Source organism: Anomaloglossus baeobatrachus, chromosome 1, assembly GCF_048569485.1.
Source record: "Anomaloglossus baeobatrachus isolate aAnoBae1 chromosome 1, aAnoBae1.hap1, whole genome shotgun sequence".
NCBI classification, from domain to species: domain Eukaryota; kingdom Metazoa; phylum Chordata; class Amphibia; order Anura; family Aromobatidae; genus Anomaloglossus; species Anomaloglossus baeobatrachus.
Window position 1 is genome coordinate 526,161,055 of NC_134353.1, and position 72,089 is coordinate 526,233,143.

The 72,089-nt window shown below is 46.7% G+C and overlaps 2 protein-coding genes across 2 annotated transcripts in view; both read left to right on the forward strand.

Annotated features, from left to right (window-relative positions):
- Positions 1 to 10,558: 10,558 nt before the first annotated feature.
- On the forward strand, positions 10,559 to 36,906 carry NDUFB6 (NADH:ubiquinone oxidoreductase subunit B6). Its single transcript, XM_075339008.1, has 4 exons — positions 10,559 to 10,850; positions 24,024 to 24,116; positions 35,965 to 36,009; positions 36,737 to 36,906. Exons 1-4 carry the CDS (start codon positions 10,671 to 10,673, stop codon positions 36,806 to 36,808), a joined length of 390 nt encoding a protein of 129 aa, XP_075195123.1. The 5' UTR covers positions 10,559 to 10,670; the 3' UTR covers positions 36,809 to 36,906.
- A 22,520-nt stretch (positions 36,907 to 59,426) lies between these two features.
- TOPORS (TOP1 binding arginine/serine rich protein, E3 ubiquitin ligase) overlaps positions 59,427 to 72,089 on the forward strand; it is a 20,400-nt gene continuing 7,737 nt past the window's right edge. Inside the window, exons 1-2 of the mRNA XM_075316220.1 lie at positions 59,427 to 59,590; positions 71,522 to 72,089. The exon at positions 71,522 to 72,089 is cut by the window's right edge and continues 2,340 nt beyond it. Of these exons, the coding sequence (XP_075172335.1) occupies positions 59,510 to 59,590; positions 71,522 to 72,089 (649 nt within the window). The 5' untranslated portion in view covers positions 59,427 to 59,509. The remainder of the gene's footprint in view (positions 59,591 to 71,521) is intronic.

A 72,089-nucleotide genomic window follows, 5' to 3' on the forward strand; every position in this document is an offset into this window, starting at 1 on the left:
ATGGAATACATCCCAAATTGGGGTGCATAGCAAGGTGGAGGTCAACCACCGACCAATTCAATGAAGAAAAAACAAAAAGCCAGCACCAAATGTGCACTATAGCACTAAACATTCCAAACTGTACTTATTATAAAAAAAATTTTGAGATTTTTGGCAAAAAATTGCAATTTCTTGAGCTGCTTCGCCACGTCACGGCAAATCTCATTTGAAGCAGTCCTACACTAAAATATTTTTATAAAATGTGCCATACGGCCTCACATATGAATAGTAGAACTGCTCTTAGCAGCACTCACCTGGTCTATTTCAATCCCGTACCCATGACTGAGTCATGGCTGTGGGCGGGACAGGTCCAAGCAAATGCTGCATGAAGTAAATAGCCTGTGGACAAAGCCTGATGACTTAATGTGAACAGCCACCAACCGCCAAAATCCAGACAGATGGAATACATCCCAAATTGGGGTGCATAGCAAGGTGGAGGTCAACCACCGACCAATTCAATGAAGAAAAAACAAAAAGCCAGCACCAAATGTGCACTATAGCACTAAACATTCCAAACTGTACTTATTATAAAAAAAATTTTGAGATTTTTGGCAAAAAATTGCAATTTCTTGAGCTGCTTCGCCACGTCACGGCAAATCTCATTTGAAGCAGTCCTACACTAAAATATTTTTATAAAATGTGCCATACGGCCTCACATATGGTGCTGGCTCTTTGTTGTTTCTTTGTTGAATTGGTCGGTGGTTGACCTCCACCTTGCTACGCACCCCAATTTGGGATGTATTCCATCTGTATAGATTTTGGCGTTTGGTGACTGTTCACATTGGGTCATCAGGCTTCGTCCACAGGCTATATATATACTTCATGCAGCATTTGCTTGGACCTGTCCCGCCCACAACCGTGACTCAGTCATGGGTACGGGACTGCAATAGACCAGGTGAGTGCTGCTGAGAGCAGTTCTGTTATTCATGTGTGAGGCCGCATGGCACATTTTATAAAAATATTTTAGTGTAGGACTGCTTCAAATGAGATTTGCCGTGACGTGGCGAAGCAGCTCAAGAAATTGCAATTTTTTGCCAAAAATCTCAAAAAAATTTTTTTATAATGCAGTTTGGAATATTTGATGCCTTAGTGCACATTGGTGCTGGCTCTTTGTTGTTTCTTTGTTGAATTGGTCGGTGGTTGACCTCCACCTTGCTACGCACCCCAATTTGGGATGTATTCCATCTGTATAGATTTTGGCGTTTGGTGACTGTTCACATTGGGTCATCAGGCTTTGTCCACAGGCTATATATATACTTCATGCAGCATTTGCTTGGACCTGTCCCGCCCACAACCGTGACTCAGTCATGGGTACGGGACTGCAATAGACCAGGTGAGTGCTGCTGAGAGCAGTTCTGTTATTCATGTGTGAGGCCGCATGGCACATTTTATAAAAATATTTTAGTGTAGGACTGCTTCAAATGAGATTTGCCGTGACGTGGCGAAGCAGCTCAAGAAATTGCAATTTTTTGCCAAAAATCTCAAAAAAAAATTTTTATAATGCAGTTTGGAATATTTGATGCCTTAGTGCACATTGGTGCTGGCTCTTTGTTGTTTCTTTGTTGAATTGGTCGGTGGTTGACCTCCACCTTGCTACGCACCCCAATTTGGGATGTATTCCATCTGTATAGATTTTGGCGTTTGGTGACTGTTCACATTGGGTCATCAGGCTTTGTCCACAGGCTATATATATACTTCATGCAGCATTTGCTTGGACCTGTCCCGCCCACAACCGTGACTCAGTCATGGGTACGGGACTGCAATAGACCAGGTGAGTGCTGCTGAGAGCAGTTCTGTTATTCATGTGTGAGGCCGCATGGCACATTTTATAAAAATATTTTAGTGTAGGACTGCTTCAAATGAGATTTGCCGTGACGTGGCGAAGCAGCTCAAGAAATTGCAATTTTTTGCCAAAAATCTCAAAAAAAATTTTTTATAATGCAGTTTGGAATATTTGATGCCTTAGTGCACATTGGTGCTGGCTCTTTGTTGTTTCTTTGTTGAATTGGTCGGTGGTTGACCTCCACCTTGCTACGCACCCCAATTTGGGATGTATTCCATCTGTATAGATTTTGGCGTTTGGTGACTGTTCACATTGGGTCATCAGGCTTTGTCCACAGGCTATATATATACTTCATGCAGCATTTGCTTGGACCTGTCCCGCCCACAACCGTGACTCAGTCATGGGTACGGGACTGCAATAGACCAGGTGAGTGCTGCTGAGAGCAGTTCTGTTATTCATGTGTGAGGCCGCATGGCACATTTTATAAAAATATTTTAGTGTAGGACTGCTTCAAATGAGATTTGCCGTGACGTGGCGAAGCAGCTCAAGAAATTGCAATTTTTTGCCAAAAATCTCAAAAAAAATTTTTTATAATGCAGTTTGGAATATTTGATGCCTTAGTGCACATTGGTGCTGGCTCTTTGTTGTTTCTTTGTTGAATTGGTCGGTGGTTGACCTCCACCTTGCTACGCACCGCAATTTGGGATGTATTCCATCTGTATAGATTTTGGCGTTTGGTGACTGTTCACATTGGGTCATCAGGCTTTGTCCACAGGCTATATATATACTTCATGCAGCATTTGCTTGGACCTGTCCCGCCCACAACCGTGACTCAGTCATGGGTACGGGACTGCAATAGACCAGGTGAGTGCTGCTGAGAGCAGTTCTGTTATTCATGTGTGAGGCCGCATGGCACATTTTATAAAAATATTTTAGTGTAGGACTGCTTCAAATGAGATTTGCCGTGACGTGGCGAAGCAGCTCAAGAAATTGCAATTTTTTGCCAAAAATCTCAAAAAAATTTTTTTATAATGCAGTTTGGAATATTTGATGCCTTAGTGCACATTGGTGCTGGCTCTTTGTTGTTTCTTTGTTTAATTTTCAACTTTGACTACTTCCACCATGAAGTGTCACATGGATATGAATTGATAGCGTGAGGATGTATTGCTCAGTTTTAGCCACTGTCAGTGCAACATGCTTAGTTGCCATTGATTGCATGCATTGTTGCAGACAACACACAAGGGGCTGCTGTTTTTGTTTTGTTGGAGCTGCTTTTGTCTGTTTGGTCACTATAGCAATAGCAAAACGATCTTCATGTGTGGACTTGGAGATGCTGTCTATGAACCGAATGAAAAGATAAAGGTGTGTGTTACAGCAAGGAGCAACTGCGGAAACACTTCGTTCAATTGTGAGGGGAGTCATTTTGGAGTTTGGTGCGGAGTACCGTAACGCCAGTGAGCAGCATCCTGTGCCACAGACCAACATTCTTCCGGTGCTGTCTATACTGTTTACCATGATAGGAGCGTAAAGTCTGTATTTATGGCAAATAGACATCACAGTACCCGGATACGGTAGGCTGTGCCCAGACAGTAATGCGTGCACGCAACACTTTGTTTTATTATCAAAACACATATCTGTTCTGGGTAGGACGACTATATAAACAATCAGACTTGCTGCCTCTGCACGGTCAAATTGTCACATACAGTTTAAATCATAGAGGGACAGCGGCACAGGTTTGCATTGACTGTTGCTTTTCAAGATTTCCATGACTGTGTTGCAGAGCTGTGTGGTTTGCATTCACACTGTTGTCATCTGCCTTATCTGTGAGGCTTCAGCTAACAAGAGTATTCAGGGTGGGTGATGTGTTTTGTCTATGTTTAGGTAGATAACTGGGAAGCTCTTGTGATGCACCACTGGTAAGTCGTGTTCGCACACACACACACACAAACACACAATTACTGCTGCTACGCAGAGGGCTTAGTAAGTAGTAGGCAACTGAATAGTTGTTCTATTATTTCAATTTTATGCATGGTTCTTATTGTTTGTTTTGGGAAAGTGAAACAACTATTTATGAACCCAACAGCATACAGTGCTTTTCATGTTGCGTGGTTTTGCTGCATACTGGGGAGCCCACCAAATACAAGACTTAAAATGAAGCATAAGTCGCAATGGGAATTTCACTGTGCTACAATGCGGCCTAGCGGGGCTGTGCAACCAACGCCTGCCGCATCAAGTGCATCTGCGTGCTCTTCATCCTCTGTGACTGTGGGGACAGCAGTCACACATGCTTTTTCACACTGAACTTCCACCCCGTAACCCGTAAGCGGGAGTGTGATTGGCAGGTCGTCACTTGTTTTGTAAGTGCAAACAGATGGTATTATTGAGCTGTCAGACATCGAAAGAACCACCATTGGATGAAGGAAATATTATATCCATGCCTGCACCTTCGTCAAAGATTGTCTGGACTACCTGCAGTTAATAATTGCGTTCCACAAATGGAAAGGAGTGTAGAATGCCCATGTGTTGAACCTTGCTTGGCAGCAAATTAACACTAACTTAGTATTCCAAACAATTTTAGGATGGCAGAAAAAGAGTCAGCTCTTTGGGCAAATTAAATAGCGTGGCAAAAGTGGGCAGGTGGGTACAGTGGCCGTGTTCTGTGGGTACCAGGACAGTAAAGAAAGCCTCACTTTCTATCCCTCCTAATGATGAAATGCAGCAAGGAATTCCATGACTTTGCTATAAAAATAGCGTAGCAAAATGAGCAGGAGGGTGTAATGCAGAGGTGCTGGAAATAGCTTGGCACCAGTGGGGCACAAATGGAGTATACTATAAAAAATGATTTGTAACATATAGATCCAATCATACTTGGTCATAAATATATTTTTTCTTTATTTTTTGTCCAAAATTGTAACATTTAATGTAAATTTGTAACATTATTTTAGATATTTTTTCAAAGTTAAAACTATATTTATTTAATGTTTTTATAAAATTATATTAAAAACATAAATTTAATGTCTCATAAACCATTCAGGTGGAAACTATGCCATGTTTGTGGGACCCAACGTCTCCAGATTACATGCAGAAGTTGAAACGTGCTGACTGTTGGGTAACCATATGCACAGAATTGTTCCCTCAATGGCATGAGGCAGATCAGGCTTTGCAACATAAAACTGGTATTGTTTTTTCCTTTTTTTATTTTTTTTTTTGTAACATTTTTTAGTAAATTTGGTGTCAAATTTTTTTGTCATTTAAAATTTATAGAACAAGATGTACGCAAACTATGGCGTTTGGTGAAAGATCGCTTCAATAAAATAAGATTGGAGGGATCAAAAAGTGGTTCTTCACCTAAGAAACCAAATTTTATCTATTATGAGGATCTCAAGTTTCTTTGTACTAGCCGTGAATTACGTCCGTAAGTTATATATTTTATTGTTATTTTTTTTTTAAATTGTAAATTTGTTAAAATAATTTTTTAAAAAATCATCTTATTTATCATATATTCAAAATTGATTTTTTAACTATTGTTTTATAACCAGTTTAAAGATCCATAACAATTAATATAAAAGTTGAAAAATGAATTTATATAATTATGTGTATTTTTAAAAATATTTTTAAACAAAATATTATTAAAACTTAATCTATTAGAACATCTGGAAATATACCTCCCCAGGATGAAACAACTGTAGAAGGTCAAGAGACAGAAAATCCAAATGCCCAAGAGAATGATGAGGAATGACCGACCAGCCTACAACAATTAATTGAAATTGAGGATTGTGGTGAGGCCACAGTAACTAGTGAAACAAGTGCCTCAACATCAGCTCATTTGTCCACTCTCAGACCTAGCTATACAAAACCCAAAAATAAAAAAAATACAAAGTCAAATAATTTGCAAGATGACACAAACCAAACTTTAGATATCCTAAAAACGGCTACACAGGATGATAAGTTTGACAACTTTGCCATGAGTGTAGCTGTTAGAATCAGGAAAATTCAGAATCTTGAAAAAAAAATACATGTATGACAGCAATATGTGGCTTATTGAGTTGTTATGAGGAGGAGGGTCCATTTCCATCTGGAGGAGAAATCTTACATTTTTTTGAAAAACTTTTTATGGATAAAAAAAACCCAGAACAATAAATACAAGAACAACAAACTAAAACACATATATTTAGACCTACCCAATATACTGATTTTCCAAAACAATTTCTTCCACCTTTTCAGCAAAACTATTACCATAACCAAATGCAACATGAGTATGTCCAACATCCACATTTAAATGTACCAACAAATGAAAATGTTAATATAAGGCAAAAAGACCAAAATCAAGGATATTTTACACAACAACTTTATTCTGACCCTTAATTTTAATTTTAATGTATGTACCGTTTGTTTGAAATTTTTTATGCCTATTATTTTATGTGCATTATTAACATGAAATTTGCCATTGTTTTTTTTTTTTTAAAAAAAAGTAAATTTATTTTTGGAAATGTTATTTTATTCAAATTCAACATGTACTATCATTAAATGATCTATTGACATCAATATGCAACTTGCCATGTCTATAATTTATTATTATTTTTAATTTTTTGGGTTTTGGGTTTATGAATGTGATGTTGTCATTTCAGGAGGAAATGATCTCAGTAGAACTCTACAGGGTTTATTTTTTTAATTTCTGACAACATTGTGTTTGAATGAGAAAACTTTATTTTATTTTGTCAGAAGTTGCTAAACGCATATGGATTCATGCAGCTTAAAACGCTTGTAAAAAGCGCTGAAAACGCATCTAAAACGCGGAAAATACGCATGCGTTTTTAGCGCTAAATTTCTGAAAAGGACAACTTTGGCAAAATCAATTAAAGGAAAAACGTGCGTTCGGAACTGCAAGTAGCACGACGCAAAGTGCGGACATAGCCTAAAACAGTCTGTTACACCACAAGTTCCAGCAGGCATGCAGCAGAACAGCACAGTGACCCCTCTGCACACATATCCAAGCAAGAATGAGGTGGAGTGGAGCAGTCACTGTGAGGTAAGACTGCATCTCTGCTCTCTGATTAGAGGGATCGCACATTAACGTCCAATCACTCCAATCAGTGCTGAGACCTGTGACTCTTCCATTGCTAGATTACTGCATATGATCGGTGCTGGTATTGCACCGATTATAGTTGGACTTCAATGTTTCAGGCAATTACATTTGTCAAAACATTGAAATCGCTGTGATTGGCTGTTCAAAATTGAACAGCCAATCACAGTAACCAAAATCATAGTTGCAGCGGGCGGCAAAATCCCCCGTGGCGACTTTTTCCAGTGTCATGCAATCAGACACATCTGGCACCTTCCTCTGAAGAGGTGACCAAAGGTCCTCTTTGTTGTACATTTACAACAATTTGCTGGAAACCCTTCACAATCGTGACGTTTATGTGGCGCCCCTGAGGGTCCAGTCGCCACAGAGGTACTGCACCTCAGCCAGAGGTGTGGTACCCCATTCCCTGGTAAGGAGGAGGACACAAACCATTGTACACACACACGGCCAAGGTTAGGGCGACATTGCTCCTTAGGGAGAGCACAGTCCCGAAGTCAGTCTAGAGGTGGGGTTAATTATTGGGTGGACATGTTAGAACGGAGTGCAGAACGAAGTAGGACGTGGAGGAGAGAAGTCCTGAGGACTGGAGCCGGAGGAGCTCGTCCTAGGACAAGGAGGGAAAACCAAACAGAAAGGAAGAAGGGTTCCTAGAGTCACGGGCAGTGGGAAACCCACCTGTGGGCTCGTATCTACAGCCAACGCACCGGTGTGGAGGGACTTGGCCGCAAAGGGGAACCGGCCTCTAGACTAGTGGAGAACAATCAGGCTAGCAAACCAGAGGCTGAGGTATCTTCATGTGCCGAAGCCACAACCACATATGAATCCGCTGAAAAGGTGACCACATAGGGCTAGGGTATGAGGCAGAGAAGCCTCCAAGACAAGGTCCACGGACACCGGCTCAGGGCACTGTGTGTGAGACGCAGGGCAGGAGGGTGAAGCCAGCGCAGGAAGATGACCAGGAAAGGGACACTGGTTTTGTGCCTCTGAATTACTTGGGCATCGGCTGGATCTAGTCACCGCAGGACTCAGCACTCTGAGGGCAGCATTAGACCGGCCGTGATAATCTGGAACTGACAACTGTGACTATAGAACTTGTGACTGCATTCCGCTGTGTCCTGGACTCATTGTCTGCACCGCCAGCCCCGCGGTCTTCAAACGCTTCATTGGCTAACAACTGCCTGCGGCTGCCCTGGGGCCTAGCTCCACCTTTGGGGACTATACCATCTTAGCTGCGTCACTATCTGCTCCAGCGGTCCCATCCAGCAGCGTCGGCCGTACCTAGCCGAAGACCACAGGTGGCGTCACGATTCCTTATCCCCTGTAAATATATCCCCTTCGTCATTTAAATCGACACCGCTGGGTCATGGAGTCGGGCCCTGCTGCTGTGACCTCCCCAAAACGGAACCGTGGGCCGGATCCGAGTGCCCCCAAGCCCCGACCCTGGTGGGCATGTCATTTACATATGTCTAATGTTGGGAAGGGGTTAAAATAGCAAAGTCACCTCCCAAATATAAAAAGAGACTGTTGCATACTGGGATTGCTTTCATGTGGACAGTCAATCCATATTAAAAAAGGTAATCTCCACAGCCCTATGGAATAGCATTGGTCCGAATGCTGTCAGTTGTTTTCCCCTAGCTAGCACTTGGACTGAAAATATGGTGTATGAATGTAGTGTGACGCCCTGGACTATTCAGGTCGTCACAGGGTTCTGCACGCTCTTTTTCTTAGTGCAGGATTCAACCCCCCATGGTTCTGGGTCTTCATCCTGCAGTACTGTCTCCATCAGCATTCACAAATCCTAGATAAACTTTACACCACACCCTGTCAGGCACACCAGTGGAAGCAGGAATAGGGCCGCCCACCTAGGGAGTCAGACAGGGAGGTGGGAGGTGTCAAGTGGAGTTCAGTGGTAGCCCTCAAGCTGTGAGGAACTCTGAGGGAGCTGGGAGTTGTAGCTCCCAGGGGAGAAGCAGACTAGGTCGCAGATGGTGGTCTGGACCTAAAGGAGTCGGACCCCTGGTCTCAGGGGATTGTGGCTAGGTGCCTGGAACCCGTCAAGGAGGACGGTCAGCAGCCTGGTCCTTTCACCGGTCCGGGACCGAAGGCACGTCGGGGTACACGGACCCTAAAGGCTACTTTACACGCTGCGATATCAGTCCCGATATCGCTAGCGTGGGTACCCGCCCCCATCTGTTGTGCGACACGGGCAAATCGCTGCCCGTGCCGCACAACATCGCGCAGACCCGTCACACATACTTACCTGCCCGGCGACGTCGCTGTGACCGGCGAACCACCTCCTTTCTAAGGGGGCGGTCCGTGCGGCGTCACAGCGACGTCACTGAGCGGCCGCCCAATAGAAGCGGAGGGGCGGAGATGAGTGGCCGGAACATCCCGCCCACCTCCTTCCTTCCTCATAGCGGCCGGGAGGCAGGTAAGGAGAGGTTCCTTGTTCCTGTGGTGTCACACGGAGCGATGTGTGCTGCCGCAGGAGCGACGAACTACATCGTTACTGCTGCAGTAACGATAATCGAGAATAGACCCCCATGTCACCGATGAGCGATTTTGCAGGTTTTTGCAACGATGCAAAATCGCTCATCGGTGTCACACGCAGCAACATCGCTAATGCGGCCGGATGTGCGTCACCAATTCCGTGACCCCAACGACTCCGCATTAGCGATGTCGCAGCGTGTAAAGCCCCCTTAAGTCGAGGAGAAGCTTCAGGTGACCTGGCAATTAACCTGCAGCGGACAGGGCCTTTATGGACTGTTCCCACCCAGCTCAGAGATCGGGGGGCACTAGCGCATCAAGGGGAATAGGGCTTTCCTAGCAAGCGGCCCACTGAAATCCCAAGCGTTAGCTCCTGAGAGCAGATAATCTAAAACTTTGGTGCCAGGAGGCAGGTTACGGATCACCGGCAGTGCTGCAGGGGACGGGACCCGGACAAGCTCCCCTCGAGAGGCAACGGCATTCAGAGACTTGGTTTACCTTGTTGTCAGCGTCTGCTTCATTGTTGAGTGAGTACCTGATTGGCCCCTGCCCTGTGTCCCCGCATCTCCTCCAGAGTCTCGGGGCCTACCCCTACATGTGGAGGCCAACATCATCTAGCTGCCCCACTCCATCACCTCGGGTACTCCCAGCTGTAGCGGCGGTACTCCCAAGTACCGTACAGCACGGGTGGCGTCACAAACTATACCAAATCCCCTGTAAATACCCCCCTTTTCCATTTGAGTGTGGCCCCTAGCCCCCGGGTCCGGAGACCCTCGAGCCACGAGTAATCACCACCCCTGGATCCGAGCGGTTCGACCGCTGCAGGGGCAGTACAGTAGCGTAAGGGCTCTCCTCACAAGTTACTTAGTTTAAAGCGAATGTCTGTAAAGTGCAGCGGAATTAACAGTTATAAGATTGCAACTTGCATCACCGCCGCCCATTTGGGCATATGTAGTGCACCAGTGAAGGCGGGATGTGCACACCGGGCTCTCAGCACACAGACATTTATGGGGGTTTTTCTGCTCCTCTATATTGCTGCCAGCTCCTTTGCATTGTGAGGTTCTGTCCTATGTCCTCACAGGTACCATACATCATTATTACAGCGCAGCTCATAGCACTGTAGTAATACCCACGAACGAGCACCAGAGGGAGACATCGCACAGCTTGTATGTCCGTGACGTCATTGGGGTGCGCCGAAGCCGCTGCGTGCCCTCTGGAAGACGCCGAAGTGTCACCGCATAAGAGGGCACTAGACTTGGGGTGTCGGGGTCGGTAGAGATGTCCGTCAGTCCGGCAGACTCGCAGCTCCGGCAGCAGCAGCTGAGAGCTCTCCGCAGGAAATGGCTGAAGGATCAGGAGCTCAGCCCTCGGGAGCCCGTCCTGCCGGAGAAGAAGCTGAGCGCGGTGGACAGATTCTGGGCCAACTTCCTGCAGAAGAACTCTCTATGGAGGAATTATGTACGTGAGGGGGGATATGCCCCTCTGCAGCCGAGAGGCAGCCCTCCAAGACATGTATAGAACAGGCAGGGGCAGCTACAATGGGGGATATAATAACGGACACATGTATATAGACAGGCAGGGGCAGCTACAATGGAGGGATATATAATAACTGACACATGTATATAGAACAGGCAGGGGCAGCTACAATGGAGGGATATATAATAACTGACACATGTATATAGACAGGCAGGGGCAGCTACAATGGAGGGATATATAATAACTGACACATGTATATAGATAGGCAGGGGCAGCTACAATGGAGGGATATATAATAACTGACACATGTATATAGAACAGGCAGGGGCAGCTACAATGGAGGGATATATAATAACTGACACATGTATATAGACAGGCAGGGGCAGCTACAATGGAGGGATATATAATAACTGACACATGTATATAGAACAGGCAGGGGCAGCTACAATGGAGGGATATAATAACTGACACATGTATATAGACAGGCAGGGGCAGCTACAATGGGGGGATATATAATAACTGACACATGTATATAGAACAGGCCGGGGCAGCTACAATGGGGGGATATATAATAACTGACACATGTATATAGACAGGCAGGGGCAGCTACAATGGGGGGATATATAATAACTGACACATGTATATAGATAGGCAGGGGCAGCTACAATGGAGGGATATATAATAACTGACACATGTATATAGGACAGGCAGGGGCAGCTACAATGGAGGGATATATAATAACTGACACATGTATATAGACAGGCAGGGGCAGCTACAATGGAGGGATATATAATAACTGACACATGTATATAGAACAGGCAGGGGCAGCTACAATGGAGGGATATAATAACTGACACATGTATATAGACAGGCAGGGGCAGCTACAATGGGGGGATATATAATAACTGACACATGTATATAGAACAGGCCGGGGCAGCTACAATGGGGGGATATATAATAACTGACACATGTATATAGACAGGCAGGGGCAGCTACAATGGGGGGATATATAATAACTGACACATGTATATAGATAGGCAGGGGCAGCTACAATGGAGGGATATATAATAACTGACACATGTATATAGAACAGGCAGGGGCAGCTACAATGGGGGGATATAATAACTGACACATGTATATAGACAGGCAGGGGCAGCTACAATGGAGGGATATAATAACTGACACATGTATATAGACAGGCAGGGGCAGCTACAATGGAGGGATATATAATAACTGACACATGTATATAGACAGGCAGGGGCAGCTACAATGGAGGGATATATAATAACTGACACATGTATATAGACAGGCAGGGGCAGCTACAATGGAGGGATATATAATAACTGACACATGTATATAGATAGGCAGGGGCAGCTACAATGGAGGGATATATAATAACTGACACATGTATATAGACAGGCAGGGGCAGCTACAATGGAGGGATATAATAACTGACACATGTATATAGACAGGCAGGGGCAGCTACAATGGAGGGATATATAATAACTGACTCATGTATATAGAACAGGCCGGGGCAGCTACAATGGAGAGGATATATAATAACTGACACATGTATATAGAACAGGCAGGGGCAGCTACAATGGAGGGATATATAATAACTGACACATGTATATAGAACAGGCAGGGGCAGCTACAATGGAGGGATATATAATAACTGACACATGTATATAGAACAGGCAGGGGCAGCTACAATGGAGGGATATATCATAACTGACACATGTATATAGAACAGGCAGGGGCAGCTACAATGGAGGGATATATAATAACTGACACATGTATATAGACAGGCAGGGGCAGCTACAATGGAGAGGATATATAATAACTGACACATGTATATAGAACAGGCAGGGGCAGCTACAATGGAGGGATATATAATAACTGACACATGTATATAGAACAGGCTGGGGCAGCTACAATGGAGGGATATATAATAACTGACACATGTATATAGAACAGGCAGGGGCAGCTACAATGGAGGGATATATAATAACTGACACATGTATATAGACAGGCAGGGGCAGCTACAATGGAGAGGATATATAATAACTGACACATGTATATAGAACAGGCAGGGGCAGCTACAATGGAGGGATATATAATAACTGACACATGTATATAGAACAGGCTGGGGCAGCTACAATGGAGGGATATATAATAACTGACACATGTATATAGAACAGGCAGGGGCAGCTACAATGGAGGGATATATCATAACTGACACATGTATATAGAACAGGCAGGGGCAGCTACAATGGAGGGATATATCATAACTGACACATGTATATAGACAGGCAGGGGCAGCTACAATGGAGGGGATATATAATAACTGACACATGTATATAGAACAGGCAGGGGCAGCTACAATGGAGGGGATATATAATAACTGACACATGTATATAGAACAGGCAGGGGCAGCTACAATGGAGGGATATATAATAACTGACACATGTATATAGACAGGCAGGGGCAGCTACAATGGAGAGGATATATAATAACTGACACATGTATATAGAACAGGCAGGGGCAGCTACAATGGGGGATATAATAACTGACACATGTATATAGATAGGCAGGGGCAGCTACAATGGAGGGATATATAATAACTGACACATGTATATAGAACAGGCAGGGGCAGCTACAATGGAGGGATATATAATAACTGACACATGTATATAGACAGGCAGGGGCAGCTACAATGGAGGGATATATAATAACTGACACATGTATATAGATAGGCAGGGGCAGCTACAATGGAGGGATATATAATAACTGACACATGTATATAGAACAGGCAGGGGCAGCTACAATGGAGGGATATATAATAACTGACACATGTATATAGACAGGCAGGGGCAGCTACAATGGAGGGATATATAATAACTGACACATGTATATAGAACAGGCAGGGGCAGCTACAATGGAGGGATATAATAACTGACACATGTATATAGACAGGCAGGGGCAGCTACAATGGGGGGATATATAATAACTGACACATGTATATAGAACAGGCCGGGGCAGCTACAATGGGGGGATATATAATAACTGACACATGTATATAGACAGGCAGGGGCAGCTACAATGGGGGGATATATAATAACTGACACATGTATATAGATAGGCAGGGGCAGCTACAATGGAGGGATATATAATAACTGACACATGTATATAGAACAGGCAGGGGCAGCTACAATGGAGGGATATATAATAACTGACACATGTATATAGACAGGCAGGGGCAGCTACAATGGAGGGATATATAATAACTGACACATGTATATAGAACAGGCAGGGGCAGCTACAATGGAGGGATATAATAACTGACACATGTATATAGACAGGCAGGGGCAGCTACAATGGGGGGATATATAATAACTGACACATGTATATAGAACAGGCCGGGGCAGCTACAATGGGGGGATATATAATAACTGACACATGTATATAGACAGGCAGGGGCAGCTACAATGGGGGGATATATAATAACTGACACATGTATATAGATAGGCAGGGGCAGCTACAATGGAGGGATATATAATAACTGACACATGTATATAGAACAGGCAGGGGCAGCTACAATGGGGGGATATAATAACTGACACATGTATATAGACAGGCAGGGGCAGCTACAATGGAGGGATATAATAACTGACACATGTATATAGACAGGCAGGGGCAGCTACAATGGAGGGATATATAATAACTGACACATGTATATAGACAGGCAGGGGCAGCTACAATGGAGGGATATATAATAACTGACACATGTATATAGACAGGCAGGGGCAGCTACAATGGAGGGATATATAATAACTGACACATGTATATAGATAGGCAGGGGCAGCTACAATGGAGGGATATATAATAACTGACACATGTATATAGACAGGCAGGGGCAGCTACAATGGAGGGATATAATAACTGACACATGTATATAGACAGGCAGGGGCAGCTACAATGGAGGGATATATAATAACTGACTCATGTATATAGAACAGGCCGGGGCAGCTACAATGGAGAGGATATATAATAACTGACACATGTATATAGAACAGGCAGGGGCAGCTACAATGGAGGGATATATAATAACTGACACATGTATATAGACAGGCAGGGGCAGCTACAATGGAGGGATATATAATAACTGACACATGTATATAGAACAGGCAGGGGCAGCTACAATGGAGGGATATATAATAACTGACACATGTATATAGACAGGCAGGGGCAGCTACAATGGAGGGATATATAATAACTGACACATGTATATAGAACAGGCAGGGGCAGCTACAATGGAGGGATATATAATAACTGACTCATGTATATAGACAGGCAGGGGCAGCTACAATGGAGGGATATATAATAACTGACTCATGTATATAGACAGGCAGGGGCAGCTACAATGGAGGGATATATAATAACTGACACATGTATATAGAACAGGCAGGGGCAGCTACAATGGAGGGATATATAATAACTGACACATGTATATAGAACAGGCAGGGGCAGCTACAATGGAGGGATATATAATAACTGACACATGTATATAGAACAGGCAGGGGCAGCTACAATGGAGGGATATATCATAACTGACACATGTATATAGAACAGGCAGGGGCAGCTACAATGGAGGGATATATAATAACTGACACATGTATATAGACAGGCAGGGGCAGCTACAATGGAGAGGATATATAATAACTGACACATGTATATAGAACAGGCAGGGGCAGCTACAATGGAGGGATATATAATAACTGACACATGTATATAGAACAGGCAGGGGCAGCTACAATGGAGGGATATATAATAACTGACACATGTATATAGAACAGGCTGGGGCAGCTACAATGGAGGGATATATAATAACTGACACATGTATATAGAACAGGCAGGGGCAGCTACAATGGAGGGATATATCATAACTGACACATGTATATAGAACAGGCAGGGGCAGCTACAATGGAGGGATATATCATAACTGACACATGTATATAGACAGGCAGGGGCAGCTACAATGGAGGGGATATATAATAACTGACACATGTATATAGAACAGGCAGGGGCAGCTACAATGGAGGGATATATAATAACTGACACATGTATATAGACAGGCAGGGGCAGCTACAATGGAGAGGATATATAATAACTGACACATGTATATAGAACAGGCAGGGGCAGCTACAATGGAGGGATATATAATAACTGACACATGTATATAGAACAGGCAGGGGCAGCTACAATGGAGGGATATATAATAACTGACACATGTATATAGAACAGGCTGGGGCAGCTACAATGGAGGAATATATAATAACTGACACATGTATATAGAACAGGCAGGGGCAGCTACAATGGAGGGATATATAATAACTGACACATGTATATAGATAGGCAGGGGCAGCTACAATGGAGGAATATATAATAACTGACACATGTATATAGAACAGGCAGGGGCAGCTACAATGGAGGGATATATAATAACTGACACATGTATATAGAACAGGCAGGGGCAGCTACAATGGAGGGATATATAATAACTGACACATGTATATAGAACAGGCCGGGGCAGCTACAATGGAGGAATATATAATAACTGACACATGTATATAGAACAGGCAGGGGCAGCTACAATGGAGGGATATATAATAACTGACACATGTATATAGAACAGGCAGGGGCAGCTACAATGGAGGGGATATATAATAACTGACACATGTATATAGAACAGGCAGGGGCAGCTACAATGGAGGGATATATAATAACTGACACATGTATATAGACAGGCAGGGGCAGCTACAATGGAGGAATATATAATAACTGACACATGTATATAGAACAGGCAGGGGCAGCTACAATGGAGGGATATATAATAACTGACACATGTATATAGAACAGGCAGGGGCAGCTACAATGGAGGGATATATAATAACTGATACATGTATATAGACAGGCAGGGGCAGCTACAATGGAGGAATATATAATAACTGACACATGTATATAGAACAGGCAGGGGCAGCTACAATGGAGGGATATATAATAACTGACACATGTATATAGATAGGCAGGGGCAGCTACAATGGAGGGATATATAATAACTGACACATGTATATAGAACAGGCAGGGGCAGCTACAATGGAGGGATATATAATAACTGACACATGTATATAGAACAGGCAGGGGCAGCTACAATGGAGGGATATATAATAACTGACACATGTATATAGAACAGGCAGGGGCAGCTACAATGGAGGGATATATAATAACTGACACATGTATATAGAACAGGCAGGGGCAGCTACAATGGAGGGATATATAATAACTGACATGTATATAGAACAGGCCGGGGCAGCTACAATGGAGGGATATATAATAACTGACACATGTATATAGAACAGGCCGGGGCAGCTACAATGGAGGGATATATAATAACTGACACATGTATATAGAACAGGCCGGGGCAGCTACAATGGAGGGATATATAATAACTGACACATGTATATAGAACAGGCCGGGGCAGCTACAATGGAGGGATATATAATAACTGACACATGTATATAGACAGGCAGGGGCAGCTACAATGGGGGGATATATAATAACTGACACATGTATATAGACAGGCAGGGGCAGCTACAATGGGGGGATATATAATAACTGACACATGTATATAGAACAGGCAGGGGCAGCTACAATGGAGAGGATATATAATAACTGACACATGTATATAGAACAGGCAGGGGCAGCTACAATGGAGGGCTATATAATAACTGACACATGTATATAGAACAGGCAGGGGCAGCTACAATGGAGGGGATATATAATAACTGACACATGTATATAGAACAGGCAGGGGCAGCTACAATGGGGGGGATATATAATAACTGACACATGTATATAGACAGGCAGGGGCAGCTACAATGGAGGGGATATATAATAACTGACACATGTATATAGAACAGGCAGGGGCAGCTACAATGGAGAGATATATAATAACTGACACATGTATATAGACAGGCTGGGGCAGCTACCATGGAGGGATATATAATAACTGACTCATGTATATAGAACAGGCAGGGGCAGCTACAATGGAGGGATATATAATAACTGACACATGTATATAGACAGGCAGGGGCAGCTACAATGGAGGAATATATAATAACTGACACATGTATATAGAACAGGCAGGGGCAGCTACAATGGAGGGATATATAATAACTGACACATGTATATAGAACAGGCAGGGGCAGCTACAATGGAGGGATATATAATAACTGACACATGTATATAGAACAGGCAGGGGCAGCTACAATGGAGGGATATATAATAACTGACACATGTATATAGACAGGCAGGGGCAGCTACAATGGAGGGATATATAATAACTGACACATGTATATAGAACAGGCAGGGGCAGCTACAATGGAGGGATATATAATAACTGATACATGTATATAGAACAGGCAGGGGCAGCTACAATGGAGAGATATATAATAACTGACACATGTATATAGACAGGCTGGGGCAGCTACCATGGAGGGATATATAATAACTGACTCATGTATATAGAACAGGCAGGGGCAGCTACAATGGAGGGATATATAATAACTGACACATGTATATAGACAGGCAGGGGCAGCTACAATGGAGGAATATATAATAACTGACACATGTATATAGAACAGGCAGGGGCAGCTACAATGGAGGGGATATATAATAACTGACACATGTATATAGAACAGGCAGGGGCAGCTACAATGGAGAGATATATAATAACTGACACATGTATATAGACAGGCTGGGGCAGCTACCATGGAGGGATATATAATAACTGACTCATGTATATAGAACAGGCAGGGGCAGCTACAATGGAGGGATATATAATAACTGACACATGTATATAGACAGGCAGGGGCAGCTACAATGGAGGAATATATAATAACTGACACATGTATATAGAACAGGCAGGGGCAGCTACAATGGAGGGATATATAATAACTGACACATGTATATAGAACAGGCAGGGGCAGCTACAATGGAGGGATATATAATAACTGACACATGTATATAGAACAGGCAGGGGCAGCTACAATGGAGGGATATATAATAACTGACACATGTATATAGACAGGCAGGGGCAGCTACAATGGAGGGATATATAATAACTGACACATGTATATAGACAGGCAGGGGCAGCTACAATGGAGGGATATATAATAACTGATACATGTATATAGAACAGGCAGGGGCAGCTACAATGGAGGGATATATAATAACTGACACATGTATATAGAACAGGCAGGGGCAGCTACAATGGAGGGATATATAATAACTGACACATGTATATAGATAGGCAGGGGCAGCTACAATGGAGGGATATATAATAACTGACACATGTATATAGATAGGCAGGGGCAGCTACAATGGAGGGATATATAATAACTGACACATGTATATAGAACAGGCAGGGGCAGGGCAGCTACAATGGAGGGATATATAATAACTGACACATGTATATAGAACAGGCCGGGGCAGCTACAATGGAGGGATATATAATAACTGACACATGTATATAGACAGGCAGGGGCAGCTACAATGGGGGGATATATAATAACTGACACATGTATATAGAACAGGCAGGGGCAGCTACAATGGGGGGATATATAATAACTGACACATGTATATAGAACAGGCAGGGGCAGCTACAATGGGGGGATATATAATAACTGACACATGTATATAGACAGGCAGGGGCAGCTACAATGGGGGGATATATAATAACTGACACATGTATATAGAACAGGCAGGGGCAGCTACAATGGAGGGATATATAATAACTGACACATGTATATAGAACAGGCAGGGGCAGCTACAATGGGGGGATATATAATAACTGACACATGTATATAGACAGGCAGGGGCAGCTACAATGGAGGGGATATATAATAACTGACACATGTATATAGAACAGGCAGGGGCAGCTACAATGGAGAGATATATAATAACTGACACATGTATATAGACAGGCTGGGGCAGCTACAATGGAGGGATATATCATAACTGACACATGTATATAGACAGGCAGGGGCAGCTACAATGGAGGGATATATAATAACTGACACATGTATATAGAACAGGCAGGGGCAGCTACAATGGAGGGATATATAATAACTGACTCATGTATAAAGAACAGGCAGGGGCAGCTACAATGGAGGGATATATAATAACTGACACATGTATATAGACAGGCAGGGGCAGCTACAATGGAGGGATATATAATAACTGACACATGTATATAGAACAGGCTGGGGCAGCTACAATGGAGGGATATATCATAACTGACACATGTATATAGACAGGCAGGGGCAGCTACAATGGAGGGATATATAATAACTGACACATGTATATAGAACAGGCAGGGGCAGCTACAATGGGGGGATATATAATAACTGATACATGTATATAGACAGGCAGGGGCAGCTACAATGGAGGGATATATAATAACTGACACATGTATATAGACAGGCAGGGGCAGCTACAATGGAGGGATATATAATAACTGACTCATGTATATAGACAGGCAGGGGCAGCTACAATGGAGGGATATATAATAACTGACACATGTATATAGACAGGCAGGGGCAGCTACAATGGAGGGATATATCATAACTGACACATGTATATAGAACAGGCTGGGGCAGCTACAATGGAGGGATATATAATAACTGACACATGTATATAGAACAGGCAGGGGCAGCTACAATGGAGGGATATATAATAACTGACACATGTATATAGACAGGCAGCGGCAGCTGCAATGGAGGGATATATAATAACTGACTCATGTATATAGACAGGCAGGGGCAGCTACAATGGAGGGATATATAATAACTGACACATGTATATAGAACAGGCAGGGGCAGCTACCATGGAGGGATATATAATAACTGACTCATGTATAAAGAACAGGCAGGGGCAGCTACAATGGGGGGATATATAATAACTGATACATGTATATAGACAGGCAGGGGCAGCTACAATGGAGGGATATATAATAACTGACACATGTATATAGACAGGCAGGGGCAGCTACAATGGAGGGATATATAATAACTGACACATGTATATAGATAGGCAGGGGCAGCTACAATGGAGGGATATATAATAACTGACACATGTATATAGAACAGGCAGGGGCAGCTACAATGGAGAGGATATATAATAACTGACACATGTATATAGAACAGGCAGGGGCAGCTACAATGGAGGGATATATAATAACTGACTCATGTATATAGACAGGCAGGGGCAGCTACAATGGAGGGATATAATAACTGACACATGTATATAGACAGGCAGGGGCAGCTACAATGGAGGGATATATAATAACTGACTCATGTATATAGACAGGCAGGGGCAGCTACAATGGAGGGATATATAATAACTGACTCATGTATATAGACAGGCAGGGGCAGCTACAATGGAGGGATATATAATAACTGACACATGTATATAGAATAGGCAGGGGCAGCTACAATGGAGGGATATATAATAACTGACACATGTATATAGACAGGCAGGGGCAGCTACAATGGAGGGATATATAATAACTGACTCATGTATATAGACAGGCAGGGGCAGCTACAATGGAGGGATATATAATAACTGACACATGTATATAGAACAGGCAGGGGCAGCTACAATGGAGGGGATATATAATAACTGACACATGTATATAGAACAGGCAGGGGCAGCTACAATGGAGGGATATATAATAACTGACACATGTATATAGACAGGCAGGGGCAGCTACAATGGAGGGATATATAATAACTGACACATGTATATAGAACAGGCAGGGGCAGCTACAATGGAGGGGATATATAATAACTGACACATGTATATAGAACAGGCAGGGGCAGCTACAATGGAGGGATATATAATAACTGACACATGTATATAGAACAGGCAGGGGCAGCTACAATGGAGGGGATATATAATAACTGACACATGTATATAGAACAGGCAGGGGCAGCTACAATGGAGGGATATATAATAACTGACACATGTATATAGAACAGGCAGGGGCAGCTACAATGGAGGGGATATATAATAACTGACACATGTACAGTATATAAAACAGACAGCGTGAGGTGTGTGTGGAGCGGGCACGGGGCACACAGCGTGAGGTGTAGGTGGAGCGGGCACAGGGCAGACAGGGTAAGGTGTGTGTGGAGTGGGCATGGGCAGACGGGGGTGAGGTGTGTGTGGAGTGGGCATGGGCAGATTGGGGTGAGGTGTGTGTGGAGTGGGCACGGGGCAGACGGGGTGAGGTGTGTGTGGAGTGGGCACGGGGCAGACGGGGTGAGGTGTGTGTGGAACGGGCACGGGGCAGACGGGGTGAGGTGTGTGTGTGGAACGGGCACGGGGCAGACGGGGTGAGGTGTGTGTGTGGAGCGGGCACGGGGCAAACTGGGTGAGTTGTAGGTGGAGCGGGCACGGGGCAGACAGGGTGAGGTTGTGTGTGTGGAGCGGGCACGGCGCAGACAGGGTGAGGTGTGTGTGGAGCGGAAACGGGGTAAGGTGTGTGTGGAGCGGGCACGGGGCACACAGCGTGAGGTGTAGGTGGAGCGGGCACAGGGCAGACAGGGTGAGGTGTGTGTGGAGCGGAGACGGGGTGAGGTGTGTGTGGAGCGGAGACGGGGTGAGGTGTGTGTGGAGCGGAGACGGGGTGAGGTGTGTGTGGAGCGGAGACGGGGTGAGGTGTGTGTGTGTGGAGCGGGCACGGGGCAGACGGGGTGAGGTGTGTGTGTGTGGAGCGGAGATGGGGTGAGGTGTGTGTGGAGCGGGCACGGGGCAGACTGGGTGAGGTGTGTGTGGAGCGGGCACGGGGCAGACTGGGTGAGGTGTGTGTATGGAGCGGGCACGGGGCAGACTGGGTGAGGTGTGTGTGTGGAGCGGGCACGGGGCAGACTGGGTGAGGTGTGTGTGTGGAGCGGGCACGGGGCAGACGGGATGAGGTGCGTGTGGAGCGGGCACGGGGCAGACGGGGTGAGGTGCGTGTGGAGCGGGCACGGGGCACACAGCGTGAGGTGTAGGTGGAGCGGGCACGGGGCAGACAGGGTGAGGTGTGTGTGGAGCGGGCACGGGGCAGACGGGGTGAGGTGTAGGTGGAGCGGGCATGGGCAGACGGGGGTGAGGTGTGTGTGGAGTGGGCACGGGGCAGACGGGGTGAGGTGTGTGTGGAGTGGGCACGGGGCAGACGGGGTGAGGTGTGTGTGGAACGGGCACGGGGCAGACTGGGTGAGGTGTGTGTGGAACGGGCACGGGGCAGACGGGGTGAGGTGTGTGTGTGTGGAGCGGGCACGGGGCAGACTGGGTGAGTTGTAGGTGGAGCGGGCACGGGGCAGACAGGGTGAGGTGTGTTTGTGTGGGGCGGGCGTGGAGCGGAGACGGGGTAAGGTGTGTGTGGAGCGGGCACGGGGCAGACAGGGTGAGGTTTGTGTGGAGCGGGCACGGGGCACACAGCGTGAGGTGTAGGTGGAGCGGGCACAGGGCAGACAGGGTGAGGTGTGTGTGGAGCGGAGACGGGGTGAGGTGTGTGTGGAGCGGGCACGGGGCAGACGGGGTGAGGTGTGTGTGTGGAGCGGGCACAGGGCAGACTGGGTGAGATGTGTGTGTGGAGCGGGCACGGGGCAGATGGGGTGAGGTGCGTGTGGAGCGGGCACGGGGCAGACGGGGTGAGGTGCGTGTGGAGCGGGCACGGGGCAGACGGGGTGAGGTGCGTGTGGAGCGGGCACGGGGCAGACTGGGTGAGGTGCGTGTGGAGCGGGCACGGGGCAGACTGGGTGAGGTGTGTGTGGAGAGGGCACGGGGCAGACTGGGTGAGGTGTGTGTGGAGCGGGCACGGGGCAGACGGGGTGAGGTGCGTGTGGAGCGGGCACGGGGCAGACGGGTTTAGGTGCGTGTGGAGCGGGCACGGGGCAGACGGGGTGAGGTGCGTGTGGAGCGGGCACGGGGAATATGTGAGTCCTTTGTCACAGTTGTATTAAGCGGCCGTGGTTTGATGGGGTATCAGCCTGGCATGGACACATGGGCGCCCCGTATTCCCCGTATGACAGTGTTGTTCATTCGCAGGCTTTCAGGACCTATAACCTCGGTGTACACGGAGTGACAAAGATTCTGATTCCAGCTTGGATCGTTCATTACTTTGTGAAGTACCACCTGCAGGTAAGCTGCGGTCCGATGCATCTAAGCAGTGTCTAAACATTCACAGGAGCTAAGGCCCTTACAGCACATTATATATAGAAGCGGAAATAATGAGCCACCCATCGCTATGCAGAGAGGTCTGACAGGCTGCAGTGCCAGTGTCATGAGTATGCCACACACTGCAGTCACTGGGTTCATTGGTACTGACACAAGAGCTAGGCCCAGTGATTGGCTGCAGTGCTCACAAAGGTTGTAATCGTGACGTCACCGCTGCAGCCTGTGAAGTTGAGGCTGGCAGCGATGCCTTTTTGGAGGCGGTAGGGAAGAATATAGCTAATTTTATTTAACCTCCCAAAGCCTGCAGAATAACAGACTGTAAGAAATACTGGAGTGGTGCTTTAAGGCATGGATGGTTTTAAAATAACTGACAGCATACTCCCCTTCTAGTGCAGGCCGCTGTGGAGGTCTGCACGGGTCAGGAAATTGTGTATGGTCTGTTCAGAAGCTGCAGGACCGCTGCCGTGTGATTCGAAGAGCGCGTCTTCAGAGACACGAGCTAGTCACCTGATGACAGGCTGCAGCGGTCCTGTGACTTCTGAACGGAGGAGACATGAGAGCTGGCGCATCCTACGCTGGATCCAGGAGGGGGTGGGGGGCGGATAGAAGAGGAGTGTGCCTCTATTATTTTTGAAACCAATAATGGATTAAAAAAATAGCTTTCACTGTCAGACAACCCTATTACATCTAGTGGCAGTGTCTTGATGCTGTTGAACGTTACTGTACAATACTGAATTGTGATCAGGACCACACCACACTGAGGTATTAAAGGGGCTGTTTGGCCTAAATCCTTAAAGGGAACCTGTCACCAGTTTTTTGCCCTATAAGCTGCGGTCAACACCACTGGGCTTTTGTATACAGCATTCTAACATGCTGTATATAACAGCCCAGGTTGCTGGGTATAACATAAAAAACACTTTATAATACTCCCCTAGAAGGTCGCTCCGGTACACAATGGTCGGATGGGTGGCGCCTGTGGAGACACTGGGGTCAGTGGGTGCTCTCGTCCGCTGGCCCGGCTGCCTTTAGAAAGACAGCATGGCCCAGGGCTCATCCCAACTGAACGCCCGACCTCCTTAACCGTGGGTGGAACACTACTCAGACAACACAGGGTGAGGGAATCACAATATTAATTCTTTATTGGATCCCCAAACAATTAACGGCACATAACACATAACCAGCAAAACACACAAATGTGACAGGCAACAGAGTCTCACCCTTCCGCTGGCTCACCAGGGATTAGAATGTCCGTTCCTCAGGGCTCCTTACTCCAATCCAGCAGCACCCCGCTTTCGGCGGGCACCCACTAAGAATGTAATAACGCCAGATTTAGGAAGCTGTGTGAGGACCGCAAAGCCTGTAGTCAGGTGACTGGATTGTCCCAAGCTGATTCCTTCCTTAAGTAGTCCTTGATATCTCAGCCGAATCCTTGCATTCGATGCTGAAGTCCATATAGTGTTATAATCCAGGTTTGGGTATGGCTTGCCAATCGGATCCGCAGACCCTAGATTGGTAGCATGTAGCAAGAGTCTCTCTGGGCAATGGACAGTCCTCCTTCTTATACCCCTGAGCTCCCTATTCAGACCATTGGGGTCTTCACGATTGGTGGATAATACTGGGCTCTAATTGGCTAGATTTCAAGCCGTGTACAAAATATCCAGAGACGAGGGAGAGACAGCTAAGTTACATCACACCTAGCAATTAATTTAGAGGTACTTCACACACAGTGCGATCGCTACTGAGATCGCTGCTGAGTCACGGTTTTTGTGACGCAGCAGTGACCTCATTAGCGATCTCGCTGTGTGTGACACTGAGCAGCAATCTGGCCCCTGCTGTGAGATCGCTGCTCGTTACACACAGCCCTGGTTCGTTTTTTTATTGTTGCTTTCCCTCTGATAAGCACACATCGCGGTGTGCGACAGCGAGAGAGCAACAATCCTGAATGTGCATGGAGCAGGAGCCAGTTTCTGACAGCCTGCGGTAAGCTGTATCCAAGGTAAACATCGGGTAACCAAGGTGGTTACCCGATATTTATCTTCGTTACCAGCCTCCGCAGCTCTCGCGCTGCCAGTGCCGGCTCCTGCTCCCTGCACACGCTAAGCGGTGTGCGCTGGTAACTAAGGTAAACATCGGATAACCATACCCGATGTTTACCTTAGTTACCAGTGTCCGCAGCTTCCAGACGCCGGCTCCGTGCAAGCGCAGCGTCGCTTGCACGTCGCTGGGGGCTGGTCACTGGTCGCTGGTGAGATCTGCCTGTTTGACATCTCACCAGCGACCATGTAGCGACGCAGCAGCGATCCTGACCAGGTCAGATCGCTGGTGGGATCGCTTCTGCGTCGCTGAAGTGTGATGGTACCCTTAGTAAGACAATGGGAGGTTCGCATAATTGATTGGTCTGGGTATCTGATCTTCACTGGCCAAGGCAATTACATGAGTCAACAAGAACTTTAACACTAGACTCCTAAAGGCCCCTTTACACACTGAGACTTTCTAGCGATCCCACCAGTGATCCCAACCTGGCCAGGATCGCTACAAAGTCTCTGGTGAGTCGCTGGTGAGCTGTCAAACAGGCAGACCTGGCCAACGACGCAGCAGCGATACAGACCTGCAGAACGACCTCGCTGGTCATTTGGGACGTGTTAAAGCAGCTATTTATAGCTATATAGAAAGGGAAGTCGCTAATGAAGTCGTTGTAACGGTGTCAAACACACCGATGCATGCTGCACAGCGGGAAACAAAGGACCAAAAAATGGTCCTGAAAGATTTGTAGCGATCAGCGACCTCACAGCAGGGGCCAGGTCGCTGATGTGTTTCACACACTGCAATGTCGCTGGGGAGGTCGCTATTACGTCACAAAACCGGTGACGTTACAGCGATGTCATTAGCGATGTTGCAGTGTGTAAAGGGGCCTTTAGAGTCTTGTAGAAACAATGAGGGGCTTATCCCCCGTTTATAAACAAACTATCTTCATGTCTGGCTAAATTTTAAGAACTTAACCTATGCTAGGCACTGACAGTCCATGTTGTCACAGCGCCGTTCTCTGGGACCGGCCCCTCCCCTTTTCGGCCATCTTGGTCTTCCTTATTCTGAAGTTGCGGTGCATGATGCATCTACATCATCTGCAGTAGCTGACATTAAGGTCCTGCACAGGCGCACTACAATACTTTGATCTGCCCTGAACAGGGCAGATCAAATCAATGTGCGCCTGCGCAGGACCTCAGTGCTGGCGCGCGTGTGTATGACGTAGATGCGTCATGCACTGCGGCTTCAGAATAAGGAAGACCAAGATGGCCGTAATGGGAGGAGCCGGTCCCAGAGAACGGCGCCACCCATCCGACCGTTGTGCATCGCAGCGACCTTCTAGGTGAATATTATCAAGTGTTTTTTATGTTATACCCAGTGGCCTGGGCTCTTATATAAAGCATGTTAGAATCCTGTATATAAGAGCCCACTGGTGGTGGCCGCAGCTTATAGGGCAAAAAGCTGGTGACAGGTTCCCTTTAAGGCTACATGCGCACGCTGCTTTTTTTGCTGCTTTTTTGGCTGCAGTTTTGTCAGCAGAACCTTCTGACATCTGACTTCCCAGCAAAGTCTCTGAGAAGTCAGATTTGTCATGCGCACATTGCAGTTTATTTGTCAGCGTTTTTTTTGTCAAAAGTTTGTGACAAAAAAAATGCAGCATGTTCATTCTTCCTGCGTTTTTGTCAACATTTGTCACCCATTGAAATCAATGAGGGCATCAAAAACGCAGGAAAAATGCATGCTAATCAAAAGTGGTGCATTTTACCTGCCTTTTACCTGCGTTTTTGGTACCAAAAACGCAGGTGATTTGTCAGGAAGTGAGGTCAGGCAAGTGGTCCCGTCCCGTCCCGTCCTCCATGTGTTCCCCGAAGTACCGCTGTCCCCAGGGGAGATGATGTGAAGGACGGGACTATCAGCAGCGGTGGCAGCGAGAGGGAAAAATCAATGTTTTCAGCTGCCAATGTCCATCCCCCTCTCGCTGCCGCCGCTGATAGTCCCGTCCTCCCCGTGTTCCCCGAAGTACCGCTGTCCCCGCACAGGGGAGATGATGGACCCCTCTCACGGCCACCGCTGAAAGTCCCGTCCTCCACGCTCCTGTCAGCTCCACGCAGTAGCGCGATCAGCTGAGCTGTCACTGAGGTTACTCGCGGCCACCGCTGGATCCAGCGGTGGCTGCGGGTAACCTCGGTGACAGCTCAGCTGATCGCGCGGCTGTCTTCATTTGCTGCATGGAGGTGACAGGAGCGGCGGTGTACGCTGGACATGGAGGGCTTTGTCGGGGTTAATAAATTTCTAATGAGGGAATGTGTTTGTGTTTTTTATTTCTAATAAAGGATTTTTCGGGTGTGTGTGTTTATTTACTGTAATTTACAGATTAATCATGGAAGGTATCTTGGGGAGACGCCTGACATGATTAATCTAGGACTTATTGGCAGCTATGGGCTGCCAATAACTCCTTATTACCCCGATTTGCCAACGCACCAGGGTAAATCGGGAAGAGCCGGGTACAGTCCCAGAACTGTCGCATATAATGTATGCGGCAATTCTGGGCGGCTGCTGACTGATATTGTTAGGCTGTGGGGCTCCCCATCCTGAGAATACCAGCCTTCAGCCGTATGGCTTTATCTGGCTGGCATTAAAATTGGGGGGGACCGCACGCCAGTTTTTTTTAATTATTTATTTCTAATTTTTTTTTTTTTCAATTCAACAAGCTTTATGGGCTTGTTTGAACTGAAAAATACATGAAACAATTGTTGACAAAACTGCAGCCAAAAACGCACCAAAAAAGTAGCAAAAACGCACCTACATTTTTTGTGACATTTCCAGGCTCTCTCTGACAAGGTGCAGTTTTGGCTGCAGTTTTGGCTGCAGTTTGTGAACACGAAAAAGAAGCAGCGTGCGCATGTAGCCTAAGTCTGCAGTTACTCTGCGACTACAGACTTATAAATCCTCACATCAATACGCACTGTGCGAAGTAGGGATTCACTGGGGTCTGAGCCAGGAACAAGGATCATGTGGCCACAAGTGTGCGATATGCATAGTCCCGGACAGAATCAAACGAGAGGGGCTCGGCCTAGCTCAGTGCAAGTGTACTGAGTGGCACCCATATAGTCAGATTCTGGACGGAGGTCTGCATATCACACACTCAAGGCCATGTTCCCCCCCCCCCCCGTTCCCGGCTCAGACGCCAGAGAATCCTCACAGAATATGAGGATTTATAAGTGTGCAATCCCGTTAACACAGTAGATGTCAGTCAGTAGCAGTTGTGGCATCTGGGTGCTCAGCCCTTGCAATGTGCCAATAAGGTGGCATGTCAGAGATGTAAAAGTCTCCAGGCCTAGGTGACTGGCTAATTATCCAATAAGGCTATGCTGTTTTACACTGCCAGGCTAGAATACTTCTACTGAACATGCAGCTATTCTGAATCTCACATTGCTTTTTATCTTTATGTGCGCCTCCATTCCTGAGATATGTCTGTCTCTTATGGATAGAATTTCACCATGTGCGGTTTTGTTGTTTTCATTTTTCATCCTCAGTCTTTTTGTCTTGTGGTACTCTTTGCTGTTTTGTTTTGTTACACCTATTTTTTTTTAATGATACAAGTATGGTGTTTATTCTTGTCTTTACCTTTTCTTGCAATGTTTTAGTGCAAAAAGGCTAATGATTTTCAAAAATGCCACAAAATAATACCTAGCATATATAACATCACTCCGGAAAGGGGACTGGAGTACATTTGTGAGCTATTTTCATAAAATCACTCCGGAGGGAGTTCAGTACAAGTGAAGTGAGTGATGCAGCATATGTCTAGGCAGAAAAAGACCGGGAGCATGCATGTGGCATTCTTGCAGTCACGTGAACGCTGGCATCAGAGAACCCTGACAGGGCGCACTGTTAGGATTTACAAGTCTGTAGTGACTGCAGCCTTTCAGGCTAAACTTTGACTACCCTTTTTTAAAGAAAAAAAAAAAAAAGCTGCAATGCATAAACATGGTGCAAACAAAAGTTCAACAACAACAAAAAAAACAGGCACCAATGAAGTAATCCGGACCACAGGGACGTACTAACATGCTAAGCGGTATAAGATCCACAATGAAGAGATGAAAGGTCGCACTCCAAAGGTCGAATAAAATATTTTTCTTTTTATTCCACGATCACATCAGGGGTACAGGTAGTGAGGGAGGATGAGGGTGTGCCACGTCGGACGACGGCAGCCGTTTCGCAAGTGAACTTGCTTCTACGGGTCCAGTGCATGCAAAGGTGCTGCATCCACCCTTAAATAACAGGTGAATTGGGTGCAGCATCCTTGCGTGAGTAAAGTGCAAATTAAAAACATATACCAGCTGTACATATATCAAATTCACATAGAAACTTATTACATATCAATTCCGAAATGGATTATAAATAATCGTAACATACATGGGTATAGTTAGAGAAAAAAATTAAATATAATGTTCATTATAGTCTAACCAAGGACATCTCAGAAAATACTATAAAAAACAGGCTTATAGGAAAAAACCAGCATTATAGGAACACTGACAAGTCATTTTTGTCGTTCAGGCCAAGAGGACCGAGAGCATTTAAGTCTATAATCAATCTCGATTCCTTTCTAAGTAAAGAACGGTGCATATCACCTCCTGTGGGACAGGGATTGATTTTTATTTCGCCTGCAAATTTTAAAAGGCGTGGATTACCACTATGATGTTCCTGCATATGGGCAATTAACCCCTTCACGACCATGGACGGATATATCCGTCATGGATCGTGTCCCGGTAAGCCCCGCCCCCTGCCGCGGGCAGGCGGCGTGGATCGGCACACATATCAGCTGTTTTCAACAGCTGACATGTGTGCCTACATGTTCCGAGTGGAATCGCATTCCACCCGGAACATTAACCCCTTAGATCTCGCTGCCAAAGTCTGGCAGCGAGATCTATATGCGCGCGGCCATCTTTTTTACTTACCGCCGCCCCCTCCGGACGTCACGTGAGTGATCACGTGACGTTCGGTGGTTGCCATCGTAGCACAGGGTCATGTGATGACGCCTGGTGCTACGAAGTTTCACTTTCATTCTTCCTCGGCACGGAGCAGAGGAAGAAAGAAAGTGACTATTTCTGCTGTTTACAGCGGTATAGCTGTAATCAGCAGATAGCGATCAGCAATCGGATTGCTGATCGCTATAGCCCCCTAGGGGGACTAGTAAAATAAAATAAAAAAAGTTAAAAAAAAGTTTTAAAAAATTAAAAAAAAAACAAAAAACCTAAAAGTTCAAATCACCCCCCTTTCCCCCCATTGAAAATTAAAGGGTTAAAAAATAAATAAATATACACATATTTGGTATCGCCGCGTTCAGAAATGCCCGATCTATCAAAATATAAAATCAATTAATCTGATTGGTAAACGGCGTAGTGGCAAAAAAATTCCAAACGCCAAAATTACGTTTTTTGGTCGCCGCAAGTTTTACGCAAAATGTAATAACAGGCGATCAAAACGTAGCATCTGCGCAAAAATGCTACCATTAGAAACATCAGCTCGAGACGCAAAAAATAAGCCGTCACTGAGCCATAGATCCCAAAAAATAAGAACGCTACGTGTTTCGGAAAATGGCGCAAAACATGCGCCACTTTTATTGGACAAACTTGTGAATTTTTTTTAACCCCTTAGATACAAGTGAACCTATACATGTTTGGTGTCTACAAACTCGCACCGACCTCAGGTATCATACCCACACATCAGTTTTACCATATAGTGAACACCGTGAATAAAACATCCCAAAAACTATTGTGCCATCACACTTTTTTTGCAATTTTTCCACACTTGGAATTTTTTTGCTGCTTTCCAGTACACCATATGGTAAAACTTATGGTTTCATTTAAAAGTACAACTTGTCCCGCAAAAAACAAGCCCTCATATGGCAAGATTGACGGAAAAATAAAAAAGTTACGGCTCTCGGAAGAAGGGGAGCAAAAAACAAAAACGCAAAAACGGAAAGTGCCCCGGGGCTGAAGGGGTTAAACGTGGAGAACCTATCCCGGAGGTTATAGACTTAAAATGCTCCCTAAATCTTCTAATACCGTGAGTGCACGCTTCTCCTACTCCCCTTTTGGCTTTTGTTAAATAATGGCAGACACATCTATGGATACAATGGAAAATGGTATACTTGCAGGGAGGGAGGACGCTGCCACGTTTTTTACCAGCTGTAATGATAAAGTGAACATAGAAATCATGGGCACTAAGAGTTTAGAGCTTAAAATCTTTAATTTGGCCGAAAAGGAGACCAGCTTATTTTGGACAGTACAGTCACTTAAATCTTATCAAGATAGTGGACGAGTCCCTAGAGGTCTACGCAGAGGTCTACGCAGAGGTCTCAGCTGCGGGGGGCAGGCCGGCACTAAGGAGGGGCGGGCAGGTGCTGCAGAGGGAGGGGCCGGCACGGAGGAGGGGAGGGAGGGATTTATCTCCCTCTTTCCTCCGTAGCCGGCTATTGCGATTCTCGCTCTGCACGCGTGGTACATCGGTGTACCGCGAGTGCAGTGCGATTTTTCTCTCGACCCATTCACTTGAATGAGTGCGAGAGAAAAGAGTCTCGCATTACAGTTGCAGCATGCTGCGATTTTGTTTTCTCGGTCCGATTAGGGTTCAGAAAATAATCTCTCATGTGCGCGGACACACAGGCTAGAATTGGTCCGAGTGGAATGTGATATTTTATTGCACTCCACTCGAACCAATTTTCTCGCCGTGTGGCTTAGGCCTTAGCATAAGTATTATACGAACAATTCACTTTCTCTGTTGCAGGACCTGTGTAAGGTCATACCCATGTGACCTGGAATCCAGCTTTGTTGGCTGAGGCCAAGCCCCTTCTGGTCACATGGGTATGACCTCACACAGGTCCTGGAACAGACTGTAACTCAACAAGCAGCTAATTTTATAAACTTACTTTTTTGGATTTCAAAACCTAAACATCCGAGCTGATAATTACAAGTATGTATAGAATCAGCCTGATAGCTTATATACGAAAATCCTGGTGATTGGTTCCCTTTAAGGACCATTCTCATTTCCCTAAAACTTACATACGAGGAAGAGGGAGCAATATCTCAGGTAAGGCTGGTTTCACACTACGTTTATTTAACATCCGTCCATAACGTTTTTTTAGCGGACAAGCGGATCCAGTGCAAATGCGTTTTCATTTCAATGCATTTGCAATGGACTCGCGTTAACATCCGTTCACCTGCGTTTGCCTGCGTTATAGTGAGGATCCAGCAATTTGCAGTTTTTTAACATGTTTCAAAAACGCTACTTGTAGCGTTTTTGAGCTCCGTCCAAATACTGCAAATTGCTGGATCCTGACTATAACGCACGCAAACGCAGGTGAACGCTGGCGTGCTGATAGACAGGATCCTGCTTTTGTACTGAGCATGCCCAGAAAGTACTGAGCATGCCCAGAACCAGTCTCGCGTGATCTGTCTCTCCCTCCTCTTCCCTCCCTCACCCTCTCTCTCTCTCTATCTCTGTCTTTCCCCCTTCCTCCCCTTCCTCTCTCTCTCACCTGAGAGCTGCGGACACTCGTAACTAAGGTAAATATCGCGTAACCACTTCTCTTAGTTACCCGATGTTTACGTTGGTTACGCGTGCAGGCAGCCCTGCTCCTAGCAGCTGCAGACACTCGTAACCAAGATAAATATCGGGTATCCAAGGTCGATGTTTACCTTGGTTACCAGCGTCTGCAGCTGTCAGATGCCGGCTCCCAGTCTAGTTCCCCTCACTCCCGATCACATGACTCCAATGCCCGCCCCTAAACATCCAGTGCAGGATCCTGCAAAATAACATATGCGTTTGCATGCGTTATTTGCTGTAAAAGCAGGATCCGTACTTCCGCTAAAAAAACGTTTTCAACGGATGTTAAAAAGACGTAGTGTGAAACTAGCCTAAACCGGGGTCGTGGGAACAGGAAGATGTAAAAAAATGACATATTTATACATGTTTATCACAAATAACAGGTCCTCTTTAACTCATTCAGCAGCCAGCAATAGTGCAATACTAATGTTATTGAAGACACATGGTGCTAAAGTCTTGATAAATCTAAGTTACACACATGCATTTAAGCAATAAAAAATAAGCAATAAAAAATACAGCGATTTTAGTAGAAAAATGAAAAAGGTGTGCTCTTGGAAAGCAGAGCTATAGAAAGTAAAACCTATAGAGATGCTTCATCATTGCCTATGCCCCTATTTGTTGCCCTTTGTTTGCACCCAATTCTTTAATCTATTATGGTCTTTTCATATGTACTTGCCTGTTTGTTGTTTGCTTGCGGCCGGATTTTAGGGATTCCAGACGCTTTGAGCTAATTAACTGAGACTTTTTAAAAGTCGCAAAATTTTGTGCAACCTTACTTTAGGCTAACCCCTGTTGTTCTTTAGTACTATTATATAAGTACTGTATTTTTCGCTTTATAAGATGCACCTGATTATAAGACGCACCCCCAAATTTGGTGAAGGAATAGAGAAGTTTTTAATAAATGGGGTCCGTCTTATAATGCCAGTGTCCTTCTAACAAATCATATAGGGTATATGTCCCTCATAGCCCTCCCCATCCTAAAATTAGCCCCCTTAATCTGAATATGGCCACCTTATATTGAATATAGCCCCCTTGTGCTGGCACACGTCCCCCAGTGATGCCACACGGCCCATTATTGCTGCTAACGGCCTCCTGTGGCTGGCACACGGCCCACTATTGCTGCACATGGCCCCCTGTGGCTGGCACACGGCCCACTATTGCTGCACACGGCCCCCTGTGGTTGGTACACGGCCCACTATTGCTGCACATGGCCCCCTGTGGCTGGCACACATCACCCTGTGTTAGATATCGCCCCCAGACTGCTGCTTTTAGTGAAATAAAACACTTTCCTTATCTTCTCAGCACTGTCCCTCCTCGTGTCTCCCTCCGTGCTTGTGAGCTCCGGCTTTCTCCACTTTCTGGTTCTCGGCCGGTCATGTGATCGGCACAGCAGAGTGATATCATCTCTGCGTGCCTGATCACAGACAGCAGCAGAGACACAGGGAGATCAGCGCTGGAGGAGGTGAGTAAAGAGTGTTTTTTTTATTTTACTATGTGCAGCAGCATGGGGGCAATATCTAACAGGGGGGACATGTGTCATCAAAGGAGGGCGCAGGCAGATATAATATGCGCCGCTCCCCCAGCCCATCTCCGCGGTGCGGTTTCAGCACCACTGTGATGGACAGCGGCTGTGCATATTATATGAGCGGGAGCAGGAGATCAAAGGCTCCCTCCCGCAGCTTCACCAGCCCCCAGAACCGCTCCAGAACGGACCCTGCAGGATTATAAGACGCACCCCCTACTTTCCCCCAAAGTTTGGGGGAACAAAAGTGCGTCTTATAAAGCAAAAAATACGGTAAGTATATAAGTATAGTATAAGTAATATTTTGGCGCAAATTTTGCGAAATGTGTAATTTACGGCACCACAGAGTTGCAAAAAATAGTTCAAGACAGAAGAGAACATTTTTTGACTTTACACCAAATTCATGAATTGCATGTCCCATTTTGAAGAATTTTGTGCCAAAAAAGGCAACTAAAATTACAAGACAAAAATGGAAAGTGACTTAAAAAAAAACACCTATATATGAATCCAACAATCCAGCACCTGACACCTAATTTGAGGGGGGGGTTTCACAGTTTTTGCACAATAAATAGCACTTGAATAGATGCCTTTCTACATAAACAGTATAATTTTTTTTGCCTGATTAATATACTAATTCATAATGTTGATTTCTTTCAGACCACACCATATGCCCTAGTTTATCAAAAACCTCGGCTGTACCCCGTGAGTAATCTGAGCTGTTCATCCACTTATCTGTCCTTAGATTTTTCTATAGGGTTTCTTTATGGTGCATCGCTGTTATGATTGGCTTTTTGATCTATGTATACCCACCACATGTCGGAGCTTACATGACTGTAAGGCCGGGGCCACACGGGGGACTAATGCGATCGTCGCATGATACACAGCTCATGCTGGCAGCACAGCGGGAGCCAAGTGTCATGCGAGTGTCACTGCAACTGAGGTCCGGTCATGCGATCGGCCCGGCGCTGGGGAGGGCAGGGAGGGATTTATCTCCCTCTCTCCTCCGCAGCCGGCTATTGCGATTCTTGCCCTGCACTCACGGTACACCGGCGTACTGCGAGTGCAGTGCAATTTTTCTCTCGCCCCATAGACTTCAATGGGTGCGAGAGAAACCAGGATCGCATTATACTCGCAGCATGCTACGATTGTTTTCTCGGTCTGATTAGGGCTGAGAAAATAATCGCTCATGGGTGCTGTCGGAGTGGAATGCGTTTTTGTTTTGTTTTTTTTGTTTTTTTATCGCATTGCACTCGCTCCGTTTTTCATGCCGTGAGTATTAGGCCTTATGCTAAGTTCATAAGATCATACATTCATATGACGGTAAAAAATTTGTTTTTTTTTTGCTTGGCGAGTTACCTTCACATACTATCAATAATAGTTATGTATGACTTTTAGTTGATCAATGTAACCTCCTGTCTGTATCTTTTAGGGTGACGTTATCCAGGAGACTGGCCAAGTTATCCCACCCTTTGAGGAACAAAGCAATGGTCATCACCACTAAACAGGCTTTAGCACTTGTAATAAGCTTATTTCAGAAAAATGTGTTAACAAAACTTAAATATTATCGTAAAATAAAAGAATCCAGTTGTATTCAGGAAATATGTCTCATTTATTCCGACCTTCATAGAATTGAGGAACTGCCTATAAAAGGAGTAGCCACGATCATTAATTTCTGAAATGTGCCGGACACGGCAGAAGAATGGTGCAAAATCTGTAATATGTTACTGTATATTAGTTTTTACAGGTTCAGCCCAGATGTTCTCTCAGAACAGTCGCCTCATTATTTATTTATATATTTATTTTTTTACCTCTTTCCCAAAGCAATCTTAAGATCAGTGTTTTTACACCAAAAAGAGCTCTGAGTCGAACACAAGGAAGAGTTAAAAATCTTCCTCCTATATAGAAAGAAAAGTAGGTCTCACTCCTAGTTTTGGCTTACAAACACTGATGTAGCATACTGATCAGAATGCTGCCGTGTGAATGTGGCTTCTGTCTGCGCCCCATTCAGGTCTTCAACACAAGCAGTAAACGTGATTGCTAATGATCCAACCTCTAGGACCCACACCAAGTCGCGAAAATTGAGACTCTGTTTCCTGTGTAAACTGACCTATAGTATGTGTATGCATGATCGTTTGATTCACTTTTATGGGACTTACAGTTGAGCCAGCTGTGAATCCCATAGAAGTGAAAGGTGTGTAAGAGTACTCCAGAATGTTTTTGTAGTATGAGCTTGTTACTAATGAATAACGTAAAGGTTCTTGAGCATAACTGCCATGGTTCTTCTTCCCTTCTGAGATGGTTTCCCTAATGCACACTACTTTTTCCATGATACTTCTAGCACTGCAGAGGAAGCAGTCTTATCATAATGCACTTTCTCTGCTTCGAATTCTAACTAATGCCGTCAGTGATAATCGGTGACATAGACCTGTCATCCGCTAACTGCAGAGTCTCTTGATGCAGTTTCAACCTGCCTACTGCTGGTGATAAGTTTCTCTCGGTCAGCACTTAAAAGCAGGAGGTATAGGATACAGGCAAAAACTGTATAATATGGAAAGGCACTGTAGACTCAGACTGTGAGTTATAGAGAATTTATAACTGCATTTAATACTACTACCACATGGCTCATCTATGAGAGAAATAATCTTAAGCAGCATGGTGTCATAAGGAGGAACAAGGAGAGTGGAGTTGGTTGCTAGGAGGGATTTCATAGGTGCACAAATAGAAAATATCCAGCGGATCCAGGCGGTTTTTTTTTCTTCAAATGTTTCCTTTATTTTGTGCATTAAAATTTCTAGAAAATGGCATCCAACAGACAAAGGTATTACATCCATTGGATGTAATCTGATTTACTGCCTTTAGCGGGCTTTACACGCTACAACAAATCTAACGATGTGTCGGCGGGGCACAGTACAGGGCTGTGGAGTCTGAGTCGGTATAAAATGCACTGACTCCTAAAATATATAATAAATTGGGAACAATAGTGCAATGCAGAATGTGCTGAATATTATTTCATAGGAATTTGGAAAAGTTATGAAATGTCCTATAAATGGCTGTTCTATTCCTGATCTAAGGCAATATTCACACACAGCGTTTTTGCTGTGTTTTTTGAGAATACGTTTGTCAGCTGCAAAAGCAGATCAGCTTTTTAAAAAACCGCATCAACTGAAAGGTTTTTGAGCTCATAAATAATGCTTTCAATAGCAAAAGCAGATTAGAAAAAGGCCACACAAACTGACTGCTCATTCTTTGTGAGGATCCTAACAAAAAAGTGTCTGAACGTCCTATCTTGAAACCCATTGCCTTTGCTGGGCTGCCCAGAGTCACTGCATTTCACTGAATTATTTTGACATCAATGTTCGATATGTTTGTAACAAGAAAGAAATTTACTGCCAGTATCTTGCTAACAAAGATATTAAAGGTCATCACGCCGGCCAGTTTCTCCAGGCCTTAGTGGAAAAAGTTCTGCAAGATTACAAACTCAAAAAAGAACAGGTTCTTGCTATTGTAACTAACAATGCTTCACACATAAGTACAATTAAACTGATGAATGAGAGTAATGAACAACAGCTAGAAGAAAATTTAGGATTCAGTATGTTAGAGATGGAGCCACAGTGCTGTTCATGTAACTGAGGGACAAACAGATATTACAACAGAACAGCAAAATGATACTTTAGGATTAGATGATCTTGTTGAAGCTGATTCAAAACACTTTAATATTCATCACATGCGCTGTGTTGTGCACACGCTGCAGCTGGCAATAAGGCCGGCTTCACACTTGCGATTAACTCGTACAAGTTCAATGCGAGAAAATCTCGCATTGCACTCGGACCCATGTTAATCAATGAGGCAGCTCCCATCTGCTATTTTTTTCTCAGTCCAAATCGGACTGAGAAAAAAAATCGCAGCATGCTGCGTTTTGGTGAGTTTCTTGCGTGAGTCTCTTCAATGCAAGTCAATGGGTGCGTGAAAAAAACGGATGTCACACGGACCATCCTAGTGACATGCGTTTTTCTCAATAGATTTCTAGCAAGTAGCAGAGAATAATGTAAATGCTCCTGTACATAACAGTACATGAGTAGCAGGTGCTGAGGGTAAAAACTGATTGCACACTGACAGCATACTGACAGCACACTGATGAAAAGTGAACTAAAATCGTCCGACTTTCCAGCATGAGAATCAGACCGATTTTACACTCGCAAGTGTGATTCCAGCCTAAGAGAGAGTCTGCAAGAGGGACCCCGGTTTCACACATCCGGCTTTTCGCCAGTTTGGAGCACTCCAGTACAGTGTATACAGTACAGTGGCAGCGCGACAAACGCCGGTCACATGCGGTCATGTGACCCGGAGGTTGCGGCGCTGCCACTGTACTGTATCGTACTGTACTGGCGTGCGCTGTATCCGCCAAACCAGCGAAAAGCCGGATGTGTGAAACTGGGCGGACATGCTGGAAATCTAGTTGGAAAAGTGAGGAAGTTGGTTATTCCCGCCAGAACCCCTAAAATTAATTACATCTTGGAGACGTGCTGGGAAAGGGGCAATTGTTGATCAAGCCACTCAGTGAGGCAGCACTTATTTAATAACTGAGCGATTGCTTGAACTAAAAATGTTTCTTATAGATATGGTGAACACTCAAGTAACATTAAATGAAGGTCAATGGACACAGGTGGCTGAATTGATGGAATTGCTTAATCGCCCATTTACAGTGACTAAAAAATTACAAGCTGAGGATTTAACTCCTGGCATTTTCATAAGGGAGTGGAAGAACTTGCTATTTTGCCTGTCCCAAAGAGGAGGTTTAATCCCAGATGGCATTTCTGCTTCAATGAAACAGAGAGACACAGCTATTGGAAAATAAAATTCTTCTGGTGGCTGTTTATGTGGACCCAAGTTATCGTATACTGCATGATGATCAACAGCTTACTAAAGGAAAAGAAGCTTTGAGTGAGGTAGCAGTTAGGATGAGTGGCCTACAGAACTGCCAGGCGCAAGAGGACTTGGGGCCTGACCGTGCTACTGCTGCCATATCTTTATCCTCATCAGATGAGGAATTTAACTTTGACAAGTATTTGGATGACATGGAGCAGGCAAAGCATTGCCGCAAGGAAAAAGATTTCACTCTGTCTCCTATAGCAGCAGATTGACCAGAGTTCAGTCAAATTTTTCACTTGCTCTCAAAGAAATAGAAAAATTCAACCGTTCATCAAAACTGACTGTGCATGAGGCAATTCCTTTATACCCGGAAATTGTTAGAGGTGTTGCCCATGTGGTTACGGCTTTGCCTCCAACCCAAGTTACTGTAGAGAGGTTGTTCTCTAGCCTTAACATTATTAGGTCAGATTTGAGGTCATCTGCAAAGGAGGATCTGATGGAGGCAATTCTATTTCTTACAACAAATTCATAGACTGCACAAAAGTTATTTACTATGTTTTTGTTGAAAACTGTTTTTTGCCACTTGCATAGTGTTATATATAACACTATATAATAAACTAATAAGTGGCAAAAATAATAATAAATAATAAATAATAAAGTGGCAAATAATAAGTGGCAAAAAACAGTTTTTGAACAAAAACATACTAAATAACATTTAGTATATTACTTATATTTAAGTGAAAAATGTATTGTAGTACAATGTGAACATTAGACATTTAATCATTTTTATGATACAATAATCAAGATATTTGGATAGTACATAAAACATTTATTGGAATACAACTTTAGAACACAAAACGAATACATTGTAAATATGTAATACAATATGTAATTATATATATATATATATATATATATATATATATATATATACACACACACAAGATATATATGTAATCACTGTATATTACATATTTACAATTTATTACAGTTTTCTGTGATCTAAAGTTGTATTCCAATAAATATATTTTATGTTCTATCCAAATATCTTGATTATTGTATCATAAAAATGATTAAATGTCTGATGTTCACATACACATGTTCATGTACTACAATAAATGTTTCACTTAACTATAAGCAATATATGTGGGAGTCGGTGCAAGGGAAATTGAGGAGTCTGAGTTGAAGGTTTGGCTTACCGACTCCACAGCCCTGCAGCAGTATCCACAATTTTGGATGAAAAAGTAAAAAAAAAAAAAGTGGCTACTGGGCAGATATGCAAATTGCCATTTTGATATGCATGACATCTCAAATGTTTTATTAGATCTTGTTTTAGTAATTGAAGACTTTGACAATTCAGTGTGCGGCTGTAACTTTTTGCTATTAGATATCATGAACCTGTTCACATGGAGTGCTGTCAATTTTTTTTTTTTTTTTTTGTCTTTCTTGTATTTCACATGGAGTCATGTCCATCTCCCTGACTATACTCCTAACTCCCTCCTCCCCTATTAGTCACAGATGCTCTCATTCTCTAGGAGTGAGTGTAGCTTCGGCCATACATTTAGGCTTTTTTTTTTTTCTTCTTGTTAAACCCATAGAGAGGCAGAGAGTAAGAGTAGGACCCATTATAATGAGATTGCCATGACATGGCTACTGGGCAACTACGAAATATATATTGTCTATATATCTCATGTTTCTACACTGGTAGGAAGGGAGTAAGGTATTTTAATCTCCCTCACAGGGATGTGAATTAATGTCTTGTTCAGGGGTCCGCATATGTAATGGAGGCTCAGGGGCAGAGTTCCCTCCACACATGGCATCTGTGTCTATCAGCAGTAGGTGAATCTGGCTGTAGCAGTTAATCGTTAAAGGCCCCGTCACACATAGAGCTAAATCTTTGGCAGATCTGTGGTTGCAGTGAAATCATGGACATATTGTTCCATTTGTACACAGCCACAAACCTGGCACTGATTGTCCACAATTTCACTGCAACCACAGATCTGCTGCAGATTTATCTGTGTGTGTGACAGGGCCTTTAGATCCTGCTGTCAATCTCTGACAGTAGCATTTAAATGGCGCTTACACACATTGGCCACCCGCTGCCATCTTCATAACCCTGTGAAGCCTACATAGAAGACCATGATTTTCACACTACTGAAATATTTCGGTATATAGTACAATTAAACGATTGCAGGTTTAATTCTTCTAACCTGACTAAAATATAAAAAGTTAAAGAAAAAAATTTCAAATTGCCTTCCCCTCCCTCCCTCCATTAAAATAAAGAAATTTGGCATTGCTGTATCCATAAGTCAGTTCAAAAGACTATATTACGTACCGGTAATGGGATTTTCCTGAGTCCACGACAGCACCCACGAGAGAGGGATCCGCCCCCTTCAGGACAGGAAACCTACAGATAAAAAGGGGCGGTCCCCCTCCCTCATCAGTTGGTTGCAGAGACCGGGAGAGGAACCGCCAAAGAATTAGTAAATAACACAGACCAAGCCCAGGACACCGAAGCGTGAGAAAAAACAAACAAAGAAAGGGCAGGGGTGTAAAGGGTGCTGTCGTGGACTCAGGAAAATCCCATTACCGGTACGTAATATAGTCTTTTCCTTTCGTCACGACAGCACCCACGAGAGACTTAGAGAGAAGACACACTGAGGGCGGGATAACCACGTGAAGAGCCAAGCTGCCAAATGGAAGGTCAGTGGAAGAACCAAAGGCCAGCCGGCAGAGCCCGGAAAAGCGGAAGGAGAAGACCAGGTCACAGCCATACAAAACCGTCGAGGAGACATCCGCCACAGCCACCAAGTAGGAGGCCACCTCCCAGGAGAACGATCCGTCACCGAGGAGGACAGGAGAACAGGCTGCACCACAGACGCGAGGGAAACAGTAGCCGACAGCCATCGGGGCAAGAGACGGCACGACACCAGAGGAGCACAGCCGGAACCCTGAAAGACAAAAAACAAAAGACCCATCCAACCGCCAAGAGGCCGCCGAGCGACCCAGGGGGGGGGACAGCGCCCCCACAATCAAGGACGCGAAAGGAAGGAAGGGAGAAAGAGCACACGACAGAGAGGGGCTCGAAGGGCGCAAAGGGCAGGGCGCCCAACCCTAGAGCAAGACCCCAGGGAGGAGAGCCGGTATACGGACCGGCTGGCAGCGGCCCCCAGCCGGAAGGAAGCGCACAACCCCTCAGAACCCGCAAGACGGGATGTAAACAGGGCGCCCAGGGCAGAAACAGGCACCCGGAGGGGACCGACCGAGAGACCCATAACCCTTCCCGACAGAACGGCAGAACAGAGGACAACAGAATACAGCAGATGAGGAGGTAGGAAGGGAGGGCAGGAAGAGCATCCACAGCCGACCACAAGGTTGGGTGCGGACTGGCGGCCTACAGCGCAGCAAGGACGGGAAGGCAGCAACGCCCCGACAAAAAACACACCGGCAAGGGGAGTTCCGTGACGCTGGGGGAAAGAAGGGACTCCGTGACAGGAGGGCTGGCCGGGACGGAAGAACCTAGGGGCGCTTGAACAAGCACAGCACCCAGGAGAGAGAACCAGGGACGGCAGGGCCAGAAGGGAGCAGCAAGGAACACCAGAAGCGAAGCATGAAGCCCGAGGCGCCAGGCCCGGCGCAAGGCCAGGGAGGCGCAAGGCGGCAGAGGCGGAAGACCAGAACACAGGCCCCCGCGGTCCAAAGGCCAAGAGGCACAGAGGCCAAGAGGCCCCGAGGCCAAGAGGCCCAGGGGCCAAGAGGCACAGAGGCCAAGAGGTACAGAGGCCAAGAGGAACAGACGCACAGAGCGCCAGACGCACAGAGGGCCAGACGCACAGAGGGCCAGACGCACAGAGGGCCAGACGCACAGAGGGCCAGAGGCACAGAAGCCCAGAGGCACAGAAGCCCAGAGGCCCAGAGGCAGGAGACACAGAGGCCCAGAGGCCAAGAGACACAGAGGCCAAGAGGCACAGAGGCCGAGAGGCACAGAGGGCAGAAGGCCAGGAAACACAAAGGGCAGGAGGCACAGAGGCCCGAGGCCAGGAGGTACAGAAGCAGGAGGCACAGAGGCACAGGGCCCGGAGGCCCAAGGCCGGGAGGTCCAGAGGCCAGGAAGCCACAGAGGTCAAGAAGCCACAGAGGCCACAAAGGCCAGGAGGCCCAGAGACCAGGAAGGCCGGAGGTCAGGAGGCAAGGAAGCACAGAGGCCAGGAGGCCCGGAAGCACAGAGGCCAGGAAGCACAAGACCTGGAAGCACAGAGGCCGGAGACACGAGACCAGGAGGCAACAGAGGCACGTGCCCAGGAAGCACAAGGCACAGAGGCCCGAGGCCAGGAGGCACCTAGGCAGGAGGCACCGAGGCCAGGAGGCACCAAGGCCAGGAGGGAGAGAAGCCCGAGGCCAGGAGGCCGAGAGGCCCGAGGCCAGGAGGCACAGAGGCCCGAGGCCAGGAGGCACAGAGGCCCGAGGCCAGGAGGCACAGAGGCCCGAGGCACAGAGGCCCGAGGCCAGGAGGCACAGAGGTCCGAGGCCAGGAGGCACAGAGGTCCGAGGCCAGGAGGCACAGAGGCCCGAGGCCAGGAGGCACAGAGGCCCGAGGCCAGAGGGCACAGAGGCCCGAGGCCAGGAGGAACCGAGGCCCGAGGCCAGGAGGCACAGAGTCCCGAGGCCCGGAGGCACAGAGGCCCGAGGCCAGGAGGCACAGAGGCCCAAGGCCAGGAGGCACAGAGGCCCCAGGCCAGGAGGCACAGAGGGACAGAGGCACGAGGCCAGGAAGTACAAGGCCAGGAATCACGAGGCCAGGAATCACGAGGCCAGGAAGCACGAGGCCAAGAAGCACGAGGCCAAGAAGCACGAGGCCAAGAAGCACGAGGCCAAGAAGCACGAGGCCAGGAGGCACAGAGGACCGGGGCCCCGAAGCACAGAAGCCCGGAGGCACCGAGGCCAAGAGGCACAGAGGCCAAGAGGCACAGAGGCCAAGCGGCACAGAGGCCAAGCGGCACAGAGGCCAACAGGCACAGAGGCCAACAGGCACAGAGACCACAGAAGCCAGGAGGCCCAGAGGCCACAGAAGCCAGGAGGCCCAGAGGCCACAGATGCCAGGAGGCCCAGAGGCCACAGAAGCCAGGAGGCCACAGAAGCCAGGAGGCCAGAGGCCACAGAGGCCCAGAGGCCACAGAAGCCAAGGGGCCCAGAGGCCACAGAAGCCAAGAGACCCAGAAGCCAAAGAAGCCCAGAGGCCACAGAAGCCAAGAGGCCCAGAGGCCACAGAAGCCAAAAAGGCCCAGAGACCACATAAGCCAGGAGGCCACAGAAGCCAGGGGGTCCGGAGGCCACAGAAGCCAGGAGGCCCAGAGGCCACAGAAGCCAGGAGGCCCAGAGGCCACAGAGGCCCGGAGGCCACAGAAGCCAAGAGGCCCGGAGGCCACAGAAGGCAAGAGGCCCGGAGGCCACAGAAGCCAAGAGGCCCGGAGGCCACAGAAGCCAAGAGGCCCGGAGGCCAGGAGGCCACAGAGGCCCGGAGGCCACAGAGGCCCGGAGGCCACAGAGGCCCGGAGGCCAGGAGGACACAGAGGCCAGGAGGACACAGGGGCCAGAAGACCACAGGGGCCAAGAGGCACAGAGCCACAGGGGACAGAAGGACACAGAGGCCAAGAGTCCACAGGGGCCAGGAGTCCACAGGGGCCAGGAGTCCACAGAGGCCACAGGAGGCCACAGAAGGCCACAGGAGGCCACAGAAGGCCACAGAGGTCACAGGAGTCCACAGAGGCCAGGAGGCCACAGGGGCCCAGGAGCTCACAGAGGCCAGGAGGGTACAGAGGCCACCGAGCACAGACCAAGAGGGCACCCCAGCGCATGTGGGACGCTGATGGCAGAGGGACCGTCCCAGAAGGGGACCGACCCCGGACAGAAGGGCAGGGGGAAGGGCTGTCAGAGATCCACAGCCGAGCGCCACCGATCCGCAGAAGCAGGAGCACTGCCGGCCTACCGTCGAGAAGACAGAACGCGGACGCGGCAGGCCCAGGACACCCCCTCCCGCGAGCACACGCCGTGCAGCTGTGAGGACGCAGGCACGCGTCAGGGAGAGGCTCCGGCCCGACCGCCATAGCAACTCACCATCACCGCAGCGTCCGGCCAGGATGGAGGGGTCACGGGCTTCACCAGGAACCTTCCCGGCCGCTCCCCCGGAAGCGCTCCTGTATACTTCCGGGTCACTGCAGCAGGGAGCGTGCGCTGACGCGGCAGGGCCCCCCCCGCCGCGCACACGTTCCGGTAAAAGCACGCTCTGCTGCAGTATGTCATATCCCTGGAGGCGAAGCCGGACCAGGAGAAAGAGGACGAGGTGCACCGGAGGACGGAGTCCACGAGGGGAGCTCCACCGACCGTGCTTCCGGATCCTGAGCTCCGCCGTTCCCTTGGAGACCGCACAGACTCAACTGGACCCAGGTACTGTAGGTTCCGATCCCTGCAGGACAGGAAACCAACTGATGAGGGAGGGGGACCGCCCCTTTTTATCTGTAGGTTTCCTGTCCTGAAGGGGGCGGATCCCTCTCTCGTGGGTGCTGTCGTGACGAAAGGAAAATGTAGAATTGACCATTACAGTAAACACCATAAAGAGGATAAAATCGTCAAAATTGCGGGGGGTTTTTTTTATCACTTTACTTCCCTAAAAAAAAAACGTAATATGTTGGTATCAATAAAAATGTCAGCTCTCCATGCAAAAAACAAGTTGTGGGTTTGGCGAAAAGTTAACACACAAAAAAGGTAGTTTACAGAATTATGATTTTTTTTTTTTCTAAATAAAAAATATTACATCTGTTTGGTATTGCTGTGATCATGCGGTCATAAATGCCCAGAAATGTATTTTTTTCTATAGAGGAAATCTAAATTTAGACCACCTAGATTCTCTAAAATGTAATGCTTTATTATTATTTAGGAGTTCTATTTAAGTCATATATACTTTTATTTTTATATTGCCTCAACAGCAAGTGGAATTAAGATGACTATAAGACTTTGACTATATTTACTATTTCATCTTCATTAACACTTTATGGTTATGGTGGTGGATAACACATTATGGGGTAAGTAGAGGCAGATAAAGGACAGCCGACGAGGAGTAGAGAGACCGCAAAACTAGGGTGAAAATCCTCAGCTGCCAGGGAGGGAAGAGTGTAGGGAGAGCCAGTTTTCCTTGTCTCTCTAGCCTGATCAACAGGCCCTACAATTAGTATCATGGGAAGATATCCTCTTGTGTTCACAGTGCATATACTTTTTTTTTTTTTTCTTCTTCAAACTTTCTTGATTGGGTTCAATTATTACTGAAGTATTCATTTTAGAGGATCTAGATGTCTAAAGCCTGCTTTACACATTACGATTAAGCATACAATATCTTATGCGTTCGTAACCGCCCCCATCGTATGTGCAGCACGTTCAATTTGTTGATCGTGTTGCACAAACGATTATTTGCTGTCACACATACTTACCCTTCCATACGACCTCGATGTAGGCGGCGAACATCCACTTCCTGGAGTGGGAGGGACGTTCGGCGTCACATCGACGTCACACGGCAGCCGGCAAATAGAAGCGGAGGGGCGGAGATGAGGGGGATGTAAACATCCCGCCCACCTACTTCCTTCTGCATTGCTGGCAGGAGCCGCGGGACGCAGGTAAGCTGCTGTTCATCGTTCCCGGGGTGTCTCACTGAGCTATGTGTGCTACCTCGGGAACATTGAACAACCTCACGTTCAATTTTTAGGAATTGAACGACGTGCGTGCGATGAACGTTTTAACATTCAATCGCAATCGCACGTAGCTGTCACATGCTACAATATAACTTACGATGCCGGATGTGCGTCACTTACGACGTGACCCCCGCCGACACATCGTAAGATATATTGTAGCGTGTAAAGCCCGCTTTACTGTAATCACACTGACCTTGACAAATCAGGTGAAATGAAAAATTCCCTGGTTAATTAACAAGAAGTTATGATGCAAGGTATTAATTGGGAAGTTACAGACAGATCAACACAACCCAATCAAGAGGACAATACAGAACCTCAGTGGCTCACATTGATATTCAGATGGATTTGACTTCACTTACTAAACAGCCCTGGTCTTGGATGTAGAAAATATCAAGTAAGATACTAGCAAGATGTAGTAAGTTGTGATATAATAATGTTCACATGTTTAGGAAGGGTTCCAGCTCAAAGTCATTCCTCCAAATAAAAGGTATATCAATGCGGGCTAAAATGCTTAGACGATCACAGCATGCCTTAAAGGGAACATGTCACGTTTTTCACGCAGTCCGATCTGTGGATGGCATAGTATGGAGAAGGAGAATCTGAGTATGATGGTATATAGGATTGTCGGTAAAGCTTCAGTATAACTTGTAATTTATCCATTTCAATCCTTAGTGTCTGTATGCATGAGTCCAGTGGGCCGTCCTACTAATGATTGATAAATATCGCTGCATATACTAATAATGTGTGCTGCATAATGCTACATCAGCCATGATGATTGTAAAAAAAAAACACAAATCAGTAGTGTGCTTAAATAATTTGTACACTATTCGACTACCTGCCTATATGCCATATTATGACATACAGTGTCTAAAGAGGATGAATGGAGAGAGACTCTGTAACAGCACCCCCACTATAGCAGATCTACCATTTCCATTCATTATATGGGCGTCATTAATTAAAGGGGTTGTCCGGTCTAAAACCATTAGTCTGCGTTGGAGTCAAAGCCAGAAATAGTGGTTATGTGACCGCAATTATGCAATATGCTTGTTTCCGGCCAACATTCAACTAGACTGTTTCCAGCGCGGTCAATGCAGGTGTATTGTACAAGACTGGAAACAGTCTAGTCAGATGCTGGCCTGGAATAAGCATGTCACACACTTGCTGTCACTTGACCACCGTTACCGGCTCTGACACCAGAGAATCCTTGCGTGTGATAAGAGGATTCACAAGTCTGCAGTCTTGTAGAGTGACTGCAGACAGGTGGTTTTAGACTGTACAACCCCTTTAACATTAATAGCTGCCTATGCATAGGATAGGTCATCAATGTCTGGTGGGAGTGCAAAGCTCTGTAAACTGTACGAAGGCCATGGTTGAGTACTGCACATTCACCTCCTTTTCAAATCAATAGGGAATGGACATGCAGTACTTGGTCGCAAACACTAGTCCGTCGACGGAGCTGTGCTGTGCAGCTCCGCAACCAAGTAGTTCCTGTCAGCGGCTGCACCAGGAACAGCTAAGTCATCAATGATAAAGTCCTGGACAACCCCTTTAATGCTACAAATGGAAGCAGAAATCTGATTCCCTAGCAATAATGGCACACAATTTTGGTGATGAACAAGTCCCTCTGGAAAGCAGAAGTTTAAAGCAGTAAGCGCCCCCACTAAAAAATAGAATGGCATGAAAGAGTGTAAATTCAAATAAAAGGGGTACATTTATGGCACAAATGGGTTCAGGATCGTGGGGCATGGTCGCGTACTGCTATCAATGCAGAGGTGGTCAGAACTGCTATTCATTTGTATGGAAATTCCAACATCTCCACTAAATAAGCAAGAGGAGTTACCTTTCTCAAGATAGATGCAAGTCCCACTCATTAGTTCATATCTACTATGCATGTATGGCATATCCCAGAGATACAGGTGCGGAACGATCGCGGTTGCAGGGATCGCGACCGGGCCCAGGTGGCCTGCTACCACCGGCCATAGCCCTTGCTGGATGTGCGTCCAAGGTGCACATCCAGGTATAATGCATCGCGGTGCAGAGACCCTTTGGATTCCTCCACTGCAAACAGAAGCCGGCAGCCTTCATCGGGGTATCTATGACTGAGGCAGCGCATGACAATAACATTATGCTTTGCCATACTATGGATGCTAATGAAAGCTGCCGGCCACTGCGGACGTCTATACAGAAGGACGCCGCACAACATGGAAGCCGGGGAGGTGGTGAGTACAGTACATAACAGGAGAGGAATAGTATATACTGGGAGGGGCCCAGGAAAGGAACGTATATACCAGGAGGGGCACATATACAGTCATATGAAAAAGTTTGGGCACCCCTATTAATGTTAACCTTTTTTCTTTATAACAATTTGGGTTTTTGAAACAGCTATTTCAGTTTCATATATCTAATAACTGATGGACTCAGTAATATTTCTGAATTGAAATGAGGTTTATTGTACTAACAGAAAATGTGCAATCCACATTTAAACAAAATCTGACCAGTGCAAAAGTATGGGCACCCTTATCAATTTCTTGATTTGAACACTCCTAACTACTTTTTACTGACTTACTAAAGCACTAAGTTGGTTTTGTAACCTCATTGAGCTTTGAACTTCATAGGCAGGTGTATCCAATCATGAGAAAAAGGTATTTAAGGTGGCCACTTGCAAGTTGTTCTCCTATTTGAATCTCTTATGAAGAGTGGCATCATGGTCTCCTCAAAACAACTCTCAAATGATCTGAAAACAAAGATTATTCAACATAGTTGTTCAGGGGAAGGATACAAAAAGTTGTCTCAGAGATTTAAACTGTCAGTTTCCACTGTGAGGAACATAGGAAATGGAAGAACACAGGTACAATTCTTGTTAAGCCCAGAAGTGGCAGGCCAAGAAAAATATCAGAAAGGCAGAGAAGAAGAATGATGAGAACAGTCAAGGGCAATCCACAGACCACCTCCAAAGACCTGCAGCATCATCTTGCTGCAGATGGTGTCAATGTGCATCGGTCAACAATACAGCGCACGTTGCACAAGGAGAAGCTGTACGGGAGAGTGATGCGAAAGAAGCCGTTTCTGCAAGCACGCCACAAACAGAGTCACCTGAGGTATGCAAAAGCAAATTTGGACAAGCCAGTTACATTTTGGAAGAAGGTCCTGTGGACTGATGAAACAAAAATTGAGTTGTTTGGTCATACAAAAAGGCATTATGCATGGAGGCAAAAAACACGGCATTCCAAGAAAGCACTTGCTACCCACAGTAAAATTTGGTGGAGGTTCCATCATGCTTTGGGGCTGTGTGGCCAATGCCGCCACCGGGAATCTTGTTAAAGTTGAGGGTCGCATGGATTCAACTCAGTATCAGGAGATTCTTGACAATAATGTGCAAGAATCAGTGACGAAGTTGAAGTTACGCAGGGGATGGATATTTCCGCAAGACAATGATCCAAAACACCGCTCCAAATCTACTCAGGCATTCATGCAGAGGAACAATTACAATGTTCTGGAATGGCCATCCCAGTCCCCAGACCTGAATATCATTGAAAATCTGTGGGATGATTTGAAGCGTGCTGTCCATGCTCGGCGACCATCAAACTTAACTGAACTGGAATTGTTTTGTAAACAGGAATGGTCAAATATACCTTCATCCAGGATCCAGGAACTTATTAAAAGCTACAGGAAGCGACTAGAGGCTGTTATTTTTGCAAAAGGAGGATCTACAATATATTAATGTCACTTTTATGTTGAGGTGCCCAAACTTTTGCACCGGTCAAATTTTGTTTAAATGCGGATTGCACATTTTCTGTTAGTACAATAAACCTCATTTCAATCCAGAAATATTACTCAGTCCATCAGTTATTAGATATATGAAACTGAAATAGCTGTTGCAAAAACCCAATTTGTTATAAAGAAAAAAGGTTAACATTAATAGGGGTGCCCAAACTTTTTCATATGACTGTATACCAGGAGGAGGACAGAATATACCGGGAGGAGGACAATATACTGGGAGGGGTCCAGGAGAGGAACATATATATCAGGAGGGTGACAGCATATAGCAGGAGAGGGGGAGTATATACTTGGAGGAGGGTAGTATATACCCGGAGGTGCCCAGAAGAGGAACATATATACCAGGAGGGAGACAGCATATACCAGGATGGGGGACATACTAGGATGGGGGACAAATATATCAGAATGGCCCTAGTATGGGGACATTACTACACAATGAGGGGGGGAGGGCAACTCATGTCTTTATAGGATTTAGAATGCTAAATATATACATACATCTGACTAACATGTTTGCATGGGGGGCCCAGGTCCAAATTTTGCACCAGGGCCCATCGAACTCTAGTTACGTCACCACACAGACATGCTAAGAATGTATCAGATAGTTTGTTTTAAGCCTCAAAAGCCACTCACTACTTCTATAAAGCCTTAAAGGGGATAACTGGTCTTTTGCTAAAGGTCAGACTTAGGCCCTGTGCGCACTGGAAAATGGAATTTCCTCAAGAAAATTCCGCAGGCACAGAAAGATTACCGCACCCGCGGTAAAAAAACGCGACAAACCGCACCCGAAAACCGCATGCGGTTTGCCGCAGTTTTACCGCGGTATTATTGTTCATGGTATTGCCGCGTGCGGGTTAGTACATGTGCTTTATTGCATTCAATGCAATAAAGCACATTAAAAAAAAAAAAAAAAAAAATCATTTCCTTCTTAGATAGTAGATAGATAGATAGATAGATAGATAAAGAGACAGATAGAAGAATAGATAGAGGGATAGATAGATAGAGGGATAGAGGACAGATCGCTGCATTTCCCACGGTCGGCAGTGAGTTCACATTACCGGCGGTGGGAAATGACCGGTAATTACCTCTGCTGTCTCGCTGCGAGGCTGCATTCATTCAGCGCTGTGTCAGTCGCGGCTGGATGTAAGCAGCGCAGGACCTGTGGATTACGCCGGAGCTGTGGATTACGTCGGAGCTTTGTTTCGGGAGGGGTTAATAAAAGGGTGAACGAAGCTTGTTTGTGCTTTATTTAAAATAAAGGATTTTTCAGTGTCTGTGTTTTTTCACTTTACTTACGGGTTGATCATGTCAGCTGTCTCATAGACGCTGCCATGATCAAGCCTGGAGTTAATGGCGGTGATCTGCCACCATTAACTCCTTGTATTACCCTGACTGCCACTGCTACATGGCAGCAGGAAGAGCCAGGGACACTCTGGTACTGCCGCATAATGCATGCGACAGTCCCGGGGCAGCTGCGGCTGATATTCTCGGCTGCGGGAGGGGGAGTGAGGCGGGGGACATTAACCCTGCCTTCGCCCTCCCCAGGCTGAGAATACCGGGCCGCCGCTGTGTGCTTACCTCGGCTGGAAGGTAAATATACAGCGGAGCCCACGTGCTTTGTTTTCTATATTTCCGTTTGCTTTCTATGTGTGTTCTATGTGTCTGTGATCTGTGTTCTATGTCTGTGATGTCTGTGTGTGTTTACTCTCGGCTTTGCTTCCTCTTCCTGTATTGACATCACTTCCCTGCAAACCGCAGGCAAGCGATGTACATTACCGGAGGTAAACCGCGAAATAACGCAGGAAAACGCAGTGAACCGCACAGAATTTGCTGCCTGCGTTATTCCCTGCGGGATTTCACGATTACATGGCAGTCAATGGAGTGAAATCCCGCAGCGACGTGCGGAAAAGAAGTGACATGCAATTGTTTTTGCTGCGGGTATCCCGCAGCAAAACATGCAGCTGTCAAATTCCGCCTAGTGCGCACAGGATTTTTTTTCCCCATAGGTTTTGCTGGTGATTCACTGTAGAGATGTTATGAACATTTTCTGCAGCGAAACATGCAGCAAATCCGCAAAAAATCCGCGGCAAAATCCGGTAAGTGCGCAAAGGGCCTTAAGGTGATTGTAGACTTAGCAGAAGACTAAAGAACTCCTTTAAAATGTTAAAATAATGTTTTGGTGTCTGCATTATGGCCACAAATCGTGTTCTGATCTGAATTAACAGAATTCTCAGATCTAGGAGTTTGTAAGTTGTGGTCAGAAGATCTTAAGTTGGGACAGAAATTGTGGCCACAACAAGAATGCCAAATAAGCCCGAATTCCACCCATGTGAATAAGTAATAGGAATTCTTCTGCTCCGATGGTGTGAATAGGTCATTTCTATATCTATGTTATCTGCGCACAAAAATTATCAAGAGAATTTATATTTTACTAATTAAGTAAAAAACTATTTATTATTAGACAACAGATTCAAGTTCATATGTGCATCAATAGGGTAAATCGCAGGTTTCAACATTTTTAGCTGGAAAAAAAAAGGAAACCCAATAGATTCCATTGTAGTCCATGGGGGCCGTTTGGTGAAGTCTCATGTGACATATGTTTCCTGCTTCTTACGATTTTCTGTTCCATTCTAGGAGGAATCTCAGCACAGATGTGAAGTTAGCCTAAATGGTCCTTTACACGCTGCGACATCACTAGCGATCTCATTAGCGATATAACACGCTAGATCGCACATCCGATTTGCCGAGATCGCACATGTGACCGGCGCTACAAAAATGACCTATGTGCGATCTCGGCAAATCTTATCTGTGATCTGCTATGTCACATCGCTAACGAGATCGCTAGCGATGTCGCAGTGTGTAAAGCACCCTTTAGGAAAACAAGAATCAGTGTAATTTTAGATATTTAAAAAAAAAAATTGCAAAAAATGCAGTTTCCATTTCAGTAGTTTATGAAAAAGAGTTTTTGGCTGCCAGGGTAAGGAGCGATGCTCTTCAATATGGAGGATATCACATTCTGCTCTTTTTCGTTCTGTCCAGGCTGTAACATACTGTGATGGAGGCTTAGACTGGAGATTCTGCAAAGTGATAGTGAGGCTTGAAGGATGGCAGAGTCAGGTTAACATTTGAGTTGGATATTTTTGCTGCAACTGCCATAGCGCTGCCAGTCTTGCTGCATATAGGGCGTAGCCCCATGAGATGACCACAATACAGAAGAGAATCTAGAAAGATACAACATTGTCATAAAAATTAAAACAGATCATTTAAACCTTTAGGTGCTTTCAGTTATCTCATTATCATCACAGGCAGGATTGCAATGAAATGTACCAACCATGCATACAGCTGTGCTCATCTTCTCCATACACAGTGATATCGGCATGTCACCAGGCCTGCACACAACAGGGTCTTTTTTTAATTCAAGTTGGACATATACATGTATGCCCCCTTCAGACATCCGTGTTTCCGGTATATGTGCTGTTCGTTTCCACATGAACTGAAGACACAGACATGCGTAGACCAATTAAATTCAATGGGTTTGTCCACATGTCCATGTTTTGACACAGACCGTGTGGAGTCCTCACGTGTCCGTGTGCTCCACATGGTGACACGTCTGGTTTTGGCCAGAATCACAGATGTCACACAATCCACACACTGAGGTGATCCGTGTGACATCAGTGTGACGCATACAGGAGGACACCGCACTGAAATTAAATGATTTTTATACTTACCTGTCTCTGCCTCTGCTGTTGTTTCCGGGTCCAGCTCATTATGCCTCATGAATATTCACTGCACTGACTGCGGACCCGGAAGGAACTGCGACAGCAGCACCGTAGACAGGTAAGCATACAAATTCATGCAAATGTTTTGCATGGTGCATTGTGGATTTTAATGTGTCCATGTGACATCCAGATAGCACACGGACACATGGAACTCCATACTGCACCATGCAAAACATTTGATTTTTTTGCACGGACATGTGAAGGGTCTTAGGGTGCGTGCCCACGATCCTTGTTTGCAGCGTTTTGGATATAGTGTGTTTTTGCTGCATCCAAAACACTGAGTTGTACAGTACAAGCACAGTGGATGGGATGTCTAGAAATCCTGTGCCCACTGTGCTTGTTTTTTCGGCAGCAAACACTCACCTGCGGAGCGTCTTTCCAAGCCGTAGTATGCCAATTGTTTGCTGAGGATTCGCATGCATCCTCCGTAGGGAGAACACAAGTAGGAGACCGCAGCGCACTGAACCCTGATCGTGGGCACTGAAGCTGCAGTCTTCTGTGTTCTCCTAAGCAGACTCGTGGCCCCGCAGGTCAGGACCCGCTATGTCCAGGATGAGGTGAGTCCTGATCGTGGGCACATACCCTTAGTGTGTTTGAGGGCATTGTGTCCAGATGTCCCATGTCTGATCCTACTTTCTCCTAACATCTTCAAAACACATCAAAGTGAACCTGTCACCAGTTTTTTGCCCTATAAGCTGCGGCCACCACCAGTGGGCTCTTACAGTATATACAGCATTCTAATATGCTGTATATAGGAGCCCAGACCTCTGTGTAAAACATGAAAAACACTTTATACTACTCACCTAAACCGGTTGCTGTGGTGGATGTGGGTCAAATGGGTGTCTTCGTCCTCCGGTGCCGACGCCTCCTCTTTCGGCCATATTCGTCCTCCTCCTGAAGCTGCGGTGCATGACGCGTCCGATGTCATACACAGTAACCAGCATTTAGGTCCTGAGCAGGTGCACTTTGATCTGCCTTGAGCAGGGCAGATCAAAGTACTCTAGTGCACCTGCGCGGGACCGGTGAATGTGTATGATGTAGGATGTGTCATGCACCCAGGCTTCAGAAGCAGGACGAAGATGGCCGAAAGAGGAGGCGTCGGCACCGGAGGACGAAGACATCCATTTGACCCACATCCACAGCAGCAACCAGTTTAGGTATTATAAAGTGTTTTTATGTTCTACACAGCGGCCTGGGCTCTTATATACAGCATTTTAGAATGCTGTATATAAGAGCCCACTGGTGATGGCCGCAGCTTAGAGGGCAAAAAACTGGTGACAGGTTCCCTTTAATGAGTGCAAAGTAAAAGCACAGCTTCTACTGTGGAATCCAATGCCTTGCAGACACACACAGCAATACCATACTGGGATTGTACATAGCTTTGTGCATAGACCCTGCAACTGTATATACAGTGCCTTGAAAAAGTATTCATACCCTGTATTACTATTGATATACTCCTAGCACTGATTAGGGCACAATCATTTAGCGTATTTTTGGGGACTACATATCTGGTGCTATCATTCTGAAGTCAATACATATGCAGTGCCTTGAAAAAATATTTCTACCCTGTGAACTTTTCCACATTACACAAAAAAACCTAAATGTATTTTATTGGGACTTTATGTGATATACCAACACTAAGTAGCAAATATTTGTAAAGTGTAAAGGAAATGATACTGGGTTTCCTAAATATTATAAAAATATAAATCTGAAAGTTGTGACGAGCATTTGTATTAAGCCCTCTGTAGTCTGATACCCTTAAATAAAATCCCGTGTGGCATTTATTCTCAGTATATGTACAGCTGTTCTGTGAAGGCCTCAGAGGTTTGTATGAGAACATTAGGGATCAAACATCATCATGAAAACCAAGGAACACACCAGACATATCAAGGATAAAGTTGTGAAGAGTAAAGTAGGATTAGGCTATAAAAAAAAAAATAGCTCAAACTTTCAACACCTCACAGAGCACTGATCAACCCATCATCAATCATGTGCACTGCAACTCTATTCAAAGTGCAGCGCTCCGTTATTTCTGGCGGTCCAATTAAGAATGAATGGAGCGACACTGTTCATGATTGACTTTGGGGCTTTTCATATGTGGTCCCTCAAAGCCTTGTATTAGAAATTGATAACCACGAGCAGTTTTGGGTGTATATTGCTAATCCCTGCCTAACTGTCCCTGTATCTAGTAACAAACAAAGAGATATTTAGAAAAAGTATTTCTAAAGATCCTTTATGATATGCTAATGACCACAGGGACTAGTCGCAAGTCTAGTCTAGTCCCCCAATTAGTCCGCCCTCTTAGCATCGTAGCACACCCACAGGGGCGTATTAACATGCTATTCAATGCTTACTCCCCAGTGTCATCATTGGTGACACGTGTACATGTGTCCGTTGTCACCACTTCAGACGCCGGCTTTAGGCTCAGTGCGCATGATCAGAATTCCCAGCACTTCCGTGCGCACTATGTATGCATCCCGGCTTCAGGGAGGTCTAGTGGGCATGACCAGAAGTGCCGGGACCTTTGATCATGCGCACTGACCCTAAAGCCAGCGTTCTGCGTCGGTGACAACGGACAGAGGTACGCACGTCACACCTGATGACACTGGGCATTGAATAGCATGTTAGTACACTTCTGTGGGCGTGCTACCATGCTAAGAGGGCACAATGAGCGCAGGAACTAACACCCTTGGGACTAGTCCCTGCGCTCATTAGCATATCATAAAGAATCTTTAGAAATACTTTTTCTAAAGATCCCTTTATCTATGCTAGTGTATACAGGGACAGTTAGGCAGGGATTAGCAATATGCACCCAGCGCGCGCTGCTGCTGACCTCACGTCACCTCCTTCCCATCTTGCCCTGAGGCAGGAAATAGATGGGAAGGAGGTGACGTGGGGTCAGCAGCACCGCGCTTGCGCAGAATGAAGGACGCCGAGGGGGAAAGCGCGGTCCCGCGATTATGGGCGGTTGCTTGGTAATAAACATCACAGCACCGCCCATAATCTAAACCCTGCGCGCACGTCACCAGCGGTGACACTGGGCACAGTGCTCATCCACGAGAGATGGGCGCTGGGCATGCGCGGGGATGGCTGGAGCAGTGGGCGGCGTCCACAAGTATGGAAATCAGCGATGGGGGCGGCATACAGGACCAGGGGGCAGAATAACGGCCATCAGGCAGCCCGCCCCCGTATCACATTTATAGAATCCGAAGCCAAAAAGGTACCACTTTATAAAGTCTTTTTTTGGTCAGAAAGGGGGCAATATAATAACAGGGACCTTTCTAGAATGCAGCCCAGGAGCTGCAGAGGGGGAATCTGTTAGGTTTTAGGGGAAATTTCTGCTGACAGGTTCCCTTTAAACAATTTTTTATCTCTACTGGCTAACACGGTACAAAGATATATTTTACTTGTATCAAAATGGAGGATACCAGAAAGTAGCGCATCTTTATGGAACTAAAGACACTTCTGAAGAAACGCGCACAACTGGACAGCGACATAATTTTCCAGAAGAGAACAGGCAGACATCAGAAGGCTTGCTTTGCTAATAATAACGAAATTTAGCCTTAGCCAATTAGATGACAACTTTCATGGCGCGCAGATAAGAGGAAAGATCTGATTGGCTGCCCTATCCGGCATGTACAGTAGTATCCTCCGGCAGACCTCTCACCAGTGACTGGAGCCAGTCCACGGCTCTGCGGCTGACGGGAATCATCGCCCCGGTGACTCCTGCTCCGCGCTGCCGCGTCCCGTGTTGCTCCTGCAGCGCCTGCCAGCGCTATAGCAACGAATACAGTTCAGAAAAGGAAGCGTCTCTAAGCGCCATGACGTCACTAACCTGACCCGAGGAAGTCGGCCATCTTTAGACCTGGCAGAGCAGCCAGTGAGACCTCCTGCCTGCAGGGGGCAGTGAGCGCTTTGTGCAGTTGTGCCCGTGTGTAGCACTGCTGGCTATTGCTGGTTCCCGGTGACTGTACCCGGGAGGGCGGGGAGCGGAGGCTGCTTGTGGAATAGAACAGTAGTGGCTATGTGACTGCTCGTCATATGTATCACCTGAGATCCAATATGAGGGAGAAGAGGACCCGGCGGCGGAGAGCGGCCAGGAAGGAGCCGGCTGCGGCCTCGGTGAGTACACTACTGCTACTGTACGGAGGGCACTGGGGGCCATGACGAGCCACTAGCAGGAAGCCTCCTCAGTATAGCCCTTGTCTGAATCGTACAGCCTTCCCAGGACCTCTGCTTGTGGTCAGTGAATGGAAACCTCTATGTCCTCACATTGTATGTATTCAGAGTGCAGGCACGTCTCTAGGGCGTCTATGGCTGTGTTCACATTAGTGTGACGGCTTTGTGGCACATAGTGTCCTTTTTAAAGGGAACCTGTCATCAGAAATTTAGCTTGAAACCTAAACGTTTCCCCCTCTGCAGCTCCTGGGCTGCATTCTAGCAGGTTCCTGTACTTTGTGGCCCCTTTTAGCCAAATTAAATACTTTTTAAACTTGTACCTTTTGCTATGTAAATTTTGTAAATCGTCCATGGGGGCGGGCTCTCTGCTGATCGTTGCTTTTCCTCCAGCAGATTTACGCCGCCCCCCCCCCCACGCTGAATTTCATATCTCAGGACGCCGCCCGTGGTCCCACGCATGCGCTGTGCAATTGTAGCGGGACGTGTGACCGCTGGTGACGTTTTGCGCAGGCACGAGGTTACGGGCGGTGCTGTGAGTGTCATCAGCAAGTGCCGCCCATAACCTCGTGACCGCACTTTCCCCCCTTCCTCCAGCGTTCTGCGCAAGCGCTTGCTGGCCAGATGACCCGACGTCACCTCTTTCCCATCTTGCCCTGCTGCAGGGTAAGATGGGAAGGAGGTGACGTCGGGTCATTTGGCCGGCGAGCGCTTGCGCAGAACGCTGGAGGCAGTGGGGGAAAGCGCGTCCACGAGATTATGGGTGGCACTTGCGATACAATCACAGCGCCGCCCATAACCTCGTGCCCGCGACCACGTCGCCAGCGATCCTGGCATGGGCGGCACCTCGGGCGCAGTGGGCGGCGTCCTGGTGAATGAAATGGAGCGTGGGGGGACGGCGTCAATGTGCTGGAGGAACAGCAACAGTCACCAGAGAGCCCGCCCCCATGGACCATTTACAAAATTTACATAGCAAAAGGTACAAGTTTATAAAGTATTTAATTTGGTTTAAAAGGGGGCACAAAAAGTACAGGAACATTGCTAGAATGCAGCCCACGAGCTGCAGAGGGGGAAACTTTTAGGTTTCAAGCTAAATTTCTGATGACAGGTTCCCTTTAATAGTATAGCCAAAATAACAGAAGCCCTGGATTTCTGAACGCTCATACCCCTTTATTAGGGACGTGTCCCTACCTTTCCCTGTATAAACTGTATCCACCACCCTTGTGCTGTCTGTAATAAGATCACAGCTCCCCGCACACCTAAGAAAAGACCCTTTATAATCCTCACACACCATATGCTGGTGGGGTCTCCAGATAGTGCTCAGCACCTCCTCTGTCCCTGCAATCACTATGATCAACAGCTCCCACAGAACCCTATGATGGCCCCTACAGCCCTGCACACAGTATGATGGCCCCTACAGCCCTGCACACAGTATGATGGCCCCTACAGCCCTGCACACAGTATGATGGCCCCTACAGCCCTGCACGCAGTATGATGGCCCCTACAGCCCTGCACGCAGTATGATGGCCCCTACAGCCCTGCACGCAGTATGATGGCCCCTACAGCCCTGCACGCAGTATGATGGCCCCTACAGCCCTGCACGCAGTATGATGGCCCCTACAGCCCTGCACGCAGTATGATGGCCCCTACAGCCCTGCACGCAGTATGATGGCCCCTACAGCCCTGCACGCAGTATGATGGCCCCTACAGCCCTGCACGCAGTATGATGGCCCCTACAGCCCTGCACGCAGTATGATGGCCCCTACAGCCCTGCACGCAGTATGATGGCCCCTACAGCCCTGCACGCAGTATGATGGCCCCTACAGCCCTGCACGCAGTATGATGGCCCCTACAGCCCTGCACGCAGTATGATGGCCCCTACAGCCCTGCACGCAGTATGATGGCCCCTACAGCCCTGCACGCAGTATGATGGCCCCTACAGCCCTGCACGCAGTATGATGGCCCCTACAGCCCTGCACGCAGTATGATGGCCCCTACAGCCCTGCACGCAGTATGATGGCCCCTACAGCCCTGCACGCAGTATGATGGCCCCTACAGCCCTGCACGCAGTATGATGGCCCCTACAGCCCTGCACGCAGTATGATGGCCCCTACAGCCCTGCACGCAGTATGATGGCCCCTACAGCCCTGCACGCAGTATGATGGCCCCTACAGCCCTGCACGCAGTATGATGGCCCCTACAGCCCTGCACGCAGTATGATGGCCCCTACAGCCCTGCACGCAGTATGATGGCCCCTACAGCCCTGCACGCAGTATGATGGCCCCTACAGCCCTGCACGCAGTATGATGGCCCCTACAGCCCTGCACGCAGTATGATGGCCCCTACAGCCCTGCACGCAGTATGATGGCCCCTACAGCCCTGCACGCAGTATGATGGCCCCTACAGCCCTGCACGCAGTATGATGGCCCCTACAGCCCTGCACGCAGTATGATGGCCCCTACAGCCCTGCACGCAGTATGATGGCCCCTACAGCCCTGCACGCAGTATGATGGCCCCTACAGCCCTGCACGCAGTATGATGTCCCCTACAGCCCTGCACGCAGTATGATGTCCCCTACAGCCCTGCACGCAGTATGATGTCCCCTACAGCCCTGCACGCAGTATGATGGCCCCTACAGCCCTGCACGCAGTATGATGGCCCCTACAGCCCTGCACGCAGTATGATGGCCCCTACAGCCCTGCACGCAGTATCAACCCCCAAAAAGTATGTTACCAGGCATAGTATTATGCTCCCCACAAAGAATGATTGCCCACACAGTCCCCCACCACAGTATGATTCCTGAAAACCCCTACAACAGTAGGATGGCTCTTACAGTCCCCTAATTAATGTGATGACCCCCACAGTATGATCACCCACAGCCCAGTATTATCCACAAGCCCCAAATACAGAATGATCACCCCAAACACAGTTTATGACCCCGACAGTAATCGGTATAATCCTCGACTACTCATAACAGAGTATGATCCCCACAGTCCCCCACACACAAGGTAATGAACTCCATAGTATGATCCCCACAGTCCCCCACACACAGGGTAATGAACTCCATGGTATGATCCCCACAGTCCCCCACACACAGGGTAATGAACTCCATGGTATGATCCCCACAGTCCCCCACACACAGGGTAATGAACTCCATGGTATGATCCCCACAGTCCCCCACACACAGGGTAATGAACTCCATGGTATGATCCCCACAGTCCCCCACACACGGGGTAATGAACTCCATGGTATGATCCCCACAGTCCCCCACACACGGGGTAATGAACTCCATGGTATGATCCCCACAGTCCCCCACACACGGGGTAATGAACTCCATGGTATGATCCCCACAGTCCCCCACCCACGGGGTAATGAACTCCATGGTATGATCCCCACAGTCCCCCACACACGGGGTAATGAACTCCATGGTATGATCCCCACAGTCCCCCACACACGGGGTAATGAACTCCATGGTATGATCCCCACAGTCCCCCACACACGGGGTAATGAACTCCATGGTATGATCCCCACAGTCCCCCACACACGGGGTAATGAACTCCATGGTATGATCCCCACAGTCCCCCACACACGGGGTAATGAACTCCATGGTATGATCCCCACAGTCCCCCACACACGGGGTAATGAACTCCATGGTATGATCCCCACAGTCCCCCACACACGGGGTAATGAACTCCATGGTATGATCCCCACAGTCCCCCACACACGGGGTAATGAACTCCATGGTATGATCCCCACAGTCCCCCACACACGGGGTAATGAACTCCATGGTATGATCCCCCACAGTCCCCCACACACGGAGTAATGAACTCCATGGTATGATCCCCCACAGTCCCCCACACACGGAGTAATGAACTCCATGGTATGATCCCCCACAGTCCCCCACACACGGGGTAATGAACTCCATGGTATGATCCCCCACACACGGGGTAATGAACTCCATGGCATGATCCCCCACAGTCCCCCACACACGGGGTAATGAACTCCATGGCATGATCCCCCACAGTCCCCCACACACGGGGTAATGAACTCCATGGCATGATCCCCCACAGTCCCCCACACACGGGGTAATGAACTCCATGGTATGATCCCCCACAGTCCCCCACACACGGGGTAATGAACTCCATGGTATGATCCCCCACAGTCCCCCACACACGGGGTAATGAACTCCATGGTATGATCCCCCACAGTCCCCCACACACGGGGTAATGAACTCCATGGTATGATCCCCACAGTCCCCCACACACGGGGTAATGAACTCCATGGTATGATCCCCACAGTCCCCCACACACGGGGTAATGAATTCCATGGTATGATCCCCCACACACTGGGTAATGAACTCCATGGTATGATCCCCCACAGTCCCCCACACACGGGGTAATGAACTCCATGGTATGATCCCCCACAGTCCCCCACACACGGGGTAATGAACTCCATGGTATGATCCCCCACACACGGGGCAATGAACTCCATGGCATGATCCCCCACAGTCCCCCACACACAGGGTAATGAACTCCATGGTATGATCCCCCACAGTCCCCCACACACGGGGTAATGAACTCCATGGTATGATCCCCCACAGTCCCCCACACACGGGGTAATGAACTCCATGGTATGATCCCTCACAGTCCCCCACACACGGGGTAATGAACTCCATGGTATGATCCCCCACAGTCCCCCACACACGGGGTAATGAACTCCATGGTATGATCCCCCACAGTCCCCCACACACGGGGTAATGAACTCCATGGTATGATCCCCCACAGTCCCCCACACACGGGGTAATGAACTCCATGGTATGATCCCCCACACACGGGGTAATGAACTCCATGGTATGATCCCCCACACACGGGGTAATGAACTCCATGGTATGATCCCCCACACACGGGGTAATGAACTCCATGGTATGATCCCCCACACACGGGGTAATGAACTCCATGGTATGATCCCCCACACACGGGGTAATGAACTCCATGGTATGATCCCCCACACACGGGGTAATGAACTCCATGGTATGATCCCCCCACAGTCCCCCACACACGGGGTAATGAACTCCATGGTATGATCCCCCCACAGTCCCCCACACACGGGGTAATGAACTCCATGGTATGATCCCCCCCACAGTCCCCCACACACGGGGTAATGAACTCCATGGTATGATCCCCCCACAGTCCCCCACACACGGGGTAATGAACTCCATGGTATGATCCCCCCACAGTCCCCCACACACGGGGTAATGAACTCCATGGTATGATCCCCCCACAGTCCCCCACACACGGGGTAATGAACTCCATGGTATGATCCCCCCACAGTCCCCCACACACGGGGTAATGAACTCCATGGTATGATCCCCCCACAGTCCCCCACACACGGGGTAATGAACTCCATGGTATGATCCCCCCACAGTCCCCCACACACGGGGTAATGAACTCCATGGTATGATCCCCCCACAGTCCCCCACACACGGGGTAATGAACTCCATGGTATGATCCCCCCACAGTCCCCCACACACGGGGTAATGAACTCCATGGTATGATCCCCCCACAGTCCCCCACACACGGGGTAATGAACTCCATGGTATGATCCCCCCACAGTCCCCCACACACGGGGTAATGAACTCCATGGTATGATCCCCCCACAGTCCCCCACACACGGGGTAATGAACTCCATGGTATGATCCCCCACAGTCCACCCCCACACGGGGTAATGAACTCCATGGTATGATCCCCCACAGTCCCCCCCCCACACGGGGTAATGAACTCCATGGTATGATCCCCCACAGTCCCCCACACACGGGGTAATGAACTCCATGGTATGATCCCCCACACACGGGGTAATGAACTCCATGGTATGATCCCCCACAGTCCCCCACACACGGGGTAATGAACTCCATGGTATGATCCCCACAGTCCCCCACACACGGGGTAATGAACTCCATGGTGAGGTGCATAGTGTTTGTTTTATGTTTGTATACCAATCCTTTCTTCAGTAAGGATGAGGACTTGAACTCTAGTGCCACCTATTGGAAGGAGCAATTGTATTCTTGTCTTTCACTTGTGAGTGGGGATAGGAACAGCTACAGGGCCAGATGCGGACCGGGGCAAACTACAGCCTTATCTGAATGAAATAGTAGACTGCTGGCCACACGTGTCCCCTTGTCCACCACTGAGTTTTCACCACTGCTCCAGTGTCTGTTGTTTGCAGCACAGACATCACATCAGCAGTGCTGCAGCCAATCACTTAGAACGGAGTTGCCAGACTCCACAAATTGCCTAAAAGGCAAGGTGGTCACACATCTTCTGCTATTTCCTAGAAGCACTGGATACCTCTGAGGGTGCGTGCCCACGATTAGTTATATCAGCGTTTTGGACTCTGTTTTCACTGTCTCCTAAACGCTGCATTGTACAGTACAAGCACAGTGGATGGTATTTCTAGAAATCCCGTGCCCACTCTGCTTCTTTTCTCCGCAGTGTAAACTGACGTGGTGCGGCTATCTGCAAGGAGACCACAGACAAAATCCGCAGTGGCCCGAACCCTGATCGTGGGCACGATCAGCTGTGGTCACCTGTGGAGAGCACTTGCGGCCCCCCAATAGAGGATACCCTGATCGTGTGCACCCATCCTGAAGCAGACACCCAATCTACCACTACTGAAATCAGGTGCTTTCTATTAAACAACTAGGGGTTTTCCAAAGCCACCATGAAAGATGATAACTAATATAAGAAATGCAGTGATTGTGGCTGCAACTTGTCTCTCTTATATTGGAGACATGTCCTCTAATGTGGGAGTCTCTTTCAGTAAGGATCATGTCCTCTGCTACACTGCACAGATCCATGACTGGCTTGTGTGCATGACGAAAAGTTTAAAAAGTAACCAAATCTTTGATATTCTTTATTTGTTATTCTCCCATTTCATTGTCCTAATAATTAGAAGCAGATCACTCCCGTGTTGCTCAGTAGTGACAGGTCGCAGGCACAAGTACTGTATGTCTTGTACTGTCTATCATCTTACATTACAGAAGATGGCTTAGACTGGGTTCTCAATGCTTGGCACCCCAAATATCCAGAAAATGAGCTCTACACAATCTGAAAACTCCTTTGGGAATTTCCCATTTTGGCACTAGAAAACACCCAACTTGTTTAATAGAAAGTAGTGTACTTGGTCTACAGCAATGTTAAGTCAGATGGTATGTGCCAGTTCTTAAAGGGAACCTGTCACCAGCTTTTTGCCCTATAAGCTGCGGCCACTACCACCGGGCTCTTATATACAGCGTTCTAACATGCTGTATATAAGAGCCCAGGCCGCTTTGTATAACATAAATAGACACTTTAAAATACTCACCTAAACCGGTTGCTGCGATGGACGTGGGTCAAATGGGCGTCTTCGACCTCCGTTGCCGGCGCCGCCTCTGTCGTCCTTTTGAAGCCGTGGTGCATGACGCGTCCGACATCATACACACTTGCCGGCATTCAGGTCCTGAGCAGGGCAGATCAAAGTATTATAGTGCGCGGGACCGGCGAGTGTGTATGACGTAGTAGGACGCGTCATGCACCCAGCCTTCAGAAGGAGGACGAAGATGGCCGAAAGAGGAGACGCCGGCACCAGAGAACAAAGATGCCCATCTGAGCCACATCCACCACAGCGACCGGTTTAGGTAAGTATTATAAAGTGTTTTTTATGTTCTATACAGCGGCCTGGGCTCTTATATATAGCATGTTAGAATACTGTATATAAGAGCCCGGTGGTGGTGGCCGCAGCTTATAGGCCCCAAATCTGGTGACAGGTTCCCTTTAATATGCCACTTCTCTGCCACTTTGTCTCCTTCCTGATGTGCTCTATCCCAATTTAAGCAATGCACATTGTTCCATGATGAAACCTACCATGTGAATTGTCAGAGCTGGCCACCTTGTTCCATGGCTCCATGGTCCAGTTATGCTCCCATTGTAGGCACTTTTGGCAGTGGGCTTGGACTGTCTTCACCTTCTGCAGTTATTTTGTGGGGTCTGATACCTCTGTATCATTGCCGGCATTAAAGGGAGTCTTTTCATGATGTTCATTCATCCCAAACACATCTCCTTGTAGGGGACATAGCCCTAATAAAAATGTGTAACTTTAGTGCCCAAGTCTGTGGCTGCCTTTGCCAGAAATGGTTCTTTATTCAGATAGGTGCTCGATGCACCCTTGGCATGGCCAAATGGTTACGTGTGCCTTACTTATCTGTTTTTACAAGTAGCTCCATTCTCCTGTTCCTTGATTGACAGCTCTGTTTTTGCAGAAGGCAGAGTAAGGTAGAGATGGATGTATAATATATAGGTGGGACAGTGCACTTAATCACTCCAAAAACTCAGGCCGCAAAACATGAAGACCGCCATTATTCACTTCAATCTTGATGAGGGGCATCTGATTTATTAAGACGCACGTGCCTCTTAATGAATCAGGTGTGACTTAGAATTGGCGTGCACCTCACCATAAGGCCCCTTTCAGATGTCCATGTTTCAGGTTTGTGTGACATCCGTTTTTAACACTGATGCCACACGTAGCCATGTTGTTCTCTGGTGTTACTTACACGGCCGTATTTTCACACGGATCATGTGACCTCGCACGCAGATATGTCCGTTTTTTTTCCTCCATCAGCACGGGTGTCACTCGGTCCACACACTGGTGTGATCAATGTGACATCATTCTGACACGTACTGGAGAAAACACGGGACTTTGAAATAAAAAGATTTTCTATATTCACCTGTATCCAGCGCTGTTTTCTTCGGCTCTGCTGTCTCCTGCTTCTGACCCCCATTCATTATATTCATTGATTAATCACTGCACTGAGGACTTGGAAGCCGGAGCATCGCCAGGGACAGTGTCCCGGAGGACAGCATTGCCAGGGACAGGATCACCGCAACGCCGGTGACAGGTGAGTATTCAGCAAGTAGTGTGTGTGTGTGTGTGCAGTGACGTCCAGGAGGTCATTGGCGTTCCCAATGAATGCTGATGAACCCATGAAGTCACCGTGGTGACTCTGATGACATCCTGATGACACACCCACTGTAGCGGGAGTGTCATCAGGATGTCATCAGAGTTCATTGGGAACTCTGATGACCTCCTAGATGTCACTGCACACACTCTCCTTGCTGGATACTCACCTGTCCCCGATGCTGTCCCCGCGATGCTCTGGCTTCCAGCTCCTCAGTGCAGTGAATAATCAATGAATATAATGAGCGTGTGTCAGAAACGGGAGGCAGTAGAGCCGAAGAAAACAGCGCTGGATACAGGTGAATATAGAAAATCTTTTTATTTCAAAGACCTGTGTTTTCTCCAGTACATGTCACACTTATACAAACACAGATGTCACATGCGTGACAGACGTATGACCATACTGATGCATGTCGCTTGTACCTGATTAAACACGGACGTCTGAAAGGGGTCTAAATGTTACCCCAGTTAGGGTACCGTCACAGTTTAGCGACGCTCCAGTGATCCCACCAGCGGTCTGACCTGGTCAGGATCGCTGGTGCGTCACTATATGGTCGCTGGTGAGCTGTCAATTAGGCAGATCTCACCAGTGACCAGCGATGCGTGGAAGCGATGCTGCACTTGGTAACCAGGGCTGTGGAGTCGGAGTCGTGGAGTCGGAGTCGGAGCTCATTTTGGTGGAGTCGGAGTCGGTATAAAATGCACCGACTCCGACTCCTAAAATATATAATAAATTGGGGACAGGAGTGCAATGCAGAATGTGCTGAATATTTTACTAAATAACAACATTTAGTATAATGCTTATATTTAAGTGAAAAATTTATTGTAGTACAATGTGAACATCAGACATTTAATTGTTTTTATGATACAATAATCAAGATATTTGGATAGAACATAAAATATTTATTGGAATACAACTTTAGAACACAAAAAAACTAATAAATTGTAAATATATAATATATATAATATATATATATATACAGTGTATATACACACACACAAGATATATATGTAATCTACTGTATATTACATAGTGTATTACATATTTACAATTTATTACAGTTTTTTGTGTTCTAAAGTTGTATTCCAATAAATATATTTTATGTTCTATCCAAATATCTTGATTATTGTATCATAAAAATTATTAAATGTCTGATGTTCACATACACATATTCATGTACTACAATAAATTTTTCACCTAACTATAAGCAATATATGTAGGAGCCGGAGTCTGAGTCTGAGTCTGAGTCTGAGTCTGAGTCTGAGTCTGAGTCTGAGTCTGAGTCTGAGTCTGAGTCTGAGTCTGAGTCTGAGTCTGAGTCTGAGTCTGAGTCTGAGTCTGAGTCTGAGTCTGAGTCTGAGTCTGAGTCTGAGTCTGAGTCTGAGTCTGAGTCTGAGTCTGAGTCTGAGTCTGAGTCTGAGTCTGAGTCTGAGTCTGAGTCTGAGTCTGAGTCTGAGTCTGAGTCTGAGTCTGAGTCTGAGTCTGAGTCTGAGTCTGAGCAAGAGCAAGAGAATTTGAGGAGTCGGAGTCGGAGTCGAAGGTTTGGCTTACCGACTCCACAGCCCTGTTGGTAACTAAGGTAAATATCGGGTAACCAAGCAAAGCACTTCCCTTGGTTACCCGATATTTACCTTGGTTACCAGCGCACACACCGCTTAACTCTGGCTCCCTGCACTCTTAGCCTGAGTACACATCGGGTTAATTAGCAAACCGCTTTGCTTATTTACCCGATGTGTACTTCGGCTACATGTGCAGGGAGCCTGCACTGGCAGCCTGAGAGCGGCGGACGCTAGTAACCAAGGTAAATATCGTGTAACCAAGCAAAGGGCTTTGCTTGGTTACCCGATATTTACCTTGGTTACAGCTTACCGCAGCTTCCAGACGCCTGCTCCCTGCACATTCAGATCGTTGCTCTCTCGCTGTCAGTGTGTGCTTCACAGCAGGAGAGCAACATCCAAAAAATGAACCAGGGCTGTGTGTAACGAGCAGCGATCTCACAGCAGGGGCCAGATCACTGCTCAGTGTCACACACAGCGAGATCGCTAATGAGGTCACTGCTGCGTCACAAAAACCATGACTCGGCAGCGATCTCGCTATGTGAGAAGTACCCCTTGGAGGCCAGAGGAATATTTATGGCATAAAAGTACATAAAATACAGATAAGAAAAACAAACTGCAGACAAGAAACAGGTATTACAAAACCAGAAACCACCTTTTAATTATTATCTAGGCCACGGTTGGTTAAGTCACCAACCTAGGATGATCCCAAGATCACAAGTGGTCACTGAATGACACAAGTAGTCTTTCTATGAAATGTTCATGACTACTGTACTTGTCTATGTATGCCCCTTTTTCACATGTAACGTGCCATGGAATAAATGGGAAGGATAATAATAATGAAATGTTTTGTAGACAAAACTATTCATACCATATATACTGTGTGTGTGTGTGTGTGTGTATATATATATATATATATATATATATATATATATATATATATATATAATTTTTTTTTTTATTTATTATGTTTTTAAGCTGTCGGTGCAATATTTCCATCATTGCTGGTTTTGTTATACATGACCTGGAGATTGGGTTGGATCTTTAGGAACAAAGTACTGACAATTGCATTGTCATCATGAGTGCTGTAGAATAGTGAGGCAATTTTTTTCAAAGCCATGAGTCTATCGCTCCAGGAGTGTGACTTAAACTGAGACCTTCTGCCACCTTGTGGTAAGATGGATTATAATAATGATTGTAAAACTGTAAAGTATTTGCTTGTCTCCACTTCATACTAGCATTACTTGTATTCGAGAAAGTCACAGAATGTTAAAGTTATATCAAACCTTCACTAAAGACCATATGCTTACATGTAATATCCTTGTTTTACAGATGCTCTCATCAGATGACTTTGCTGTGGATACCGGCATTTCCCCAAAGGCTGGTACAAGTAAATTACAAAGCCAAGGAACGCAAGCTGATGCCTCTCCTGACTCTAAGTGCCCAATATGCTTAGATCGGTTTGATAATGTTTCCCACCTTGACCGATGTCTTCACAGATTTTGTTTTCGTTGCATCCAAGAATGGGCGAAGAACAAAGCGGAGTGTCCTCTATGCAAGCAGCCATTCAATTCTATTTTTCATAGTGTTCGTGCAGAAGATGACTTTAAAGAATATGTATTGAGGCCCACAGTAAATGGTTCATTTGGGAGTCCTGATGGACATAGGTTTCGATATCGCACCACTATGACACGAGACAATTATTTATCCTTGAGATCATTAAGGTCGTCTTCTCGAAGAACATTTTCGCCTCCTGACAATGGGCTTCTTTTTGAAGGAATTTCAAATGTGCCGTCACAGCAGAGGGGTAGTGATATTCATCAAATGATGCGAAGGCTTGCCACAAGACGGCAAGCCAGTTCAGAGGGACGGTCTATGAGGCAGATTCAAGAGCAGGAGC

What these genes read in the sequence shown, in the direction of transcription:
- NDUFB6 (XM_075339008.1), top strand. Translation starts at nt 10,671, where the DNA reads ATGTCCGTCAGTCCGGCAGACTCGCAGCTCCGGCAGCAGCAGCTGAGA. An exon ending in TTGTGAAGTACCACCTGCAG is followed by an intron (nt 24,117 to 35,964) that starts GTAAGCTGCGGT and finishes GATTTCTTTCAG; the next exon opens with ACCACACCATATGCCCTAGT. An exon ending in AAAAACCTCGGCTGTACCCC is followed by an intron (nt 36,010 to 36,736) that starts GTGAGTAATCTG and finishes TGTATCTTTTAG; the next exon opens with GGTGACGTTATCCAGGAGAC.